Genomic DNA, 70,827 nt, shown 5'->3' with positions numbered 1-70,827 from the left:
CCTCCGCCTCGATGAAGGATTTGAAAGCTGCATAGGGGAGCTTTCGGCGGTTACTCAAAGTGAGAAATCTCATCACTTTCCCCAGAAGAACGTGCTTGTTGGGGATACCTTAGCGCAGTCACCTCTGCTATCACCCGGTTCACTATCTCTGCGGGTGGATGGGGCCCGTAGCAGGACAGGCGGAACAGAACATCCCTCTGGAACTCATCCTGGTCTCCTGGGGTAACAGGGCCGGCTTTAGCCTGGTTGTCCGCCATAAGTTCCGCAATGAGGGTATCCCTGGTTTTGTTGCTGGCAACCTTTCCACGAGCATCCAGGAGGTCTTTCAAAGTATTCTGCTTAAGTTTTAGTACCGCTGGTCCATGCCCTCGTAGGGTGCTCTCCGTCTCGGCTTCTTGGTCCTGGTAGTGGTTTGGATGTCCCGCTTAGCTAGGAGCAAATCCCAAATCACGGAGCTGGCTAGTCCGACCGACTACCTCCGCTGTCTTGTGCTCCCTTAGCCTGGGACACCACACACTTTCCCCGGTTCCCCAGTCACTAGCCGAGACTCAGTGTAGGGTATAACATTAAGAACACTTTATTGGACACAGACACAGGTATATATATCCATATAATCACATCAACACACAGAATGAGATGTCTGAGTAACATAACCGCCCTCTTAAGCTGGGGGATTCAGGTCTCCCAGGAACAATAGGGGAGATAACGGGATTAGCCTCTGATATCTTCCACCGATAGTCAGGCTGGAGCCCTGGCTGGGCACCCTGTGGAGATAATCCTGTCTGGTACACATAGTGGGGCAGGAGGCTATTCTAGCCGCCCACCAGTTCCAAAAGTAAAACCTGTATGTCCTGGTACTGGGCCTGGCGGTGTGGGGGTAAACATAGAAACTGGGTTCCAGGGGAACGGGTGGTTGGGCTGTATAATATCCACAGCGGTGTGCCTGAAGGGACGAGTCCGTCACATAGATCAAATGAATTAGACATATAAACCTTGTGTTTGAAGGTATTAATAAATAACACACAAAACAGCATTGCAGGTATAGATCAACTGACAAATCACAAGCAAACTCAGCAGTGAAGGTTTAGATCAAATAAATAATGCATGGCAACCCTAAATTACAGACATAGATAACAGGTTACATACTCCAAAGGCCAGCGCTGGCACCCAGATTACATTCACAGCACCTACCCAGGACCCAGATTGGATGCATAGGGCTTGCCATCTTCCTCCCCAAACAGCCTGCCTGTGCTATCTTTGCCCCAAACAGCCTCCCTGTGCCATCTTTACGACAAACAGCCTCCCTGTGTTATCTTTGCCCTAAACAGCTTCCCTGTGTCATCTTTACCCCAAACAGCCTCTATGTGCCATCTTTGCGTTGCTCTCCCACTCTGAGAACAAGTTCTCTTTTACCACCTGGGGAACCAGGAACCCAGCAGGGTCACGTGACGTGACATAACTTAACATGACCCTACTGCGTTTCTACTTCCTCTGTGCGGTACAAGACAGCAACACAGAGGTAAGGTGCCAGCCAGTGCAGAAGTAATTGCAGGGGTCGTCCAGGTCTTCTAAAGTGGCAGGCCTGGTCGTACTTTCTGCTGGCTCAAAGGGCAGCTGTTATGGACCCCCCTGGAATAACTGGGCCCTGTTTCTGCAAAATGGTCCCAGTAACTGATCACAGTGTGGATATCAATATGATTCGGCTAGGGAGATAACACTGGAGCTGTAGCTTAAGTCTCACAAGTCTCTGTACAGTAGGATTTGCTCAGACATAAGAACATACAGCAGAGTGAGACATACAAAGTCTTGTGTCTGACCCAATCCTACGGCACAGAAAGCCCCCTCAGAGCTGAGCTATAGCTCGTATTTATACCCCAAACTGAAACAGAAAGCCATGGTGCAGCCATTAGCATACCGTATTTTCTGGCGGCGACTTTTTAACCTGTGAAAATCTTCTCAAAAGTCGGGGGTCGTCTTCTACGCCGGGTACTAAAACTTACCGAGCCGGACTGGAGAATCTGCAAAGAATCTGCGGCGCGGTGCCCAGAAATACACGCCTCTTTCATCCATCTGGCCCGTCCCTGTATCCTATTACCTCCTTCTCTGTCTCTCAGATCCTGTACATGCGTGCCTGCGCCGCTTCACTGCGTTCCTCAGGAGGACAACAACCAGCCAATCACCGGTAAGGTACATCGCTTGCCGTGATTGGCTGGTTGTTTACAACTTTAAGTTTGAAACTGTTTGAAAGTCCAAAAACCAGCCAATAGAGACCCCATGCTCTGTTACCTGCTCTTTCATGGCTCAGCTCAGAATCTCCAGAATCTCAGCCATTGCTGAATGGTGCAGCTGTAAGCTAGATCTTTCACTCTTATATCCAGTGAATGCAGTGAGAGGTGTATGGGAAACATGGCGGACAGATAACATGATATAAAGGTGTGGAGGAGGGGGATTGATATTAGTTACATTTCATTAATACGAGATCCCACCACTGCCACAGTGTAACCAGCGCTGTCGCTACCACCTACCCTGTGCCAAAGCAGGCAACAAGATTGGTAGTCACTCTGGGTTCTCAGAGTAAATGTGCTATACCGGGGAAGAAGGATCTCATAAAGAACCATACCATCAGTCACGGCACACCAGTCAGGATGCAAGAGGAAACTTTGTTGGGACTGGGCAGAGTTTATATAGGGGATACTGACAAAACACAGGAAACTAGAAATGATTCGCATAGTTAACACATAACACAATTCCAGGGATTATGCAGACAACATCAGCACCAGGCTACTCCCCTTACACATTTACCGATGGTGAATATGAACCTTCCCGGCAGCTTGGCACACCGGCAACAACGCCCTGGTCTGGCTAGATTTCTAGGAGCAATGGTAGACTTTTGCAATGAAGCCAGGTGGTTTAACAAGGAAAACAGAAGTGCTGATAGACTCTCCTGGTTAGAGGGCTAGGCCACGCTGAATGTTTTGGTCAGAGTGTCCATGCAGGCAACTCTGATCTACTTGGGACTGGAAAGGGGAGGGTTGGTGTTAACAGGACAAGTAGATCACGTACACTCACAGAGCGGGGCTGCGGAGTGCTGAAGCTTGTACAAATTGCCTGTACTCTGTAGCATTGCTCAATTCAGAGTTCTAATCTGCCTCTGGAAGGAACATCAGCACAAACGCTGTGTGTCTGTGCTTTATGAAATGGGTCCCCATGGCCAAGCAGCTCCACACTAGCCGAGGATTACTGGGTGAGGTTTGATGGACGGATTTGGGTTGGATTGTCAGGAGAACGCTACCTACCGAAATGCAAAGTGCCTACTGTAAAGTTTGATGGGGGAAGGATAATGTTCTGGGGCTGTTTTCCAGCAAAGGGTAATGTTAATGATACAGCATTCAAAGACATTTTAGACAATTGTTTGATTCCAACTTTGTGGGAACAGTTTGGGAAAGACCCTTTTCTATTCCAGTATGACTGTCTCTCAGCTCACAAAGCAAACGTGGTTGGATGAGTTTGGTGAGGAGTAACGTAACTGGCTACACAGAGCCCTGACCTCAACCCCATCAAACACCTTTGGTGTGTGTATAAAATATATCTGTATGTGTACCTATGTGTGTGTATAAAATATATCTGTATGTGTATCTATTTGTGTTTAAAATATATCTGTATGTGTATCTATTGTGTATAAAATATATCTGTATGTGTATCTATTGTGTATAAAATATATCTGTATGTGTATCTATTTGTGTATAAAATATATATGTATGTGTATCTATTTGTGTATAAAATATATCTGTATGTGTATCTATTGTGTATAAAATTTATCTGTATGTGTACCTATGTGTGTGTATAAAATATATCTGTATGTGTATCTATTGTGTATAAAATATATCTGTATGTGTATCTATTTGTGTGTATATATAATATGCCTGTATGTGTATCTATGTGTATGTATAATATATATCTGTATGTGGATCTATGTGTGTATATATAATATGCCTGTATGTGTATCTATGTGTATGTATAATATATATCTGTATGTGGATCTATGAGTATGCACATATATAATATATCTGTATGTGGATCAATGTGTGTGTATATATAATATATCTGTATGTGGATCAATGTGTGTGTATATATAATATATCTGTATGTGTATCTATGTGTGTATATAATATATCTGTATGTGTATGTATGTGTGTATATAATATATCTGTATGTGTATCTATGTGTATTTATAATATATCTGTATGTGTATCTATGTTTATATATATAATATATCTGTATGTGTAATTATGTGTGTGTAGATATATATATATATATATACCGTATTGGCTCGGATATAGGCCGCCCCCGTATATAGGCCGCACCCTAAAAGTTTGGTGCTTTTTTAAAGAAAAAGTTTTTTTTCTTTAAAAAAGCACCAAAAAAAACATGCTGCCACTGTCCTCCCCCCCCGAGATATGCTGCCACTGTCCTCCCCCCCGAGATCCGCTGCCGCTGTCCTCCCTCCCCGAGATACGCTGCCACTGTCCTCCCTCCCCGAGATCCGCTGCCGCTGTCCTCCCTCCCCGCGATACGCTGCCGCTGTCCTCCCTCCCCGCGATACGCTGCCGCTGCCCTCCCTCCCCGCGATCCGCTGCCCTCCCTCCCCGCGATCCGCTGCCCTCCCTCCCCGAGATCCGCTGCCCTCCCTCCCCGAGATCCGCTGCCCTCCCTCCCCGAGATCCGCTGCCGCTGTCCTCCTCTGCCCCCCCTCCTCGACTTACCGGAGCAGACTCCCGGGTGTCTTCAGGGCCGGCGAGGGACATCTACGCAATACGCGTATGCAACTTCCGGTACCGTTACCGGAAGTTGCATTTGCGTATTGCGTAAATGTCTCCCGCCGGCCCCGCAAGACACCCGGGAGTCTGCTCCGGTAAGTCGGGGGTGGGCAGAGGTAAAACGCTTAGATAACCTCCCGTGCCGGCACCCCCCCCGTGGGAAGTGCTGGCAGGGGAGGCTGCCTGCCCGGCGCCCGGGACTGCATGTCCCGGGCGTCGGGCGCTAGACCCCGAATATAGGCCGCACCCCCACTTTAAAAACTTAAAGTGGGGGAAAAAAGTGCGGCCTATATTCGAGCCAATACGGTATATATATATGTATGTGTATCTATGTGTATATATAATATATCTGTATGTGTATCTATGTATATATATAATATATCTGTATGTGTATCTATGTATATATATAATATATCTGTATGTGTAATTATGTGTGTGTATATATATATATATATATATATATATCTGTATGTGTATCTATGTGTATATATAATATATCTGTATGTGTATCTATGTGTATATATAATATATCTGTATGTGTATCTATGTGTATATATATATATCTGTATGTGTATCTATGTGTATATATAATATATCTGTATGTGTATCTATGTATATATATATAATATCTGTATGTGTAATTATGTGTGTGTATATATATATATATATATATATATATATATATATATCTGTATGTGTATCTATGAGTATGTGTATATATATATATATATAATATATGTGTATGTGTGTTATGACGTAATGATGCAATGACCATTCCAATATGTAACTGATGCTTTTATTATACTGTCTAACTGTTACAAAGAAAAACAACCGTCAACTGTCTTTTCATGTACCTGCCAGCCCCGCCCAGGTGATGACATCATGCTGGTACAGAAGCCAGCGTCATCCATCCAAGCAGGCAGCAACAAACACTACATATATCTATGTGTGTATATATATATGCGTATCTATGTGTATATATATATATATATATATATGTATATATGTGTGTGTATATAAGGCTTATAGAAATATATATTTGTTGGTGATAGAAAGCTGTAGATATAATACAGAGCATTTAAACAAGATACCTTTATGCACTTTATTGGATCCATGAGAAAGAAACCCCCTTGTTTGTGTAATAATATAATACATTAATGGGGGTGACATTTATAATTATGATTAAAGAAAACACAATTCCATCAGACTTCTCTTTTAAGGTATAGGTGATGATGCCACAAAGTGGTGAAGATTCTGGATGTGTCTAGTGATGATCATAAAGACATTTGAAGCTCTCAGCTGTGCTTTGTAATACTGTCACAGAGATTTGAAGATTCTGGCTGTGCCTAGTGATGATGTCACAAAGACATGAAGATTCTGGCTGTGCCTAGTGATTATGTCACAATGACATGTGAAGCTATGATGTCACAATGGGGCACAGGCTATATGAACACAACATTCTGAGAGTAAGCCAGACACACGGATACTCACTGGTAAGTCACATCACCCTGAACGTAAGGCTGGGGAGTCAATGAAGGTTTAAGGTCATAGAGCAAGAGAAAAATGTGCCGGCCCCTCTCACCTTTTATTTGTACATACCTCACCTTTCTTTGTATTTTGTATTTTATTTTGACTTCTGAATCTCGCTTCCAAGGCAGCTGCTTTTTGGGCAAGAAATTTGAATTTCATTATTTGTGAGCCTCTATATAGATAGAGCAGCTGCTAGATCAGCCGTGCCCCTGTGTAACATTATTGTCTATGGAGAACCAACATCCTGAATTCATTGTTTCTTTCTTTATAGAGTTGTCCGTGTATCACACGACGTACAAAACGTCAGCGACGATTTTACTCACCTTGGTGAAGTAGAAGCCAAAGACAACATTATGTCAGAGATGACAAACAGAGACGTGGAGGGAAATATCCCAGCGCTCTCACAGGAAGTTCCTGAAGCTCCTGAACAGCTAAAGCTGGATCCCGAGAGACGGGAATTTTTTATTACCCACATGCGGGAGATGATTCGAAGTGGCTCGGTGATTCCTTCTCCTCCCAACCTCAATGATGAACGCGTACAGGAGAGACGTAAATCATCCAGAGGTAAACCTGCTATACAGGAGAGACTGGAGACCCTCCCCCGAAGACCAACTTTACAGCAGCAGAGTGGGGAGAAATTGACACATAAATCATCCAGAGGTAAACCTGCTATATCTCAGCAGCCTTACCCTGTGAAGAAACACCTACGAGATCTCCCTGTGGAGCCCTCACCCAGCACAGACAGTGGGGTGCTTCTCAAACAACAGAGTGGGCGTGGGAAGAAAAATAGGGATGCGTTACCCAGAGAGGAACCTGTTATATCTCAGGAGCCTTCCCCTCTGGAGGAACATCTTCAAAAGCTCCCTAGGGAACGCTTAAAGAGATTAGACAGCCGTCAATCTTCAAGCAAGAAAATCCCAGCGTTCTCACAGGAAGTTCCTGAAGCTAAAGAACAGCTAAAGCTGGATCCCGAGACGAGGGAATGTTTTAATACCCACATGCGGGAGATGATTCGAAGTGGCTCGGAGATTCCTTCTCCTCCCAACCTCAATGATGAACATGTACAGGAGAAACTGCAGATCCTCCACCGAAGACTAGGTTTACTGCACCAGAGTGGGGAGAAATTGGGACACAAATTATCCAGAGGTAAACCTGCTATATCTCAGCAGCCTACCCCTCTGAAGAAACATCTACGAGATCTACCTGTGGAGCCCTCAACCAGCGCAGACAGTGGGGTGCTTCTGAAACAACAGAGTGGGCGTGGGAAGAAAAATGGGGATGCATTACCCAGAGAGGAACCTGTTATGTCTCAGGAGCCTTCCCCTCTGGAGGAACATCTTCAAAAGCTCCCTAGGGAAAGCTTAAAGAGCTTAGACAGCCGTGAATCTTCACGCAAGACACATATGAGGTTCCACCCAACTCCATTCTTGGATCCCGAGACGGGGGAATATATTCATAGCCACATGCGAGAGATGCTTCATAGTTGCTCAGATCGGCCACTTCTGGTCCAGAACTCTATAAATGCAACTGTAGTGCCCCCTGAGATACCTTCCCCTCCAGCAACACGTTCCATCAGCAGAGAACAACCCAACCCCAATGATGAACGTGTACGGGAGAGTGGGAAGAAATTGAGGCATAAATCATCCAGAGGTAAACCTGCTATATCTCAGCAGCCTTACCCTCTGAAGAAACACCTACGAGATCTACCTGTGGAGCCCTCAACCAGCACAGACAGTGGGGTGCATCTCAAACAACAGAGTGGGCGTGGGAAGAAAAATAGGGATGCGTTACCCAGAGAGGAACCTGTTATGTCTCAGGAGCCTTCCCCTCTGGAGGAACATCTTCAAAAGCTGCCTGGAGAAAGCTTAAAGAGCTTAGACAGCGGTGAATCTTCACGCAAGACTTCACGGGCAGGACTGATGAAAACATCCCCGTCTCCTAATACCCACATGCGGGAGATGATTCGAAGTGGCTCGGAGATTCCTTCTCCTCCCAACCTCAATGATGAACGTGTACAGGAGAGACATAAATCATCCAGAGGTAAACCTGCCATATCTCAGCAGCCTAACCCTCTGAAGAAACATCTACGAGATCTCCCTGTGGAGCACTCAACCAGCACAGACAGTCGGCTGCATCTCAAACAACAGAGTGGGCTTCGGAAGGAAAATAAGGATGCGTTACCCAGAGAGGAACCTGTTAAATCTCAGGAGCCTCTGGAGGGACATCTTCAAAAGCTTCCTAGAGAAAGCTTAATGAGCTTAGACAGAGGGGAATCATCAAGCAAGACTTCCCAGGCAGAGCCATTGAAAACATCTTCTCAGACGTCTTCCGAAACGTCTTCTGAAACGTCTTCCAAAACGTCTTCTCAAACGTCTTCCGAAACGTCTTCTCAAATCAGTGACTCCCTGACATCCAGACTCCTGCTTTGTCTGACGGACACCATGTCGACGATGTGCTACTGCTGTTGCACTGCACTGTTTGGATCATCAAACGGTTCTGAGTGTTCAGAGGAAGATGGATTTTGAGAACAGACGGATGAAAAATATCTACCCTGTGCATGTTTCATTTTGGTTGTTGTATTCTGCTGAGAGGCTGTTCCAGTCATCCGCTCAGTAATCCAGAACCATCCAAAGCACAGAAAGTATGGCAGTTTTTCTGGATTTTCTGCCACTATTTACACTGCTATGTATATCTGTTAATAAACTGTAAATAGCATTTGAAATTCTGTTATGTGTGTTTGTAGTGCATCGGTGGCTTCACAGAACTGCCGCACCACCCAATAGGTGTCCCTTTTCATACCCTGCTCCAGGCACTCGCCCTCTGTCTATTCAGACATCCCAGACACTCCAGGTCCTTATCTTCTCTGAGGTCCTGACTCAAAAATACAAAAAACCCATGCCTGATATAAAACTAAAAACAGAGACCACGGAGATACATTTCTCTAATCAAAATAGCAATTCGTCGACACCCCCCTATCATCCCCAGTTTCGATTTGTCCTTTACTGTGCCAAATGCTCTTTTCTTTCCTCATGTAATTCACGTATTGAGCAAATAAACAACAAATTAAAACACAGCATTGCAGGTATAGATCAAATGAAAAAGAAATACAAACCTTGTGTTTGAAGGTATTAATAAGTAACACATGAAACAGGTATGATGCAGGTATAGATCAACTGAAAAATCACAAGCAAACTCAGCATTGAAGGTTTCCACCGATAGTCAGGCTGGAGCCCTGGCTGGGCACCCTGTGGAGATAATCCTGTCTGGTACACATAGTGGGGCAGGTGGCTATTCTAGCCGCCCAGCAGTTCCAAAAGTAAAACCTGTATGTCCTGGTACTGGGCCTGGCGGTGTGGGCGGCAGAGGGCAGCTTCTGGGCAATAGGAAAAAGGGGTAAACATAGAAACTGGGTTCCAGGGGAATGGGTGGTTGGGCTGTATAATATCCACAGCGGTGTGCCTGAAGGGACGAGTCCGTCACAATGCTCCCCCTTGTGGAACACCTCGTCCTACCCAGCGCGCCCCCAATCGGGTCCGCTTGGGATCGTTCGAAGCCCTGGCACCCATCGCCTCCCAAACACAATCACCCCGTTAGCTCCGTTTGTCTGGACAGCCCATCCGCATTCTCGTTGAGCCTCCCTGGACGATACTGAATGGTGAAGTTGAAGAGCTGTAGGGCTAGGCTCCACCGTAATAACCTGCCATTGTCCCCGGCTACCCTGTTCAGCCATACTAAGGGGTTATGATCCATAAGGACGGTGAAGGATCGCCCGTACAAATAGGGTTGAAACTTGCGGAGAGCCCAAACCAAAGCCAGGCATTCTTTTTCAATGGCGGCGTAGCTCACCTCCCGGGGAAGTAGTTTGCGGCTGATGTATGCCACTGGGTGTTCGTCGCCATCGTCTCTGACCTGGTTTAGTAGTGCTCCCAACCCGAACGTAGAAGCGTCTGTATGGACGACAAAGCCTTTGGATGCGTCTGGTGCAGCTAGTACAGGAGCTTGCACTAAAGCCTGTTTGAGTTGTCTGAACGCCGCCTCGCACTCCGGAGACCACAGGACTTGTCGGGGCAAACTCTTTTTGGTCAGGGGTTTTGCAATAGTGCTATAGTTGGGGACTATGGAGCACTATGTCATCTAGATAGGCGCAGGCATACTCCTGCAACCCATCCAGCAGGCAGTCTATCATCCGCTGGAAGGTAGCCGGTGCATTCTTCATCCCAAACGGCATGACTTTAAACTGGTACAAGCCGTATGGGGTGATGAATGCAGACTTCGGCCTAGCCTCCGCGTCCAGAGGTATCTGCCAATAGCCCTTGCATAGGTCTATAGTGGTGAGGAACCTTCCCCCTACGATCCGGTCTAATAAGTCGTCTACCCGGGGCATCGAGTACGCATCAGTCACGGTGCGGTCATTCAGTCGCCTATAGTCAACACAGAATCTGGTGGTGCCATCCTTCTTAGGGACGAGAACGACTGGGGAAGCCCAGGGGCTTACGGAGGGTTCGATGACCCAGAGATTTAGCATCTCCCTGATCTCCTGACGCATGCTTTCTCGGACAGCATCAGGGACGCGGTAAGCGGGTTGCCTTAAGGGATGGGGGTCTGTGGTCTCCACTTTATGAACCGCTGGGTGTAGCCAGGTAGAGAAGAAAACATGGCTCGTCGTTCCTCTAAGATCTGGGTGACCTGGTCTTTTTCTGAGGGGGGCAGCCCTTCTCCTAGCCTAACACTTTCTAACTTTTCTGGGTTTCAATATCCCCTGGTAAGCCGGGCAGGGGCAGACCCTCCCATTCCCCTACAGCGGGGCCGCATATGGCGACCACCGCCTCCTCTCTTTCCAAGTACGGCTTCAGCACGTTCACGTGGAAGGTCCGCTGGACCCGCTCATCTGAACATCTGGCCACAATATAGGTGGTGTCACAGAGTCGTTGCGTTATCTTGTAAGGACCCTGCCAGGCTGCCTGCAGTTTGTTTTGCTTGACCGGACGGAGAGCCAATACTTTTTGCCCTATCTGGAAGGTGCGATCCCTAGCCGTCCTGTCATACCACCTCTTCTGTCTGCCCTGAGCTCTCTGGAGATTGTCCTTCACTGGGGTCGTGTATCTCTGGAGCCTATCTCGGAGCCCCAATACATAGGTAACTACGGACGAGTCGTCTGTTGGTACCGTGCCTTCCCAGTGTTCCCGTAGGAGGTCTAAGGGGCCTCGAACCCTCCGGCCGTATAACAGCTCAAAGGGGGAGAACCCTGTGGATTCCTGTGGGACTTCCCGGTAGGCAAACAAGAGATGGGGCAGGTGGCGCTCCCAGTTCTTGTGCTCTGCAGGAAAAGGTCCGAAGCATCTGCTTCAGAGTGCCATTAAATCTCTCGCATAACCCATTGGTTTGCGGAGCAATAAAGGGGTTTAATGCCGCACAACTTGAAGAGCTGTTGGGTTACCTCTGCGGTGAACTGTGTCCCTTGATCGGACAGCAGCTCCTGGGGAAATCCCACCCGGGAGAATATTTGCAACAGCGCCTCCGCTATGGTTTTGGCTTGGATGTTGCTTAATGCTACAGCCTCAGGGTACCGGGTGGCATAGTCCACCACGGTAAGTATATATTTCTTCCCCGTGGGGCTTGGCTTAGCTAACGGGCCAATAAGATCGACTGCAACCCGGCTGAAGGGTTCTTGCACTATGGGCAGGGGTCTTAATTTAGCTTTCAGATGATCCCCTCTCTTGCCTACCCGCTGGCAGATCTCGCAAGTGCGCCAGTAGTCCCTAATGTCCCCGGAGATACCAGGCCAAAAAAAGTTCCGGGTGATTCTATACCTCGTTTTTCTCTGTCCTAAATGTCTGGCCAAGGGAATGACATGTCCGATGCGTAGTATGTCTGCCCTATATTTCTGGGGTATCACTAGCTGCGGCCTGGGCGCTTTACCAGTCTGTTTCCCCCCATCCGCGGCACTACGATAGAGTCTGTCCCCTTCCCAATAGAACCAGTAGTCGTCCATCCCCCCAGGCTTACTGAGAGCCTTCTGTCGGTACACTGCTAGGGTGTCGTCCTGTTGTACTTCCTTACTGGAGTCTGTCGGGGACTCCCAGGTGAGGAGGTCGGGCCAGAGTCAAGGTCAGTGGGTCTTACCTGGGTCTCATCGGAGGGAGGTGGCTTGGTTTGTTGGGCTTGTAGCCGGGTGGTTACAGGGTGTGCTTCCGCAGGCATGGAGGGGCCAAATGTGGAGGTGAGATGGCCTAAGTCGTTGCCCAGTAGAATTTCCTCTGGAAGCCCAGTCATGAGTCCAGATGCACCTGAGCCGTGGGGATTTGATATACTTTGCCCCCTGCGACTTGTACTGCCACAAATTTTCCAGTTGTTACCGGGTACTGGTACCCTCTGGGGATCCACCATGGTTAAGGTGGCTCCGGAATCACGGAGCCCCCTGGCCGCTTTTCCATTGAGTAACACAGGCTGGCAGTGAATATGGCGGTTGACCCCCGCAATGGCTTGTACGCAGGGCCGGCCCTATAATGGGGCAGACTGGGGCAATTGCCCCAGGCGGCACTTTAGAAGGGGCGGCACTTTGCCGCCCCAAGCGCTTTTTTTTTGTTTTTTTTTGTTTTTTGAAGCGGAGGAGAGAGAGAGAGGGGCACCGAGTGGTTTTCGCTTACCCGATTGGCGCCCCTCTCTCTCTCTCCTCTGCGGCGAGTCTCCCTGTTCGGTCCCGGTGCCGGCTTGTAATGCAGAGTGCCGGAAGTGACGTCAATTTCCGGCGCTCAGCATTACAAGCCGGCACCGTGGCAGAGCAGGGAGACTCGCCGCAGGACTGTTTAAAGGGAAGTACCGGGGGGGGAGGGATCGTGGATTATGGCGTCGACGAAGTTTAAAATGCCCCCCCCCGGCGTCGGCGGGGGGGGCGGCGTTTTAAACTTCGCCCCAGGCGGCGTTAAGTCTTCGGCCGGCCCTGCTTGTACGATGTCAGCCTCGTGTAAAATTCCCCAGTCTTCTTCCTGACCAACACCTTGAACCACTTTGCGCCGGGGCCTTCCTCGAGATGGTCCTGATGGCTGGGTGTGAGGTTCGTCTTACCAGGAGGAATCCGAAATGCAGGACTGGAACACACTTGCTCAGAAACGAGCAACGGGATAACGAGAGAAGTAAATATACACACTGGAGGAGCTCACGATATACAGAAGGGATCAGTATAACTGAGCACTGGACACACTGATAGAGAAGTTTAAATAGCCCGGGGGGGCGTTCCCCGACGTCTGGGACGTGAGCGCGTCCTGCGTCGCCATAGCGACGCAGCGGAATCCAGTCGGCGGTCAGCCTCATAAATATGCATGAAGCGGCCGCACGCGCGAGCGGCTGCTTCATACTCCAGCGAACGGTGCCGGCGTTTCAGCCGGGAGGGAGAAGAGGACGTCCGGGAGCCACTTAAGGTAGGTGCCTTACAGGATTCCCCCGCGAGACGCGACCTCCGGGTGCGTGGATGACCTGGCTTGAGGGGATGTAATTTGTGAAATCTTTGAACACACATCGGAGCGTGGACCTGACTTGCAGGTTCCCAGGTATTCTCTTCCGGGCTATACCCCTTCCATTGTATCAGGTATTCGAGATGTCCTCGATGGATCCTGGAATCGACAATTCTTTGTACCACGTATTCTTCAACTCCATCGATGACAACTGGAGCCGGAGGAGGAGGTATCCGGTTAGGAAAAGGATTGGCTACCCAAGGTTTGATCAGTGACACATGGAATACCGGATGGACCCGACAGGTAGAGGGGAGTTTCAGCTGCACTGTCACTGGGTTGATGATCTTTGTGATGCTGTATGGGCCAATGAACTTAGGTCCCAGTTTCTTGGAGGGGATCTGCAAGTGCAAATGACTTGTGGATAGCCAGACTTTATCGCCGCAGTGGTAAGTAGGGGGACTGGAACGATGGCGATCCGTATATCATTTGTAGGCTTTACGGGCTTTGATTAAATTTTGCTTCAGGACTCGAAATTGCCTTGTTAAAGTGGTGACTCGATCTGAAATTCCGGAAATCGTGGGTGCGGTTGGCAGACCTGGAATCATAATGGGGTGGTACCCATAGTTCGCATAGAATGGTGACATCTTTATAGATCGTTGTTTTTGATTGTTGTAGGTAAATTCTGCGGAAGGGAGGAACTGGAGCCAATCATTCTGAAGGTGCGTGGTGTAACATCTTAGATAATGTTCTAATATTTGATTTAGACGTTCAGTCTGACCGTTGGTTTGTGGATGAAACGCTGTGGACAAGGTGGGACGAATGTGTAGATTGCGGCAGAACACCTTCCAGAAACGAGACGTGAATTGTACTCCACGGTCTGAAGTGATGGTGTGTGGTAATCCATGAAGCCGGAACACAGTATCCAGGAACAAGGTCTATCAATCACCACCATGATTGTGTCGTGTTTCTTTGAGGGTGGTAAATCTACAATAAAGTCCATAGAGATTTCAGACCAGGGAACCGAAGGAGTGGGTAATGGGCGGAGAAGGCCCATTGGCCTTCTGCGTAAGGTCTTGGTACGAGCGCAGGTGGTACATGAACGGACAAACGAGGTCACATCTTGATCCAGCAAAGGCCACCAGAATTGGCGACGAACAAGGTCTGTGGTCTTCTTAATGCCCCCATGTCCGGAGAGGAGAGAATCATGGCAGGTTTGTAGAACTTTTAAACGAGCCGGAGTCAGAACGAATATCTGATCACGGTAGTATAATAGGTTTTGGGTACGACGAATAGGGGGGTTTGTTCTTGGGACTATGGCTCTGCGGGGTAAAGAGCGAATAAAGTCCATAAGAGATGGTTGAAGGGTAAGGAAGAGGCTGGAGGGAAGAATAGTGTCCGGTTGGGTCTCTGGACAATTCGATACAGGAGGTAACCGAGACAATGCATCTGCTTTGGTATTGCTAGACCCAGGGCGGTACGTGATATGTAGATTGAATCTTGTGAAGAAGAGAGCCCACCGAGCTTGTCTAGGACAGAGTCGCCGTGCGGAGCGAAGATATTCAAGATTCCGGTGGTCGGTATATACCGTTACTGGATGTTGAGTCCCTTCCAGCAGATGACGCCAGGTGTCCAGAGCCTGTTTTATGGCCAGTAATTCTCTGTCCCCCACGCTATAGTTCATCTCAGCTGGAGTGAGTTTACGCGAGTAGTAAGCCACCGGATGCAATCTTTGTTTCTCCCCATGTCTCTGGGACAGGACTGCTCCTACCGCTAGATCCGAAGCATCCACCTCCAAATGGAAAGAAACCCTGGAGTCATAGGCGTAAGGGGAACATGACCCTGCCAGCACTACAGGACGGTGCACATGGTATTAGGGCAGGAAAGGGTTAACTCAGCAAGGGTTAGCACGAGGTGAGAATGCACAGGGAACGAGGGGGAAGTCACAAGGAACGTGACTGTAGGGGGAAGGGGACAGGGCTATAAAGCCCCTCTAAGCACACGTGCAAGGGGCAATTACTGAACACCACAGGAGCAGTTTCCCGCCCGCCCTCCCTCTTTTTGTCTTTTGCTTTGTGTTTTTGTTTTGGCTTTGTGTGTTTTTTCTTTCCCCCTTTCCCTCTTTCTTTTTGCAGGATCCGTTTTCTTTGCTGTGGCGGAGGAGTTCCCTGGAGAAGTTTGAATGATAATGGGAGTGGCAAGTTGATGGTTTTGGTTAGAGGTTAGAGTTAATGCCCTCCCTGTACAGGATTAACCAAAGCGTTAAGGTGGAGCTCCCCTATCCGACCCGCGGTCGCTTGGGCGATTGTGGTATCCGGCGGAAGGGGTAGTGTGAAGCCATTGTTTTGTGTTTAGGTTGGGAACCCTCAGCTGTTTGTACACAGGTGTACAGAAGACTGTATAGTATTTATACAGAAGTTATTATTAAAGTGTTTTTACAATAATTTATAAGATGTTAAATAAAGTTATGTCGAGACATTTGTTAAATAAATGTCTCGGCCTTTTCTAAATCCAATCCTGCTGGTGTCTGTCTCTTATTTCTGGTTTGAGAAATGGGGAACCGCCTGGGTATGGGCAGTGCAAGGGTCAAGGTTCAGCCACCTTGGGTTGAATGAGGATGGGAGCAGTGGTAAAATGTAGACTTGGGCACCAGGGGGCTCTTCGTGTTCGTCTTCGTGCTCGTCTTCGGGGGGAAAAAAACCTTCGTATTCCGCGAATATTCGCCCGTTCCTGTCTTCTCTTCGGGCGAATATTCGCGGACATTCTTCGTGCTCGTTTAATCTTCGTTTCCTTCCCTGTTGCCTAGCAGGGGTTAATACGGGGTTAACAACACATCGGAGCAGCAGCAGCTGCCGTGAAGGAACGTGTGTGCAACTCTATTGGTCGTTTCGGCAGGGGGCTGGTCTGGCATCAACGAGTGAATTGCAGAACGCACTTCATTCGTTGATGGCAGGCCAGCCCCCTGCCGAAACGACCAATAGAGTTGCACACCCGTACCGAGGTGTACTGTACACAAAATGACCTAGAGACAAATGCTCCAAGGAACTTGGCCTCCGTTTATCATACACAATCACACATCCATAGATGTTTAATAAAAGAATAGGGATTATTTTACATTTTTAAATTGATTTTGGACCACTTGTAATACATGCCTAACATTTGCTACCTATTTACAATGGCATACTTTGCAACAACCCAACTTTTACTGGACAGGACTGGAAAAAAGCAGGACTGTCCACCAAAATCTTGGGTGTGTTGGCAGGTATGCGGATGGAAAAATGTTGGACAAGAACTAAAAAATAGCTTAGGGTTAATGTACGGTTATGTTTAAGATTAGTAGCAGTGCACTGCTTTGGTTAAAGATGTATTATGTCTAAATAATAATTTAATTTTAATTTTAATGGGTTTAAAAAAAAAAAATTAGGGGTTTATTTAAATGTATTTTAAAGTTAGATTTATTATTTAGTACTTTATTATATTTATTTAATGTTTATACTAGTGCTACCTACCGAGCTATAACTACCAACGTGTATTTGCATACCTAGTTTAGCTAAATTAGATGGGACAGGACTGGAAAAAAGCAGGACTGTCCCTGAAAAAGTTGGGTCTGTTGGCAGGTATGTGGATGGAAAAATGTTATAGTATGAAGTGTGAGTTATAGCGTTAATGCTAGTGAGTGTAGAAATGAAGGCCAGGACAAATAACAAGAGGAAAGGTCCTTGTGATTTGTGCATTGTACGTGTATGTGTTATGTGTGTTATGTGTGTTATGTGTGTTGTCACTTGTCACTGTGTTATATGTGTTATGTGTGTTATGTGTTATGTCACTGTGTTATTTGTGTTATTGTGTGTGTTATGTTTGGTTGGTTGGTTGTGTATCAGAAGGAAAATAATGAAATGGAAATGGAAAAGGAAATGGAAAAGGCGATTGAGTGGGCAATTGGCGACCCACTCACCTGTTTCACCCCAGGGCAAAGCACCCAAACACTGTCAGTCTTAGACGTTTGGCAGCAGACTTCCAGAGCTCAGACACAAGGCCCTAGCGTAAGCTGGCTACATTGGCGGAGGTAGCAGGCGTTGCCACACCGCAGCAAGTGCAACCATGGGGGAGAAACTGCCCTTACCATAAGGGACATTTCAGGCATGACACTAGCCAGGAAGCGACCTGGCAGAGAAGGGACGCTGGCACCACCACCACCAGCAGCAGCAGCAGCATTGGAAAAGGCGAATGAGTGGGCAATTGACGACCCGCTCACCTGTTTCACCCCAGGGCAAAGCATCCAAAGACTGTCAGTCCTTGGCGTTTGGGAGCGGACTTCCAAAACTCAGACACTAGGCCCTAGCGTAAATTGGCTACACCGGCGGAGGTAGCAGGCATTGCCACACCGCAGCAAGTGCAACCAGGGGGAGAAACTACCCTCTCCATTAGGGACATTTGAGGCATGATTTCAGCCAGGAAGCGAACTGGCAAAAGATGCTGGCACCACCACCAGCAGCAGCGTTGGAAAAGGAAAAAGGTGAATGAGTGGGCAATTGACGACCCGCTCACCTGTTTCACCCCAGGGCAAAGCATGAAAGTCTGTCAGTCCAAGTCGTTTGGGAGCGGACTTCCAGAACTCAGACACTAGGCCCTAGCGTAAATTGGCTACACCGGCGGAGGTAGCAGGCATTGCCACACCACAAACACGTGCAACCAGGGGGAGAAACTACCTTAAACATTACAGAGAAAAAAACTTTCCAAGCTAAGAGCTGGGTAACCCAACTTGGGCAGATTGAATATAAGAAAGGCAATCTGCTCCATCAGATGACGTGCCATGCGTGAGCGCTGTGGACTCAGTATGTTTCCAGTCATAGAAAACACGTGCTCACTTTGAACAGTGGTTGGCGGACATGATAGTAGCTGCTGCTGCGCAACCCATGAGAGTGCAGGCCACACACTCTTCTTTTCATCCCAGTAGCTAAGAGGATCAACATTAGGTGCAGAAGGAACTTCACAGAGGTAAAGTTTGACCATTTCAGCAGCACTACTCTCCTTTCTGCTGCTAGCTCTGTCAGATGGTCCAACTATACTCCCAAGTGCCTCTTCCCAAAACGCAGCTGCTCCACTCAGCTGTATTGTGCTGCTTGTGGCACTGCTGCTGATGCTGCTGCTAGGAGTAGCAGACCACATCATCTCTTCCTCCTCCTGCACCTCTCCCTCCTCGGACAGCATTCCCATTTTACGCTGCCAGTCACGCACCTTGTTGACCAATTGCTCCCGGTAGCTACTGAGAACATTAAATTTCAAAGCTAGCTTTCCCTTAATTCTTGGATCGCAAAGGCACGCTAGCATCATTTCGGGACTCTCTTCCATTCGTTTGCGAAGGTGTACTTTTAGCAGATCCTTCAGCTTCCTGACTATGGCTGCTACGTCAGGATGTAGAGTGCCACCTTGAACAGCCTCACGGTTTTCAAGGAACACATCCATCTTGCTGCCTAGCTGGGAGAACACTGGGATTACCTGGGCCAGACTGGCAGTGTTTGATCTTAAATTTTCTGTGGCATCCCTGAATGGTTTAAGGACTGCCACTAGCTGGGCGATCACTGTCCAATCCTCCCTATTCAATGGAGATGTAATCCCAATATTATGCTCTGAGGCAAGATTATGAATTGCCCTCTGCTGCTCCAAAATCCTCTCCAGCATGTCTAACGTGGAGTTCCACCGTGTACTGACATCCTGACGTAGGCAGTGTGCGGGAAGACCCGACCTCTCTAGCTCTTCCCTCAAAAGTTGGCTAGCCTTAACACTATGGTGAAAGTGCTCAGCGATCTTTCTGCAGCGGGACAGAACTACTGCTGCCACATTAGTTCCTTCTGACATTGCTGCCTTCACTACAAGATGGATGATGTGGGCTGCACAGCGCACACCAACAATATGACCATCTCGCAGCGCTTTCACCATATTGGCACCTCCGTCAGTTACCACAAAACCAACTTCAACATTGGTGCCCGCCTCTGCTCCCACCCAAAGGCTAAACATTTTCCTCATCGCATGCAGAATGTTTTGGGAAGTGTGCTTTTCATCCATCACTTCTGCAAGGAGAAGGAAAGATCGGTAGCCTGCTGCAGCAGCTTCCTTAGACACACCGGGCTGCCACCAGTGTGCTGTCAAAGAAAGAAAGGCATGCTGGCCGCTAGGTGCACTCCACAAATCTGTAGTGAAATGAACAGACTGACCAGCAGCCTTGGAAAGCTCCTCTTTCACTGCTGCAACACAGGACCAATACAGCGAGCGGACAATGTCCCTGCTGAAAGTGGAACGTGACGGAACTGTATATTGTGGAGCCACAGCCGCCATCAATTGTTTGAAAGGCTCCCCTTCGATCATAGAGAAGGATGCCCCTCCAACAGCAATGAACTGACCAATCAGTCGCGTTACTTTATTGGCCTGCTGTTTGGGCATTGACCTTTTGGATTGGAATGCCATAAATTGTTCCAGGGTGGGCTGGACATGCAGTGCTCCAACCTGCCTTGGTCTCTGGCTGCCAGCACTAGTTGCTGCTGCTGCTATTGGCTCAGAAGAAGAAGCTGTTGGGGTTTTTCCACGGCCACCAGCTATGCTGCCTGCACTAAGTTTTACTTCTGCATCTTTCCCCAATAGCACAGCGTTGTGTTGAGTGCTGAGGTGATGCTTCATGCTAGCACTGGTAAAATGGCCAGACACTTTCCCTCTGCTTATTAGCTTCCCACAATGTTTGCACTTTCCATAGCGCCCTTCTTCAACATTTTCAATGTGCTCCCAAATTGGGGCGCGCATAGCCTTGGAGTGTGCCTTGGGTGCTGCTCCTACTGCTCGGGGTGGATGAACAGAGGCAGAACTAGTGGTGGTGGGACTGGTGGTAACAGTACTGGCCATAATTGCTTTAGCTTTAGATTTGCTAGGTTTTGCTGCTGCTGCTGGTGGTGGTGATGATCGTAGCGGAGAAGGTGGAGGCTCAGGGGAAAATTGTGCACTAGTCATTTGGACACTGCTCCCTGAGGAATCTGATTCCTGACCACTCATCTCCTCTACTTCCTCTGGCTCATAGTCTAATTAGCCAGATCAAATGGAATTCCTGCTAGGCTGGAGCTAAGACTGATATCGTCGTGAGACTCGTGACTAGTAGTAGTGCGAGCAGGAAGAATAGACTCTGCACTTGGCCTCTCAGTCTCAGGCTCCTCTGCTACCTCGCTAGGTGGAGTTCCACTATGTGAAGCCCTCTCATTAACTGTCTTTACAAAAATTTTGTAAGGACTTGGTGGCTTGCTAGAGGTACTAGGAGGACATGGCGTGGCGGTACCAGTGGGAACAGTAGGCGTAGCACTAGTGGTGGTAGAGGTGGGGGTGGGGGTGGTTTTCCCTACAAAGGAATGAGATCGCTTTGGTTTGGGACCCCTCTGAGTCTTGCTGCTAATTTGGCTCTGCTTGGTACCTTGCATGCTGCTGGTGGATGGGGAAGATGCTGCTTGGAGCAAAAGGCACTTCTTTTTAGTCACTGGGCTGGTACTACTTGTGCTACCCTTTAACTTTGAACGTGCTTCTGGTGCTTTAGGCTTTCCGTAAAAAAACATAGAGCTTGTGGGCCTAGCCGCACTACTACTGCCTGCTTTTGGTGCCTTTCCTTTACTTGATGATCCTTCAAGCAATGCTTCCCCAAATGATAAGCGAGAGCTTGGCCTACTTGGCCAACTAGACTGACGCAAAGGCTGCATCTTAGAACTGGTGGTGGTGCTGGTGGTGGTGCTGGTGGTGGTGGTGGTGGTAGATGGAGCTTGTCCCTCCTTAGTCCCAAAAGGAGGATCCATTTCAAATTTTGTGTTGTGTGTGTAGTGTAGTGTAGTGTTTAAAAAACTATAAAAAAAAAAATAAAAAATAAAAATAAAAAAAAGGAAAAACGAATTAAAGACAAAAAAATTAGAGGAAGTTCTCTTCAGTGCTACTGCTTAAAAAGTAAAACTATGCACTACTGCACTGTGCTGTGTGCAATCTGCCAACGTCCTAAAGTTATTTAAATTATTAACTCAAGATTAACTATTTAAGAACTAGCAGTATTTTATTTTTAATTTGAATTTACACGGGCCTAAGAGCTTAGCCTACTACTATGCTAGCCTAAAGCTATATTTCCTTACTATAAGTCTACCTCTAGGCAGACGCTCTCAAACCCACTAAGCTAAAGTGAGGTTAAATCAGATTCAGTATATGATTTATTAATTAATATTAAGTTATATAATATTAATAGATTAGAAATAATTTACTTATATATTATGTATTATAGATAGAAGAATATAGATTATGAATTAGAATTTAGAATTAGAATTACTTATATTATAGATTATGAATTAGAATATTATTATTTATAATATATTATAGATTAAGATTAAAGAAGATTAGAATTATTTTAGTACTACAGCTAGTAGCTTGAAGCTTTGCTTAGTACAGCTCGTCACAGTCAATTTTTCTTGAAAAGAATTAGAAATAAAATAAAATGTCACAGCAAAACAGTTAGCTTCACTGCTTGCTGCACTCACTAGCCCAACAAGTTCACTTCACTGATGGACTGAGGTGAGCAAAACACTAAGGGTACTTTTAATAAAATTGAAATAAAATGTAAAATAAATGAGAAAATCTTTGCAAAACAGTTAACGTCACTGCTTGCTGATCAAAAAAAACACAGCACTTATGCGGCTGCACTCACTAGCCCAACAAGTTCACTTCACTGATGGACTGAGGTGAGCAAAACAAATGAAATAAAATGAAAGATTAATTAAGAAAAATTGACTTGGTCTCTTACTGTTGCTAAAACAAAGCACAAACTATAGAGCTGCAGCACCAGTACTAATAAGATTAGCTGAACTATACGCTAGTAGTAATTAATTAATATTATTACTTTTATTTATAGCTAATTTAATTAACTATTAAGACAAGAAAGAATTATAGAATTATTGATATTACTGATTTTAGATTAGACACTAGTAGATGTCTTGAATGTCTACAGTACACGCTACACTAGTATACTATTACTAACTATAACTGACAAATATATATATATAATTTTATAATGAATTCAATAATTATATTAATTAATATTACTGATTTTAAATTAGACACTAGTAGATGAATGTCTACAGTACACTCTACACTAGTATACTATAGTATATATATATATGACTGACAAATATATATATATAATATTATAATGAACTATTAAATTATAGATTCTATTAAATTATTATTTATAAATTCTATTTAATTTATTTAAGCAGGACAGGCAATAGGCACTAGTGCCAGCCCAGGGCAAGGGCACCCCAGTGCCACTGAGGCACTGGGTGCACTGTCAACTCAACAGCACTTACACTACAGTTGATGACAAATTAAATAAAAAAAAAAAAATAATCAAATTATTATTATTAATTATATTAAGTAGCACTGAAGTGAGGATGAAGTACACTGTGAGAAATGGCAGGCTAAGGCTTACCAGTCTCACACAGAACAGAACAATCTCTCTGTAACGCTCGGATGCAGCACAGCAGTGTTGCCAAAGCAGACACAGCGAAAAATGAATGGATCTCTCAGGCAAGCTCTGGTCTTATAAAGGCGCCTTCAGAATTCAAAAAACAGCAGCACAGGCATTGGACGAGACCCTTAGCGTGACGTCACAAGACTGAGCTGATTGGACAGACGAGATCAGCTCACTCCTGTTTGAAATTTTGGCGGCTGCGCGGCAAAAACGAAGACGATCACGAAGAATCTTCGATTCTTCGTGGTTGTGAGTCTTCGTCTTCACCTACGTTTTGCCGGCACTGTATTCTCTTCGGCGTGTCTTCTGAACGAACAAAAAAACGGCCTCTTCGTGCTCGTTTTCATGTTCGCCCGAAGACGAATGCGCAAGTCTAGTAGAAATACAATTTATTTTAAATTATTTAATTGATTATTATTAGTTAAAAATAATCATCATTTTTAATGTTATTCTTTAATGTATAAATATTAGGCTATTCTTAAATGATAATTAATGATTGGGTTATATAAATTTATAGATTAAGTTTAAGGGTAAATTAATCTTTAATAGGTGATATTAAAGAATTTATTTTATTAATTATCTGTATTCATTATTTTATTTATTTATTATTTCACACCTCTTGGGTGCTGTTCCCTGGCAGTTTTTTTTTTGTTTGTTTGTTTTTTTGGGGGGGGGCTGCACGGTGAAAGAAATTCAGCTGCTTTGAATTAGAAGTGTGATGAGACGTTTATGCGCAAACGGTAAGTATATTTTCCTTTCAACCCCTCCTCCCTTCCCTGAATGCAAATCCAGCGATGCCCTGGCAGCAAGGGGAGGTTTCAGAAACGGCGTCCAATCATAGACTCGCAGGCTACTGCTCATGAACCAATGAATGTGCGGCAGCTCGTCTATAAAAGCCAAACTTCTGGCGGTTTAACCCCGTGTTTACGTGCGATTTGAACTCTTTCGTGCCGGGATCCAGGCAGTGAGATGGCCGAGACAGCTCCTTCCCCGGCTCCTCCGCCGGCAGAAACCTCTTCCAAGAAGAAACAGCCGAAAAAGCCGGCAGCTGCAAAAAGCCGTCCTGTGAAGTCCGGTCCCAGTGTCTCCGAGCTGATTGTGAAAGCGGTCTCTGCGTCCAAGGAGCGCAGCGGAGTGTCTCTCGCAGCTCTTAAAAAAGCACTCGCGGGGGGCGTGGCCTGACCGCGGAGCTGAATGGCGGCTTAAGTGAAGTGCTCTCCCTGCGTGTCGGCTAAACAGCGGCGATAAAAGCTTTCCACTGCGGATTTTTGTGCCTCTACAGGTGGGCTTGTTCCCTGGGACACCCCTGCGATGGCGTCTAAACATGCTAAACGAGGTTCTAATCGCTTACCTCAATATTTTGAGAAGCGGGCGCGTGCTGGCCTTCCATCCCAAGATGGCGACGAGGCCTCCCTCGTGTCTTCGCAGCCGGACCTTGCCACTGATGACCTCTCTTTGCGGGATGATCAGCAGGTAACCCCTGCTCTCCTTCAACAAATGCTGGAAAATTTGAAGACTTCAATGACTGACTCTATCAAAGACATGCTTTCGGATTTTAAACAAGATCTAGTTCAACTTGGCTCGCGGACCGATCACTTGGAGCACAAGTTTGAGGAGTACACCGGGGCCTATAACGAGCTGGTTGATCGCCATAATGATCTGGCTGACACTGTCCTCCAGCTTCAACTCAAGATGGCTGATCTTGAGGACAGGTCGCGACGCAACAACTTACGGCTTCGCGGGGTCCCTGAAGACGTTCCGAATAGCTCTCTTGAGATGTTCGCTAAGGACTTTTTTCATGTTCTTGTGCCGGAGCTATCTGCTGCTGATTTGCTTATGGATCGCATACACCGGCTCCCGAAACCGAAATCGCTCCCGGTGTCGGCCACCCGTGATGTGATCCTCCGGCTTCATTATTTTAAGGCGAAGGCGTCTATTTTGGCTGCTGCCAGGAAGAATCCATCCTTTCCTGCGCCATATGACAATCTCCAGCTGTTTACTGATCTTTCCGCTGCGACGTTATCTGCTCGCCGTAAGTTTACCTCACTTACCTCACTTTTGCGCGAACACTCCATCCAGTATCGTTGGGGTTATCCGACGAAGCTCATTTTGTTCCGGAATGGCGTCCAGTCGGTGGTGCTGTCTCCAGCGGATGGTTTCCGACTTCTCCGTTCGTGGAATGTCCTGTCTGCGGCTGAGGATCTGCCTGCGGCGGCTGTTTCATCTTCTCCACCGCGTCACATCTCCACGGAATGGGAACTGGTGAAGACTCGGCGCCCGAAGCCTGGACAGTCTCCGTCACCATGACTGCGTCTTTTTGCTGTTTTGGACTTTGTTGGAGCCCCCGGGTGCCTGTTGACTGCTCCGGGAGTGACTGGATTCCGTGAGTGCAGCCTCCGGGCTGCTTCGTGAGCCGTTTTGTTTTGGGATTTGTTTCCCCTATCCTACATATGCCGCTGTTTTATCCTTTTTTTTATGTTTCTTGCTTTATTGTTATACATTGCGCCCGTTGGTTTGCATTGCGCCCGTGCCTTTGGCGTACCCTGGGCATTCGAGCTCTTTCTGCATTGCACACGCAGACATGTGGGTTTTTTGGTGTCTATCGACCCTTTGCCACATTACACATACACGTACATTTATTTCTTTTCCCTTTTATTTATTTTTTTTTATTTTTTTTTATTTATTATTTGTTTTTTGTCTGTTTTGGCCCTTTCTTGTGCGTTATATGTTTGCCCTGTGCTTCATGTTTTTCTTCTGTTTTTTGGCGGCTCTGGACGTACTGGTCCGTTTCCGTATCACTCACACACATGTACGCTTCTTTATTTCTTTACTTTTTCTTACACATGTCATGGTTGGGCTCCCTTGATGCTGAGGGCCTTTGGCGTGCTTTGGCGTGCTTTGGCGTGCTGGTTTTTCTGACTGTGTGCCCCTGTGGGCTTCTTGATTGCCTTCCGCCCGCTGACCGTTATTGGGCTTCTGGTTGCTGCATTACACAATACACGTACAGTTCTTTTATTTTCTTTTATTATTATTATTACATACCCTAAGTAAGTACATAATGAAGACTACATTGCTATTAGGATACGAGGCGCTCAGACAATCTCACATTTTATTATTTTATCGGTTTACATGGTGCATGCTGAGTGCTTGCGTTGTGCTACTGAAGAGATACTGTACTGAGAAGATAATTATTGGGATTATGGTTTTACTCTTCTTTGCAGCACTTTATATTAAAGCAACAGTGCTTGTAAAACCCACCTCAACGTAAGTGTCATACTGCGGGGACCTTATAGTGATAGTTTTATCAATCACTTAGTCACACAAACCACTGCATTGGTGGTGGAGGCATAGAATAGCCTTGATTGCCTTCCGCCCGCTAGCCGTTATTGGGCTTCTGGTTGCTGCATTACACGATACACGTACAGTTCTTTTATTTTATTTTCTTTTATTATTATTATTTGTTTCTTCTATGTTGTGGCCAGTATGCCTGCCCTGTGCCTTATAGTCTTCTTCCGCGGCTTTGGTCGCACTGGCCCGTTAATGTGTCACGCACGCACACGTATACCTTTCTTCCTTTCCTGTTCTTTCCTTTTCCCCTCGCCTTTCCTCTCTCTCTCTCCCTCTCTCTCTCTTTTTTCTTTCTTCTATTTTCTACACGAGCCTTACCGTTCTTTCGGTTAATGCCAAGGGCCTCAATACTCCTCATAAGCGGCGCATGTTTCTCTGTGAGCTTAAGTCTAGGAGGGCTGACGTTGTGATGGTTCAGGAGACGCACCTTCTGAAATCTGGTGGCCGCTGTTTTAACTTTCCGCAATATCCTACTGAATATCATGCTATGTCTGACACTAAGACGGCCGGGGTGGCTATGCTTATCCACAAGAATGTCCATTTCCAGCTCCACTCTAAGCACTCTGACCCTAAAGGTCGTTCCCTCCTACTCACGGCTGACCTTAACGGGACTCCGTTCACGCTGCTCACTATTTATGCTCCTAATGACAACCAGCTGTCTTTTTTGGAAAAAACCTTCTTGAAACTTCAAAAGGTCCGCCTGGGCCGCACGGTTGTTGGCGGGGATTTTAACCTTCCTCCGGTCCCGACGTTAGACTCCTCTGCTACCATGTCCTCCAGATATTTGAAGTCGCTTACATTGCAAGGCAACCGTTTCCACCATCTTCTCCATCGCTGTGGACTGTTTGATGCTTGGAGGGTTCTTCACCCCCTTGGACGAGACTATACGTTTTACTCCAATCCTCATTCCAGCTACTCTCGCATTGATCTTCTTTTGGTTGATAAACTTACCTTACAGTCTGTTCGCACCGCCTCCATTGGCAATATCACGTGGTCCGATCATGCGCCGGTTTGGAAATCCCTTTCGCACGGGGGCCTCGACCTTCCACCACCCCTTTGGCGCCTGAATGACAGCTTACTCCAGCAGTCTCCTGTCTGTGCGGAGACCGAAACCGCTTTGCTTCAGTATTTCGACTCCAACGCGACACCAGACCTGCAGCCTTCCACGCTCTGGTTGGCCCATAAAGCGGTGATCCGTGGCCACTTCCTCTGGATTGCCTCTCAACAGAAGAAGGCTCGGACGCACTCACTTTCCACTCTCACCGCCCGGCTTACGGCTCTCGAACTCACTGATAAATCTGCTTGGTCTCCTGCTACTCACGCTGAATTGCAATCGTTGAAAGATGAAATTCATGCACTTAACCTTCAGCATACTGAACTTGCTTTGCGACGGCTTCATCAAACATATTACTCCAAGGGCAACAAGGCTGATACCCTGCTGGCGCGCAAGCTTCGTTTACAGTCGTCATCCTCGACGATTCATTACATACAAACGCCGGATGCAGGTCGGATCTACAATCCTAAACATATTGCTGACCAGTTTGCAACTTACTATGAATCTCTCTACAACCTGGGGTCCCACCCACACGTGCTGCAGCCGCAAGACCAACATATTCGGCGTTTCTTGGACTCTCTTCCTCTTCCCCAGCTTTCGGAGGACCATTGGGAGGATCTCATCAGGCCCCCTACTGTGGATGAAGTTGCCTTAACGATTGCTGCTCTCAAGCCTCATAAAGCGCCTGGACCTGATGGTCTGCCTAATTGCTACTACCAAAAGTTTAAGCATATCTTGGCTCCTCACCTCTGTGATTTATTTACTCATTTGATGGGGCCTTCCCCGCTTCCCTCGGAGATGGCTGCTGCACATATTACTACGATACCCAAGCCGGGGAAGTCCCCAACTGCCTGCGCGAATTACCGGCCAATTTCCCTTTTAAATACGGACACTAAATTGTATTCTAAGATTTTGGCTGACCGCCTGAACCGTCTCCTCCCATCTCTGATTAGTAATGATCAAGTCGGCTTTGTTATGGGTCGACAGCCATCGGATAATACGCGGCGGATTACGAACATTATTCATCTTGCCTCCTCTCGTCGTCAACCGTGCCTTCTCCTCTCCTTGGATGCGGAGAAGGCCTTTGATAGGCTCCACTGGGGCTTCCTCATGGCCACTCTACGTGCGTTTCATCTCCCAGAGGCCTTCATCGCAGCGATTGCTCGTCTATACGTTCGTCCTCATGCGAGTGTTCGTGTTGCCGGCTTCCTCTCCCGGCCTTTTGACATCTCGAATGGAACTAGACAAGGCTGTCCCCTCTCGCCGTTACTTTTTGCGCTAGCCATGGAGCCTCTGGCTATTGTGGTGCGATCGTCCCCGGATGTCAAAGGTTTTTCGTGCCACTCTGTTGAAACGAAGCTTGCCTTGTATGCTGACGACGTCCTGCTCACCATCACAGACCCGCTGCACTCTCTACCAGCTCTGCACTCTCTCCTCGAGGAGTTTGGCACCGTTTCCTATTATAAAATCAATTGGGGCAAGTCCCAGGCTCTGAATCTGGGGTTCCCTGCGACGGTGATTGCCCAAATATCGACAATGTTTCCGTATGACTGGAGATCAGATTACCTTACTTACCTGGGGATTCGTCTCACTAAATCTGTTCACACTCTGGCTAAAGTCAATTACCAACATATCTGGCGCGCGATTAAAGACGATCTCCTTCGATGGTCCAAATTTGAACTTTCGTGGACCGGTAGGATTGTCTCCTTCAAGATGAACTCTTTACCGAAATTGCTCTACCTGTTCCGGACGTTGCCGGTTCCTATCTCGCCTGCCCACCTTCGTTAAATTCAGTCGACTGTTTCCGCGTTCATCTGGGCCGACAAGAAAGCCCGGCTCTCCATTCGTCTCCTTCAACGACCTAAGATGCTAGGAGGCCTGGGAGTCCCGGATGTTAAGAAATATTATTTGGCTGCTGCCCTCACACAGACTCTCCAGCTGTTCTCGGCTGCGGCACGTGTGGCGTGGGTTGACCTTGAAACCGCTTTCGCTCGACCGTGGGCCCTGAGAGACTTACTTTGGCTCCCGAAGTCTGTTCGTCCACCGCTGCCGCATCTTTTACCCACCTCAAAGTTGTCGCTATCCTTGTGGGACAAATACCGTACCACTCTTGGGTTTCCATCTACCTTATCTGCATATGCGCCCATTACGGTTTTACGCTCCCTGTTGCCTCATGTTTCCGTTGACTCTTGGCTGCAGGCTGGTGTCCTGACCATTAACCAGTTTCTTTCACAAGGTCATGTCTGCTCTTTCCAGGACTTAAAGGCGGCCTATTCACTCACCAATAAGGATTTCCTGCAGTTTCTCCAATTCCGTCACGTCATTCAGAAATACTGGAAACCTGCCCTGTCTACGGCCTCCATGCCTCCTATTGTTAAGCTTTGCCTTCAGGCTCCCGTTATCCCGCATGCCATCTCCGTCTGCTATGCTGCTCTGCTGGACTGTGCGCCCGATCGTAAGCTTCCGTATATGGAGGCTTGGGAAAAAGAGCTTCAGTGTTCCTTTGCTGTTCAGGATTGGTATACGGCCTTAGATCAGATTCGTGGTGTCTCCAGAAATGCTACCCATTTTGAAACGGATCGTAAAGTCATATTTCGCTGGTATTATGTCCCTGTCAAGCTCTCCAAGATTTTTCCATCTACCTCCCCTCTGTGCTGGAGATTGTGTGGCCACAGGGGGACGATGGCTCATATATGGTGGGACTGTCCTCAGTTGTCTACTTTTTGGTCTGAAGTTTTTGCACTCATTAATCATCTGCTCCCGGTTTCTATTGTCTCCTCCGTCTCGGTCGCCCTCCTAGACATGCTCCCTTCTGACCTAGATTCACCGTGTCGTAAACTCCTCATGCATCTCCTCCTGGCTGCTAAGAGTTGTATTGCTAGGAAGTGGAAGAACCCTACGCCTCCTTCCATACGTGAGGTGCTGTATTCTGTGGCCACTACCCGTACGTACGAATGTATGGCCCACTCGGCCTTGGGTACCTCTCATGTTTTCCAAGCTACTTGGGATAGGTGGGATGATTTCTATCTTACCTCTTTTCGTGGTACCCCTCCTGGTTTTCTGCTCCATGATATGCGTACTCCATGGAGCTTGAAGGCTGTTCGTTCGTTTTAGGCTCTTCTCTCTCTTTTCTTTTCTTTCTTTTTCCTTTCTGCTCCCTCCCTTCCCTTCTTTCCTGTTTTCCCCTGTCCCTCCCTTTCATGGACTGGTCATGCGAGGTCCTTATTCCGATGCAGCTTGCCACCGACTGTATACTCCTTTCGTGTGTCTGGCTGCTGTGCTGTTTGTTGCATTTTCTGTTGCTCCTTTGATCACCGATTATGTATTTGTATAGCGCTACGTTTTCCTTGCTACCTGGCCGGGCTCTGTTACTCCGTTCGGTGGTACGTTGTACTGTATTGGTCTGATGTTTACTGATTTCGGTACCGTCTTATCTTTTGTTTTTTGTCCGTGCCTTTTCTTTTGTTTGTTATGAAAATTCAATAAAATTTCAAGTGATAAAATATTTCTATAAGAGTATTTAAGTGTTGTCTGCTCCCAGACCACAAATGCGGAAAGGGTTAATTGCATCATTGTATTTCTGTAGGATCTTTTGTTAAAATGTTGGCAATTGTGCATTACTTAAAGTATTATTACCAGTTGTTCTAAGTGAAATAACTGAAATATAGGCCAAACTTTTGGTTAATTTTCTTTGACCTGTTTGTTTAATAAAGAGCTTCTCTGTGAAAACTGAACATGATACTTTTTTTTGTGCGGAAATTGTACATACACACACACATACATTTATATAAAATTTGCCATGAACAATTCCCAGTTTACTGAACAAGAATATACCCTACCAGTAAAACTGCTATCCCCCCCCCAGATTTTTAGGGGTTCCTACGCCCATGACTGAGGGTTAATTTAATAAAGTTAACTAAAGGTGCAGTTAGAGGTAAAGCAATCTAAAGGTGGACAATCTAAGGGGAATCTAAATCCTGGGGGCAGTGAAGATTATTAATGTATTTATTTATAAAAGTGTGGTGTCAGTGATATTCTCTGAATGGTTTGAATCTCGGAAAAGTATAGTTAAAATGATACCATTTATTGGCTAACTGAGAGTTTGATTGCGAGCTTTCGAGACCAAGTTGTTAGGTCCCTTCCTCAGGCATTAATGAAGCTAACACAGACTTATCTAAATACAAAAGCACAATTCACACATTAACAAAGACATTAGATAAACACAGAGGTATTGGGGAATTTGTTCAGCAGTAAATTAGTTGGACTAGTAGAGATCCAATGGACAGATATGGTTCAATCAAAGCATCGTTGGTCAGTTCACTCCCTGGTTAGAGGGGCCATAAAACCATTAGACATATGCCAGATCCATGAAGGTGTCAAATGTTCCCAGGAATAAGTTGTTTGTAGTGAATTCGAATTGTGAAGGGATTAATGGTTGGTGATGTTATAATGGGAGATGAATTCTCTGTCTCTGTTGAGGCCAGTAATTAGGGTATTAAAACGGTATATTAGTTTGATCTCCCATATCTTTCTCTCCCTCTGGGTGCGGAACGATCCCATCAGTACTGACAGCTTCACATCCTGAATGCTGTGTCCAGGCTGACAGAAGTGTTCTCCAACAGGTGTATCTACTTTTTTCTGTTTGATGGTATGTCTGTGGGAATTAAACCGTTTGTGTAATGCTTGGCCTGTTTCCCCCACGTACATCGCTGTTGGGCATCTAGCACACATGATGAGGTACACCACGTTAGATGATTTGCACGTAAAGCAGCCATTGGTTTTGTGGTGTAAGTGTGAGCCGGGTATCTGTATTTCATCTGTGGGAAGGATGTGTGCACAGGTCTCACATCTCTTTTGTTGGCAGGGAGAGGTACCATTTGCTGTTCGCCTGTGAAGGGTGCTCCTCACTATACATTGTTTGAGATTGGGAGGTTGTTTGAATGAGAGCAGTGGGGGATGTGGGAATATCGTCCGAAGTCTTTCATCAGTGTGCAAGATTTCTTGTAGTTCCTTTGAGATCTTGCGCAGGGCTTCCATTTGTGGATTATAGGTGACCACTAATGGTACTCGATCTCTTTTTTGTGGCTGCTGGTATCTCAGGAGGTTTTCTCTGGGGATATTGATGGCTTTCTGTATTTGGGAGTCTGTGATTTTTGTACTGTACCCATGGTTTATGAATTCCTCCCTGAGATTCTGGAGGTGTTTATCTCTGTCCATAGGATCGGAACAGATGCGGTTATATCGAATAGCTTGACTGTAGATGATTGAGTTTTTGGTATGTCTGGGATGGAAGCTGTTGTGTTTCAGATAGGTTGGTCTATCTGTTGGTTTGCGGTAGAGTGAAGTCTGAATGGACTTGTTCTTTATGTAGATGGTAGTGTCCAGGAACTGGATGTTAGTGTGGGAGTAGCTCAGTTTCAGCTTTATAGTGGGATGAAAGGCATTGTAGCCTTCATGAAATCTGAGGAGTTCCTCTTCGCTACCAGTCCAGATGATTAGTATATCGTCGATGTAGCGGAGATATACCAGCGGTTTGTTGTGGCAGGTGGAGATGTAGTCCTCCTCCAGTCTGGCCATGAATAAATTGGCATATTGTGGTGCCATTCGTGTGCCCATTGCGGTCCCCATTTTTTGGAGATAAAAGTCCTGTCCAAATGTGAAGTAGTTGTGGTTGAGGATAAAATGTATTAGTTGTGTAATGGGTTCCATTCCTAGGTTCTCCTGTTCTAGGTATTTGCGGCAGGCTGCTATACCGTCACGATGGGGAATGTTGGTGTAGAGGGATTCTACATCCATGGTAGCAAGAATGGTGCCCTCAGGAACTGTGCCGATGTTGGTAAGTTTGTTGAGAAGATCGGTGGTGTCTTGGAGGTAACTGGGCAATCCCTTTACTAAGGGTTTAAGGATTTTTTCAACCCAGCCAGAAATATTTTCTGTAAGGGTTCCGACTCCTGAAATGATGGGTCTTCCGGGGTTTCCCCTCTTTGTGTATTTTGGGGAGCATGTAGAATGAGCCCACTTTGGGGTCAGTTGGCACCAAGCCTTCCACCTGTTGTCTGATGTTGGGCGGCAGTGCTTTTATGGTATTCTTGAGTGTTTTGGTATAGGCGTTTGTGGGGTCCTCCTGAAGTTGGATGTAGTGTCTGTCATCAGAGAGTTGTCTGTGTGCTTCTTTTTTGTAATCCTCAGTGTCCATAATAACTACAGCACCTCCCTTATCTGCTGGTTTAATTGTAATTTCTTGATTGTTCTTAAGTGATCGAATGGCCTTCTGTTCCTTCTTAGTTAGGTTGGCAGTTTGTTTGGTATTTTTCTCTAATATTTCCGAGTTGACTCTGTGTCTAAAGCTCTCTATATATCGGTCGAGTGTAGGGTTATATCCTGGTTTTGGAGTCCAAGTGGATTTCTTTGTAGTCAATTTGTTGTGTCTTTCCATAGTGTCACTGGTTGCATTGTCCGTTCTGTCATGAAAGAATTCCTTGAGTCTAAGTTTTCGAAAAGTTTTGGTTTGAATCTCTGAACGATTCTCTTCCTTCAGTGACATCGCTAGAGTAGGCAGCCAGGCAGGAGGGTTCATTGACCCTAATGAAAGGGGCGGGGCCAATCGTTAGTTTGACTGCAGGGAGGGACTGGGCAAAAGATTCGGATCATGAATCGGATCATTTCAATGACCGACTCGAAATGATCCGATTCACTTTACTGATCCGAACTTCGCATCACTGCTTTGGGGTTGTGACGGCCCCGGGTTAATCAGTGCCGTCTGTGATAGTTCTTGTTTGTGATACCTGCATTTCCCTGTATATGTTGTGATTATGGTGTGTGCTTTTGTTCCCCTTGTTTGCTACCCTGTCCAGGTGCCACATGTCCTGCCCCCTCCCTCCTTACACAGACTACAGTAGAGACCCCCTACTGGGCTGAGTGCTAATACTCAGTCATATGCAAAGGAGGGCAGGATGTAATTCCCTTGTGTCTATTGGACGCAATTCCCTTGTGTGTCGATTGGACGTAACTCAATCCTTTGTACTGTTTAAATACCCCTGTGTTCCCAAATAAAGAGAGTTCCTGGTTTACCTCACTACGAGTCCTGTCTTGTTATTGAGGTAAGCCTCGGAGCTGCCCTCATTAGGGCGGTAGGGTGCTGTATTGCTATACTTCGGTATACTACAGTACGGCCGAGGTTCCTGAAGAGCTGTGTTCTCTGCTATGATCGCATATTGTCCTTTTCAGGACGATAGCCACCCTGTGTAGCTCAGTTTCGGCTAGCCACAGACAACGAAGGGGTTAATCTCTGGTGCCCCGGTGGCCATGGGGCGAAGGAAGCAACGTTCGGCGGGCGTACCCAGTCGGGGTACAGGTCGGTCCCGTCACATTGGTGGCAGCGGTGGGATGCTTCCTCAGTACAGAGACAGCCCAACCACTACTGGGACTAACAGGCTTGCTGACCACGGAGGTACAGCCACATCGGCGGCAGCTATGGCAGAAGAACTGAGCCGGTGTCGGGAACAGGCAACGAAGAAGTTCCGCAACAGATTACAGAGGAGGATGGCATTCTACGGAGCCACTCCATCTGCAGACACAGTCTGTAGGACGGTAATGGAAATGGATCGGCAGTTCAAAGTGGACCTGGATCTACAGAGGAATGCGTCACGAGGAGCTGATGAGTATAAGTGGGAAGCTCCGTTATGGGACTTTGAGACTCGAGTTAAGGTCGCCCTGACGATACAGGGAGGGCCGATTCCAGAAGAAGTACGGCTGGAATGGAGAGCCCTGATTCGGCTAGAGCTGTGGGAAGATGCCATGGAAAACTGGTACAACTGCAGAAGCAAGAACCTGCCTACCCCAGAACAACGCTTCGGGGAGCTGTTTAAGCTGCGGCGTCGCCGGATGAGATGGCAGCCCACCGAGGAGGAAGTAGCCACACTGGAGAAGTTGGTGGCGAAGGAGCTCGAGCTCGGGGACCTATACCGAGCATTATATTGGGCTGCAGCCCAGCAGGAGTGGGGGTCCGGAAATCACTATTCTCCGGAAGGTGAGGACCTCTATGTCCCTGGCTTCGATTGGGAAGCTTTTGAAGCAGAAGACGACTTTGGTAGTTCGGAGAGCTACAGGTTCTGGGACCTGTACAAGGACCGCGAGGAAATGCTGCCGCTTTCCCAAGAACTGACCCTGGCAGCTGACTTAGAAGGGCTAGTCTACAGGGAATGGTGCCTGGAGATGGAATACTTAGGGCTGCTGGAAGGCGGCTTTTCCATGACACGGGAGTCGACGGATCCTGCAGTTCCAGCTGAAGCACTGACAACAGGGCAGAGGGACGTTGTTCTCTGCCCAGCACCATGCGCCCCCCCTAATCCGGCTGAAATGCTGGCAGCGGGGCAGAGTGCCGCTGGCCTCTGCCTGCCCCGCGGTGAAGGGTCCCCGCTTGCTAGCAGGGACCCACCAGGGCAGAGCAACGCGATCCTCTGCCCAGCACCGCAAAATGCCAGACCGGCAGAAGAGCCGGCCACAGGGCAGAGTGCTTTTGGCCTCTGCTCATCCCCCAGCACGGTGTCCCGGCCGACTAACGAGGACCAACCAGCAGAAGCGCTGGCACCTGTAGAGAGCATCGCTGACATCTGTCCTGCATCAGCAATCCTCGCTCAGGCTGAAGCACCGGCAATAGGGCAGAATGCTGCTGGTGTCTACCTGTCCCACAGCGAAGGGTCCCCACCTGCTAGCAGGGACCCACCATCGAAAGAGCTGGCGACAGGGCAGAGTGATGCTGTCTGCTACCCAGCACTGTTCCCCACACCAGCAGAAGCGCTGGCAACTGGGCAGAAAGTTGCTGACCTCTGCCCTGCCCCGCCTACATCCCCATCATCTGGATTTCCCCAACAGCCGTCACCAATCATGGGAGGAAGGGCAACTGGCGTTCCTCCCCAGCGGCTGACAGATATCCAGGGAGATGCGGCAGCCGGCCCATCTCCCCAGCGGCAGAAGGAGCACCAGGGAGGGGGTGCAGGTGGCATTCCTCCCCAGCAGCTGAGTGAGGACCCGGGAGATGGCGCAGCTGGTCAGTCTCCCCAGCGGCAGCTCACAGACCCGGGAGCGGAGGAACCGGTCCTCGCTCCCCAGCGGCTGATCCCAATGATGGGAGCTGAGGGTATTGTCCCTCCTCCCCAGCGGCTGGCAGATATCCCGGGAGATGCGGCAGCCGGCCCATCTCCCCAGCGGCAGAAGGAGCACCACGGAGGGGGTGCAGGCGGCATTCTTCCCCAGCGGCGGAGTGAGGACCCGGGAGATGGCGCAGCTGGTCAGTCTCCCCAGCAGCAGCTCACAGACCCGGGAGCGGAGGAACCGGTCCTCGCTCCCCAGCGGCTGATGCCAATGATGGGAGCTGAAGGTATCGTCCCTCCTCCCCAGCAGCTGGCAGATATCCCGGGAGATGCGGCAGCAGGCCCATCTCCCCAGCGGCAGAACGAGCACCAGGGAGGGGGTGCAGGTGGCATTCCTCCCCAGCGGCTGAGTGAGGACCCGGGAGATGGCGCAGCTGGTCAGTCTTCCCAGCGGCAGCTCACAGACCCGGGAGCGGAGGAACCGGTCCTCGCTCCCCAGCGGCTGATCCCAATGATTGGAGCTGAGGGTATTGTCCCTCCTCCCCAGCGGCTGGCAGATATCCCGGGAGATGCGGCAGCCGGCCCATCTCCCCAGCGGCAGAAGGAGCACCACGGAGGGGGTGCAGGCGGCATTCTTTCCCAGCGGCTGAGTGAGGACCCGGGAGATGGCGCAGCTGGTCAGTCTCCCCAGCAGCAGCTCACAGACCCGGGAGCGGAGGATCCGGTCCTCGCTCCCCAGCGGCTGATCCCAATGATGGGAGCTGAAGGTATCGTCCCTCCTCCCCAGCGGCTGGCAGATATCCCGGGAGATGCGGCAGCCGGCCCATCTCCCCAGCGGCAGAAGGAGAGCCAGGGAGGGGGTACAGGCGGCATCCCTCCCCAGCGGCTGATTGCATACTCGGGAGATGGCACAGCCAGCCAGTCTCCCCAGCGACAGCCCACTATCCCGGGAGCAGAGGAACCTGCCCTCCCTCCTCAGCAGCAGATGATAGCAAGGGACACCGTTCCCTCCCCCCAGCTGCAGGCCGGACCCGAAGATCCCTTAGCCCCAGCAGAAGCGCTGGCAACAGGGCAGAGCACCTCTGGCCTCTGCCCAGCACCTACAACAGGGTTCCAGGGAGATAAGGCAGTCGGCTCATCTCCCCAGCGGCAGAGGGAGCAACAGGGAGGGGGTGCAGGCGGCATCCCTCCCCAGAGGCTGGGTACCCTCCAGGGAGAAGGGGCAGTCGGCACTTCTCTCCAGCGAATGGTATACGCACCGGGAGAGGCAGACGTTGGCCGGGTAAGCGCTACCTTTGTAGGAGCAATCGAGCTAGGGAACTGTCACAGAGGCCTCCATGCCATGGGTTTCTGGAGGGGCCTGAGTGCCAGCCTTCTCCCTACAGACTATGGGCCCGGGTGCAGAGCGCCACACTCCAAAGACTGGGGAGCAGAGACAACCTAATGCCCACCTATCTTTCCCGGACAGCCCCAAGCCGACCCGTTAGGGGTCTAGTCGGGTCTGCCGGACTATGGGGGGGAGATGTGACGGCCCCGGGTTAATCAGTGCCGTCTGTGATAGTTCTTGTTTGTGATACCTGCATTTCCCTGTATATGTTGTGATTATGGTGTGTGCTTTTGTTCCCCTTGTTTGCTACCCTGTCCAGGTGCCACATGTCCTGCCCCCTCCCTCCTTACACAGACTACAGTAGAGACCCCCTACTGGGCTGAGTGCTAATACTCAGTCATATGCAAAGGAGGGCAGGATGTAATTCCCTTGTGTCTATTGGACGCAATTCCCTTGTGTGTCGATTGGACGTAACTCAATCCTTTGTACTGTTTAAATACCCCTGTGTTCCCAAATAAAGAGAGTTCCTGGTTTACCTCACTACGAGTCCTGTCTTGTTATTGAGGTAAGCCTCGGAGCTGCCCTCATTAGGGCGGTAGGGTGCTGTATTGCTATACTTCGGTATACTACAGTACGGCCGAGGTTCCTGAAGAGCTGTGTTCTCTGCTATGATCGCATATTGTCCTTTTCAGGACGATAGCCACCCTGTGTAGCTCAGTTTCGGCTAGCCACAGACAACGAAGGGGTTAATCTCTGGTGCCCCGGTGGCCATGGGGCGAAGGAAGCAACGTTCGGCGGGCGTACCCAGTCGGGGTACAGGTCGGTCCCGTCACAGGGGTATATGAAGGGTTAATTCCTTCTTAGCAATTAAGCTTTCAGAGGCAAGGGAGATGTCTACAGTGGAGCTACTCACGGCTCTCTCTCAGAATGATTATCAAATTCATTAATACGCTCCCCAGACCATTGCCAGCTACACGATCATCACACAGCTGAGGGATTCCCCGGCTTCTGCACATTAATTTGCGGTAAACCACAATTTCCTATGCAATGCTGCCACCGTGTGGTAACACTTGTCCACCCACCTTTCTTGAGAACCATATTTATCCGTGTAAGTGCTGGCAGCTTTGCCTCGAATTTTAACCCTGAAACGGACGGAGGGGGAGGGGGGCGGTAGGGTGTATGATGTAGCTTGTATGAATGGTGTTTAGCCACCTTTAAGCTCAGCAACTAAACATCGGGCTGAAAAACTGCAGTGGAAAGCAGTTGCCTATAAAGAAGTTTGCAGCAAATTTATAGCAAGACAGATATAGCTTATTCCAGAGATTATGGGTGGCTCTGAAAAGAGCCTTTGGTGGTGTTGGCCAATTGCCCTGTAGTTACCGATTACCGCACTCACTTGCTCTTGGCAGGCTTGTGGCTCTCTGTCTTCTTGGGCAAGAGCACCGCCTGGATGTTGGGTAGAACACCTCCCTGAGCAATGGTGACCCCTCCGAGCAGCTTATTGAGCTCCTCGTCGTTACGAACGGCAAGTTGCAGGTGGCGAGGAATGATACGGGTCTTTTTGTTGTCGCGTGCAGCGTTACCAGCCAGCTCCAATATCTCAGCAGTCAGATACTCCAACACCGCTGCCAGATACACGGGGGCGCCGGCTCCTACTCTCTCAGCATAATTACCCTTGCGAAGAAGCCTATGCACACGGCCGACAGGGAACTGCAGACCAGCTCGGGAAGAACGTGTCTTCGCCTTAGCACGAACCTTTCCGCCTTGTTTTCCTCTGCCAGACATACCTTGACTCAACAAATGACCGCGCAGATACTTGACGAAATAGTACGTTACAAAGAAACGCCGCACACTTACCCAGCTATTTGTAGCTTCCCCCCGTGACGCTATTCGTCACTGATTGGTTCCCTTTCAAAACAGCCAATCGGGTGGACATAGTCTGAGACACCAATCGGTGTAGGCACTGCGGTTTATGGGCGGCCGCATCTTCACACGTGACAACCTCATCGAATCGGAAGCGAGACAGCAGAACGGCCTTATTTGCATGCGGTGCCTATAAAAGGAAGGGCCCGGCGCAGTAACACTTCAGTATTCGTCACGTTTTCTTGTGTTCCGTGTTGAAAGGAAAGCAGACGCGATGCCTGATCCAGCGAAATCTGCCCCTGCTCCAAAGAAAGGTTCTAAGAAAGCCGTTACGAAGACCCAGAAAAAAGATGGAAAGAAACGCAAGAAGAGCAGAAAGGAAAGCTACGCGATCTATGTCTACAAAGTACTGAAGCAGGTGCATCCAGACACTGGCATTTCCTCCAAGGCCATGGGCATCATGAACTCGTTTGTCAGTGATATCTTTGAGCGCATTGCCGGGGAAGCTTCACGCCTAGCCCATTACAACAAGCGCTCCACTATCACTTCTCGGGAGATTCAGACTGCTGTACGCCTCCTCCTTCCTGGAGAGCTGGCCAAGCACGCTGTGTCAGAGGGCACCAAGGCTGTTACCAAGTACACCAGCGCCAAGTAAAGTTCTCTTTGTTCTCTCTTTAAACAAAGGCTCTTTTGAGAGCCACCCACACAGTCTGTCTCAGAGCTATGTGAATTATGTAGCCTCTTTTGTTGGACTGCTAGCTCTGGGAAGAGCATTTGTGAGCATTGAAATGTGCTCCTCACTCCTCCAGATCAGCTGGGGTGTTGTGCCCGTCGACCAGACTGCTTGGCAAGAGGAGCCCAAGGTGAAGGGGCTCCTGTAATGGCAACGATCTGTACTCTGATTGGGTATTCCAGCTAATCGCTAATTTCTCCTGCTGGGACCCAAGAGATTAACCCCTTCACCGTCAGACAGAACCAGCGTTGCAGAGAGAAGGGGCTGCTTTAACACTGCGGCTAGCCCAAGCTGAGCTACATCGTGGGTCTATTGTCATGAAAACAGGATAAGACATGAGGGGACGACAAAGTCATAATAACAATCACACACATACTGGGACATACAGAATTCAGATAACTGCCCCAGACGGCGCCTATTAACCCTGGGACGTGTCGGCCTCCATTCAAGCGAGGCCAGCCTTTGGACGACACCAGCTGCCGATCTCGGCACATGTTCTGCTAGTAGCTCAATCTATAGCCAGACCCAGCCACTGTTAAGCTGGTTATTTCAAGGTGTGCATAGAAAAGCGCGGGCAGACTCTGGGACAGCATGATCATAGCCTAAGAGAGGGTGTGGGTGGCTCTGAAAAGAGCCGTTGGGTGTTTTAGGGTCACGAGTGAACAAGCTTAACCTCCGAAACCGTACAGAGCACGGCCTTGGCGTTTCAAGGCATACACCACGTCCATAGCGGTAACGGTTTTCCTCTTGGCATGCTCGGTATAAGTGACTGCGTCACGAATCACATTCTCCAAAAACACTTTGAGCACACCACGGGTCTCCTCATAGATCAGCCCTGAGATACGCTTTACACCTCCTCTGCGAGCCAAACGGCGGATAGCAGGCTTGGTGATACCCTGAATATTATCCCGAAGCACCTTCCTATGCCTCTTTGCGCCACCTTTCCCGAGTCCCTTACCTCCTTTGCCACGGCCAGACATGATCGCGTTTACTCCACGAGTTCCACAGAACACTACTCGCCTACGGCCGGCCCGCTTTCTTTTATGCGTACTGGACGGACCTGATGGGGAACCGCACCATGCTGCCTCAAGGGGGTGTTGCTTTTTGAATATATGCTTATCGTTGGTTGGCTGGAGAAGCTTCCAAACGTGCCTCAGCCACCGATTGGCTATTTAGGAATATCAAAAGCCCGCCCGCTGGAAACCTTAATGCTTTTGCCTCCCTCACCGCCACGTGATTGCTTTCGACGATCCCTCATTTACCACTAGGTGGCAGCATTTCGCTGTAAATAAACGCCAAACGGAGACCAAGATAAAGGCGGGCTTTTAGCTTTCGCCGTATCGCTGTTAACGGTCACCCAGTACACAACTTCACTAGGTAGGAGGCTAACCAAAAAAGAGGAGAAGAACTAAATAAAAAAAAGAACCGCAGCTAACGAGCATTTAATTTAAATAAATAAAAAAAAACATAACTCTCCACACCGAAGTCTCTTGATCAAAGGCTGGGTTTTGCAAACCATCGTCCTAGCCTATGAAAAAGAGGGGCGTGATTAAGCGTATCCAATCACATTCACCTCTACTCTATAAAGGGCTTGAGTTGGCCACAGAATCGTTACAATTACGTTGTATTCGTCGGTGAATCAGATCGGCACGCACCAGCATGGCTCGCACCAAGCAGACAGCCCGTAAGTCCACCGGAGGAAAAGCTCCTCGGAAGCAGCTGGCGACCAAAGCTGCGAGGAAAAGCGCTCCAGCTACCGGCGGCGTGAAGAAGCCACATCGCTACCGCCCGGGCACCGTAGCTCTTAGGGAAATCCGCCGTTACCAGAAGTCTACGGAGTTGCTTATCAGAAAGCTGCCTTTCCAGCGGCTGGTCCGTGAGATTGCTCAAGACTTCAAAACCGATCTACGTTTCCAGAGTTCTGCTGTTATGGCTCTCCAGGAAGCCAGCGAGGCTTACCTCGTGGGGCTTTTCGAAGACACCAACTTGTGCGCTATTCACGCTAAGCGGGTTACTATCATGCCAAAAGACATTCAGCTGGCTCGTAGGATCAGAGGAGAACGTGCTTAAGTAAATGCGGTGTGGGCGAACAGTTTCCCCCTCACCCTCCCACAAAGGCTCTTTTAAGAGCCACCACATTATCACTCAAATGAGCTTGTGTTTTGTGTTTCCCTTCGCATGCATGAAGTTAACCCTGTTGCTCGCGCCCGAGCTTGAAACATCTCACACCGTTATCCCACTACCGAGCGAGCCGTTAAGCGGCCGATTCCCCGGCTGGGCATAACGAGTAACGGCAAAGCACAATCTTCAAGCCCGCCCCTTATCTCTATTATGTTACGGACAGGGCTCCGAGCGAGAACGCTGGCCGAATATGTGAATCCATGCACAACACACAAGTATGGGGCTAGGCTTTCAGCGGGTGGCCCACATAGCCGCGGCCGGTGATTAACCGCTTTTTCTTTTTTCGGAGGATATGATGGTTCTGAAAAGAACCTTTTGTGTAAAGAATTAAGTGGGAAAGCACACACCAGAGGCGCTGCAAAACCCACGCCCCCCCCTTCTCACTTTTTTGGGGCTGCCTTTTTAAACTTGGGTTTAGCGGGGCTTTTGGCTGCCTTGGGCTTAGCGGGGCTTTTGGCTGCCTTGGGCTTAGCGGGGCTTTTGGCAGCCTTGGGCTTAGCGGGGCTTTTGGCTGCCTTGGGCTTAGCGGGGCTTTTGGCAGCCTTGGGCTTTGTGGCCTTCTTAGCTGGGCTCTTGCCAGCTTTCTTCGCTTTAACAACCTTAAGCTTCTTGGGACTCTTGGCAGCGGCCGACGGTTTCTTGATCTTTTTCGGGCTTTTCTTCACTCCTGCAGGGGCTTTCTTGGGCGACTTCACAACCTTCTTAGGGGCTGCTTTTTTAGGCTTTACCGGGGTTTCCTTCTTCTTTGATGTCTTCTCTCTGCTCTCCAGCTGCTTCTTGTTCAGCTTGAAAGAGCCAGAGGCACCGCTTCCTTTCAGCTGGATCAGGGTCTCTTTAGACACCAGACCCTTGAGAGCGAGCTTCAGGCGGCTGTTATTCTTTTCTACGTCGTAGCCGCCAGCAGCGAGTGCTTTTTTAAGAGCTGCGAGAGACACTCCGCTGCGCTCCTTGGACGCAGAGACCGCTTTCACAATCAGCTCGGAGACACTGGGACCGGACTTCACAGGACGGCTTTTTGCAGCTGCCGGCTTTTTCGGCTGTTTCTTCTTGGAAGAGGTTTCTGCCGGCGGAAGAGCCGGGGAAGGAGCTGTCTCGGCCATCTCAATGCCTGGATCACACCACACAACACTGGAAACCGCACGTAAACACGGGGTTAAACCGCCAGAAGTTTGGCTTTTATAGACGAGCTGCCGCACATTCATTGGTTCATGAGCAGTAGCCTGCGAGCCTATGATTGGACGCCGTTTCTGAAACCTCCCCATGCTGCCGATCGCCGGGGCATCGCTGGATTTGCAGTCAGGGGGAGGGGGGTTTGAAAGGAAAATATATTTACCGTTTGCGGTAAGATCCTAACTCCAAAGCAGTTGGATGTCCTACACCGTGCAGCCCCCCTCCAAAAAAAAAAAAGAAAGAAAAAAAACCTGCCAGGGAACAGCACCCAAGAGGTGTGAAATAATAAATAAATAAAATAATGAATACAGATAATAAAATAAATTCTTTAAAACGGTATCACCTATTAAAGATTAATTTACCCTTAAACTTAATCTATAAATTTATATAACCCAATCATTAATTATTATTTAAGAATCGCCTAATATTTATACATTAAAGAATAACATTAAAAATGATGAATATTTTTAACTAATAATAATCAATTAAATAATTTAAAATAACATCTACTGCTAGTGCCTGGCTGCCTGCCTGTCTGATGATTGTCTTAGGACTCGTAGCTGACAAGAGTTTACTTAGGGGTTATTTATTATTATCGTATTATATTATATTATTTATTATTCAAAATAATAAAAGTAATTATTAAGATTAGGTTTTGTCTTATCAGGACGTTTTATGTGCGAGAGTGTGTTTGTGTGTATTAGCGCGTGAGCATACGTTAGTGAGGAAAGGGTTAAGCGTGAGAATGTGTTTGTGTGCATGCACCACTGTGTATTAATGATGTATATACTATTTCTTTAACGTGAGTGCGAGTGTATAGAACTAGAAAGAGGAAATAACAGGAAAGATCCTTGTGAATTGTGTGTGTGTGAACTCTGTAAAACAGAGCTTTACATCTATGATCATATAGACTGACCTCTGTATAATAACACACAGCCTGACTTCTATACAAAACCCCCTGACCTCTGTATAGTAACACACAGACTGACAAGGACTAGCGTGCCCCCCACCCCCTGCCCTGTAATCAGCCCTTCGAAGCCTGTATTTTTGTGACAGGGGGAGCCGGCACCAGACTTACTTAAGAGGGCGGGGCTTCCTCTTCAGCAGCCGGCACCAATACAGAGACAGGGGAGGGACTATCTAGCCGTCTACTACCTCTCTCATTCTCCTAGCCCCTCCCCCGAGTGTCTGTTTGGATCAACCCCTTCCTTTCTTGTGTCTTCTGGAGATCCCAGATCTGCTCAAGGCAAGAAAAAGTTGGAGGAGGGAGAGAGCGGATGGACGTGAAATTACATTTTTAATATATTTTTTAAATAACATTTTAAATGGATTCCTGCCTTGAATAGGGAGCCGAGTCCCGCTCCTTAGGTATTTAGTTCTTGTTGAGTACTTTGATGGTTTTGGCAGCAGTCCCGGTGTTCTTGTTGCGGTTTGGCAGCAGTCCCGGTGTTCTTGTTGCGGTTTGGCAGCAGTCCCGGTGTTCTTGTTGCGGTTTGGCAGCAGTCCCAGTCTATTGATTGGTTGCGGTTTGGCAGCTGTCCAGGCGTTCATTGACTTGGTGTTGTGATAAATGAATGCCGGCGAGGAGAGGGTGCCGAACGTTCCTTTAATTGTCAGTAACAGGAGGGGATGCTTCTCCGTGCGGATTGAGAAAGCTCACACAGCTCCCTGACTGCGACTCGGATGATTGACTGCCACGCGGGGGCCACTCTCCCACAGCTTCCTGACGGCCACTCGCCCCCCCCCTCCAGAAGGCCACTCGGGGCCCCCACCCACAGCTTCCAGACTGCCATTTGGGGGCCCACATCCCAAGGATTCCAGGGGGCCACCCGGGGCCCCCTCCAAACGGCCAATGGGGGGACCCCCTCAAACTGCTTTCGGACTGCCACTCGGGGCCCCCCTCCCAAGGATTCCAGACTGCCACTTGGGGGCCCCCCTCCCACAGCTTCCGGACTGCCACTCAGGGACCCCGTCCCACAGCTTCTGAACGGCCACTCGGGGGCCCCCTCCCAAGGATTCCAGACTGTCACTCGGGGCCCCCCTCCCACAGCTTCCAGACTGCCACTCGGGAGGCCCCCTCCCAAGGATTCCGGACTGCCACTTGGGGTCCCCCCTCCCACAGCTTCCAGACTGCCTCTCAGGGGCCCCCCTCCCAAGGACTCCAGACTGCCCCTCGGGGGCCCCCCACCCAAGGATTCCGGACTGCCACTCGGGCCCCCCCTCCCAAAGCATCCGGACTTAGTTCCATTTATATGTGATGGCTCAGAGTAGTAGTATTGTTCGACAACTAAATAATGGATAATAAATTACACTGACATACTATATACAGTGCTGCAGAGTATGTTAATGTATTCTGTTACAGTATTATATACCGTATTGGCTCGGATATAGGCCGCCCCCGTATATAGGCCGCACCCTAAAAGTTTGGTGCTTTTTTAAAGAAAAAGTTTTTTTTCTTTAAAAAAGCACCAAAAAAACATGCTGCCACTGTCCTCCCCCCCGAGATATGCTGCCACTGTCCTCCCTCCCCGAGATACGCTGCCGCTGTCCTCCCTCCCCGCGATACGCTGCCGCTGTCCTCCCTCCCCGCGATCCGCTGCGCTCCCTCCCCGAGATCCGCTGCCCTCCCTCCCCGCGATACGCTGCCCTCCCTCCCCGCGATACGCTGCCCTCCCTCCCCGCGATACGCTGCCCTCCCTCCCCGCGATACGCTGCCGCTGTCCTCCCTCCCCGCGATACGCTGCCCTCCCTCCCCGCGATACGCTGCCGCTGTCCTCCTCTGCCCCCCCTCCTCGACTTACCGGAGCAGACTCCCGGGTGTCTTCAGGGCCGGCGAGGGACATCTACGCAATACGCGTATGCAACTTCCGGTACCGTTACCGGAAGTTGCATTTGCGTATTGCGTAAATGTCTCCCGCCGGCCCCGCAAGACACCCGGGAGTCTGCTCCGGTAAGTCGGGGGTGGGCAGAGGTAAAACGCTTAGATAACCTCCCGTGCCGGCACCCCCCCCCCGTGGGAAGTGCTGGCAGGGGAGGCTGTCTGAGCGTATCGGGGAGAAGGATGCAGGTCCCCTGCACCGCTGCGGGGGATCTGTATCTTAACCCCGCTGCCTGCCCGGCGCCCGGGACTGCATGTCCCGGGCGTCGGGCGCTAGACCCCGAATATAGGCCGCACCCCCACTTTAAAAACTTAAAGTGGGGGAAAAAAGTGCGGCCTATATTCGAGCCAATACGGTAATTGTGGCATATTTGTCATATATATATTCATTGTCGCTTCCCAATGGTATTTCTTTGATTTACTGTAAAAGTTATGCCATAGTTAGTGTGATGGAATCCTCCATCACTGGGGCCACTGGAGAAGCCTGACTGCCAGCCTCCTCCCTATTGACTATGGGCCCTGGGTTTGTAGAGACTTCTGTGGCTACCCCCAGCAGTATCATCCATCACTGGCTGAGGGGATTATCTCCAGCAGACAGCCAGGATCTGCCACCAGGGAGAGGCCTCCATTCTTTGATGTTTAATGTTGTATAAATCAGTCCCCCCCCCCACCTATTGTATTGTTAATCCTGTTACTGCCCCTGTTGTCTCTGAGAGGCAGATTAAGAGGGCGGTTTGCTTCCCAATATCTTGTTTTATGTAAATGTGTGTTTTGCTGGATACATCCAGTCCTGTGTGTGAGAAATAAATCAGTCTTCGTTTGGTTTTACCCTACACTGAGTCTCGGTGAGTGACTGGGGAACCGGGGAAAGAGTGTTGTCCCAGGCTAAGGGAGCACAAGACAGCGGAGGTAGTCGGTCGGACTAGCCAGCTCCGTAACAGTTAGTAAAGGCAGATAGATGCCCAGACTCTTCTTTAATTCTCTGATCAGGCCCCAGTTACCCCTGCATTCCTGTGAAAATATTTTGTCGTTCCATGTCAGTAATGTCACAAAGCTGGCTAGTACGACCGACTACCTCCGCTGACTTTTGCTCCCTTAGCCTTGGACAACACGCCCTTCCCAGATTCCCCAGTCACTAGCAGTGTAGGGTATATAAAAATGAAGAACACTTTATTTTTTACACACATGGCTAGATATAGCCAGCAAAGCGAACATTAACATAAACAGTCAGGTATTGGATTACAACGGCTACAGAACCGCCCCCTTAATCTGGGTAATTTGGACTCCCAGGGGCAATATGGCCATTAAAGTGATTAACAATACAATGGGGTCTCCACCTCCACTATATATTACTGGCCAACATTTCCAGGGAAAACAATGGTTTGGCCGGTGTCAGACAATTCTTGCGTGGAAAGAGTTAAAATGCTAGTATGTTAAATGTCCATGGGTTATCTAGTGTTTTTTTTTAAACGTATGATTCGATGGGTAAATTGAATTGGCCGGGTTCAACAATGTCCCAAATAACACGGGGGGCAGGGACCACACGTCACATTTCCAATTTGAAAAATGCACACCTCGAATGTGGCCTTTTAACCCCCCAGACGAGGACAACAGTCCCACTCGCCAGGGGAGGGAGGCAGGGTCCATAATCTGTGGGTAGCACTCCATCACACTGTTGAGGTGTAAATATACTAAGTATGCACTGAGTTCAGCCTTTGGAAATTGAGAAACAATTTCTTTTTAGTGCCTGGATTAACTAGCAAATCCGGCAACACTGAAATCTGGTACAGAAAAAGATGGAAAATCTTTTAGTTATCCCACCACTGACACCACATTTGTCACGTTCAGGACTACTTGCCAAGCTGTGACGGTGTGGAGGGTGTGGGCATGAACAGAGCCGGCCTTAGGTGTTCCGGCGCCGTGTGCAAACTACTCCTCTGGCGCCCCCCCTCACTACCCCCCCTGTGCCCCTTCAAACTACCCCCCCTGTGCCTTCAAACTACCCCCCTCTGCCCCTTTAAACTACCCCCTCTGCCCCTTCAAACTACCCCCATCCCTTCAAACTACCCCCCTCTGCCCCTTCAAACTACCCCCCTCTGCCCCTTCAAACTACCCCCCCTCTGCCCCTTCAAACTACCCCCCCCTCTGCCCCTTCAAACTACCCCCCCTCTGCCCCTTCAAACTACCCCCCTCTGCCCCTTCATAAACTACCCCACTCTGCCCCTTCAAACTACCCCCCTTGCCCATTCAAACTACCCCCCCTGCCCCTTCAAACTAACCCCCCTGCTCCTTCCTTCAAACTACCCCCCCTCTCAATACTTCTCCTTATCCTAACTTACCTTGAGGAGTCCTGCCGGCATTTCATGTTGAGCGCCGGAATAGTCCGGCGCTCAACATGAGATGCCGGCACCGCGACGGAGTCACGGAGAGTAAGGGGCGTCGAGCCGTTGCTGAGAACTTCCCGAGCAACCGCTTGGCGCCCCTGCCCGGGACATAAATGAAAACATTGTTGGTTTTTTTTGTTGTTGTTTTTTTTAACTTTATTTAACATCCTCCATGTTAAATAAAGTAAGAAAAAACTTTATTTAACATGGAGGATGTTTAATAAAGTTAAAAAACAACAACAACAAAAAAAAACAACGTTTTCATTAAGGTGCAGAGGGGGCAGCAGCGGACCCCGCGGCGGCGGAGGAGGACTCCGCGGCGGCGGCGGACCCCGCAGCGGCGCCCCCTGGAGTGTGGCGCCCCCTGGAGTGTGGCGCCCTGTGCGGTCGCACACCCCAAAGGCCGGCCCTGGGCATGAAGTGGTTAATAGCACCAGGCCTCTGTATTTACTATCTTCACCACTTAACAAGGCATCAGTTATACCAAATGAACCCCCAAATCCTGCCTTTATCCCCTCAGGTAGTCTGCCACCACTCACGATTTTGATACCGGATTTGTGAGAAATCCGAACTAGAACATTTATCTCTCTATGTATATAACAACCCACCACATATTTGCCCGAATATAGGACGCACTTTCCCCCCCCACTTTAAGTCTTTAAAGTGGGGGTGCGGCCTATATTCGGGGTCTAGCGCCCGATGCCCGGGACATGCCCGTCCCGTTATGATACAGATCCCCCCCAGCGGTGCAGGGGACCTGCATCCTACTCTCTGATACGCTCAGACAGCCTCCCCTGCCGGAGGTTGTTTATGCTCGCGTCGCCGCAGCCGGTGAACATCTGCGTGATGTACTTTAACAATCTTCCTTTCCGGTACTTCCCACGGCGGAGGGGGTAGAGTGGCAGCAAATCTCGGGAAGGGGGGGGATAGAGTGGCAGCATATCTCGGGGGTGGCAGAATTTTTTTTATTTAAAAAAGCACCTAATTTTTAGGGTGCGACCTATATTCGGGTGCGGCCTATATTCGCGCCAATACAGTATATATCCTCTAGAACTTAATAACAATACGGTAACGTGTTATCCTCTCTTAGGGTTTGTGGATATCTATAGTAGAGCCAGAGCCGGCCTTAGGTGTTCTGGCGCCCTGTGCGGACTACTCCTCTGACGCCCCCCCCATCCCCCAAAAAGAAAGGAAAAAAAATCTTGTCACGAATCTCCCCTTTCTCACTATCTATCCCCTCTACCCCTTTATCACTATCTACCACCTCTGCCCCTTCTCACTATCTACCACCTCTGCCCCTTCTCACGGCCTCCTCCCCGCCCCATCTCACTGCCTTCCCCTTCCCCCCATCTCACTACTTCTCATTATCCTTACTTACCTTGTTGAGTCCTGCGGTGGGAGCGGGAGGCGTCCATCTGCCGCTGTGCATGTTCACAGCTGAGCGCTGAAATATGACATCATATTTTGGTGCTCAGCATGAAACGCCGGCACCAGACGGAGTCACGGAGAGTGAGGGGCACCGAGCGGTTGCTGAAAACTTCACAAGAGTCGCTCGGCGCCCCTGCCCAGGACTTAAATTAAAACATTGGGGTTCCTGATAGGCCAGGGGTGTCCAAGTTTTTTCTGCAGTGGGCCACTTCATCAGAATTGTATACGTGCGCGGGCCGCACTCATTTTTCACTGTGACAAAAAATATGGCCATTAATAAAATATGCAGATTAAAATAAAGTAAAATGACACAAAACCTTTACTCTTCCTCTCACTGATTTCTGGGCCTAGAAAGTTTTGCGACTACTAATTCAGGATTCCCTAGATTTATTCTAGGGATGTGTGACGGGACCGACCTGTACCCCGACTGGGTACTCCCGCCTAACGTTGCTTCCTCCTGCCGGGACACCAACAATTAGCCCCTTCAGCGCCAGGCAGAACCAGCGTTGTAGATAGAAGGGGGGCTTCGCTGCACCGGAGCTACCTTGGCACTGTGGCTAGCCGAAGCTTAGCTACACAGCGTGGTTATTGTCCTGAAAAGGACAATACAGGATCATATCAGCCCACCCCAAGCATCAGGCAACACTCATGTTGAGGTGAAAACAGGAACTCTCTTTATTTGGGAACACAGGGGTATTTAAACAGTACAAAGGATTGAGTTACGTCCAATCGACACACAAGGGAATTGCGTCCAATAGACACAAGGGAATTGCGTCCAATAGACACAAGGGAATTACATCCTGCCCTCCTTTGCATATGACTGAGTATTAGCACTCAGCCCAGTAGGGGGTCTCTACTGTAGTCTGTGTAAGGAGGGAGGGGGCAGGACATGTGGCACCTGGACAGGGTAGCAAACAAGGGGAACAAAAGCACACACCATAATCACAACATATACTGGGAAATGCAGGTATCACAAACAAGAACTATCACAGACGGCACCGATTAACCCGGGGCCGTCACATCTCCCCCCCATAGTCCGGCAGACCCGACTAGACCCCTAACGGGTCGGCTTGGGGCTGTCCGGGAAAGATAGGTGGGCATTAGGTTGTCTCTGCTCCCCAGTCTTTGGAGTGTGGCTGTCCGGGGAAGTTAGGTGGGCACGAGATCGGTTTGCCGTGAGAGTCCATCAGCGTTCCCGTTTTGTTTGCCTGGACGATACTGAACCGTGAAGTTGTAGGGTTGTAGGGCTAGGCTCCATCGCAGCAGGCGTCCATTGTCCCCGGAGACACGGTTCAGCCAAATGAGGGGATTGTGGTCGGTAAGCACTGTAAAAGATTGCCCGTACAGGTAGGGTTGGAGTTTCTTTAGAGCCCACCCCACAGGACCTGTCGGGGTAACTTTTTTTTGGTTAGGTCCGTCAGGGGTTTGGCAATGGCGCTGTAGTTGGGGACGAACCGTCGGTAGTAACCCGCTGTACCCAAAAAGGCTAAGACCTGTGTCTTGGTTGTAGGGGTGGGCCAGTTAGCCACTGCCTCTATCTTCGCAGGTTCAGGTCGTTGTCGCCCGCTGCCCACCCGGTGGCCTAGATAAGATACCTCGGAAACCCCTATCGTACACTTGTCTGGTTTCAAGGTGAGACCCGCAGACCTGATGCGATCTAATACAACTCCCAGGTGAACGAGGTGTTCGTCCCAGTTGTCGCTATATATCGCGATGTCGTCCAGGTATGCACACGCAAAGTCCTGGAGGCCATCGAGCAGCCGGTCAATCATCCGTTGGAAAGTCGCTGGGGCGTTCTTCATCCCAAACGGCATAACCTTAAACTGGTATAAACCGAAAGGGGTGATGAAGGCCGACTTCGGAATGGCTTCTGGGGCCAGGGGGATCTGCCAGTAACCCTTACACAGGTCTAGGGTAGTGAGAAAATTTCCCCTAGCAATGCGGTCCAAGAGTTCGTCTACTCGGGGCATGGGGTAAGCGTCGGTTGTAGTCCGGTCGTTTAACTTACGGTAGTCCACACAGAAGCGGGTCGTGCCGTCCCGCTTCGGCACTAGCACTACCGGGGAAGCCCAAGGGCTGCTGGAGGGCTCAATAACTCCTAGATCTAACATTTCTCGTATTTCGGACCACATACCTTCCCGTACAGTCTCGGGTACCCGGTAAGCTGCTTGCCGCATGGGAGGCTGCCCCGGGGTCTCCACCTGGTGCACTGCTACAGTAGTGTACCCAGGGGCAGTGGAGAACATTTGATGGCGCTTAGACAGTACATGCCGGGCCTGTTCCCGCTGGGTCGCCCCTAATTGATCCGCAATTCGGATAGCCTCTATGCCCGCTTGCCCTGCGCCCCGTTGGGGTAACTCTGGTAGCGGAAGATCCTCTGAATCCTCTGCGGCAGGGGCACAGATAGCGGCCACCTCGTCGGGCCGTTCCTGGTAAGCCTTAAGCATGTTTACATGGAAGGCTCGTTGAATCCTCCTATCGGAGCATTTGGTTACCAGGTAGGTAGTGTCACACAGTTGTTTCACTACCTGGTAGGGACCCTGCCAGGCAGCTTGTAATTTATCGGACTTAGCCGGCTTGAGGACAAGAACTTTTTGCCCAACTTGCAGAGTGCGGTCTCGGGCGGTGCGATCGTACCACCGTTTTTGCCGCCCCTGCGCGGCTTGAAGGTTCTCCCGAACCATTCCGGCGAGTGCCTTCAGCCGCTCCCGGAACTTTAAGACATACTGTATAACCGGGGTCCCCTCGGTGGTTACTCCCCCCTCCCAATGGCTCCGGATCAACTCTAAGGGGCCCCGTACCTGCCTCCCGTACACCAACTCGAAAGGAGAATACCCGGTGGACTCTTGTGGCACCTCCCGGTACGCGAACAGGAGGTGTGGTAGGTACTTTTCCCAGTCCCGGTGAGAGGTAGCGAACGTCCGAAGCAGTTGCTTCAGTGTTCCATTGAACCTCTCGCATAACCCGTTCGTCTGGGGGTGGTAAGGGGCGCTATACACAGGCTTAATCCCGCACAACCTCCACAGCTGCTGGGTAATCTCCGCGGTAAATTGGGTCCCCTGGTCGGAAATTATCTCCTGTGGAAAGCCTACCCTGGCAAAGACTCGAAGTAGGGCATCGGCTACAGTCTCCGCATGTATATTGGACAGGGGGACGGCCTCGGGATACCGGGTAGCATAATCTACCACGGTCAGTATGTACCTTTTCCCCGAAGGGCTAGGCCGGGGTAGGGGCCCTACTATATCCACCGCTATCCGGCTGAAGGGTTCATCTATGATGGGTAGCGGGCGTAATGTGGCTTTCGTCTGGCCACGCCCCTTCCCTATTCGCTGGCAGGTGTCGCAGGTGCTACAGTACTGCTGGATATCCTTGGACAGCCCTGGCCAGAAAAAGGACCGGGAGACTCGGTGATGGGTCCGTCGCCTCCCCAAATGGCCTGCCAGGGGAATGTCGTGTCCAATACGCATGATCTCTTGCCGATACTTTTGCGGCACGACCAGCTGGCGTTTGGGCACATGGGTCTCTCCCTGCCCATCCGTAAGTCGGTATAATAGCCCCTGGCTCCATTCAATTCTGTCTTCCTTGTCCCCACCCACCCCTGCCCGGTCCGCCCCTGCCCGGTCCCTATAGCCCTGTAAGGTCGGGTCATGTAAGGTCTCCTGGGTAAAGTCAGCGGGGGAGGCCCAGGGCAAAGTAGGGGCCGTCGGGGAATAGTCGGGAGGGATGTCAGGGTTAGCAGTACTCACCCGGGTCTCGTCCTCGAGGGCGTGGTCCGCCTTCCGTGCCTGCTGGCGAGTGATGGCTCCACACTGCTCGGCGGTGTCATCCGGGTGAAACGCGGTAGTTAGGTGACCCAGATCGTTGCCCAGTAGAACTTCCGCGGGTAGGTTCTTCATGACACCTACTACTACTTCGCGAGCGCCAGCTCCCCAATCCAAATGCACCCGGGCGGTTGGGATTCGGAGCACCTTTCCTCCCGCCACCCGTACAGCGACCGAGTGGCTGGTCTGCTCGGTCGCGGCGACCATCTGTGGCTGTACCAAGGTAATGGTAGCCCCACTGTCCCGTAATCCTTGAGCAGGGCGACCGTTAAGCCATACGACTTGTCGGTGATGATGTCGATTGTCCGAGGCGGCGGCCTGCACCGGGTCGGCCTCGTATAGTACCCCGAAATCCTCTTCGACCCAGTCGTGGTGTGGGGAGGATGATGGAGCCTCCAGGCAATTAGCAGCTGCCCGGATGGGCCCAGCTGGTAGACGCCCTCCCGGTCTAGCAGCGTGGTTAGCGGGGCATTCCCTATGCATGTGCCCGACTCGATTGCATCCGAAGCACCGGACACCCGAAGGTCGACTGTCCCGGAAGGTAGTGGGCCGCTGTTGTGCCGGGGGTCGAGGTGCGGTGCGGTGAGCCTGAGGTGGCCGAAGTGGGGGTGGTACATAGCGGGCCCCTGATCGGTCTTCCAGTGGGGTAGTCCTCCGGGAGTCAATATACTGGTCAGCTAGAACTGCGGCCTGGTCTACTGTGTGGGGTCGTCGGTCACGTACCCAGTCTCTTACTGCAGGGGGGGTCAAGTCATAGAATTGCTCCAGTATGATCAGCTGGAGGACATCTGTGACGGAGGAGGCTTGGCACCCGTGGATCCACCCTTCGGCTGCCCGGGTCATGCGATGCACCCACTCGGTGAAGGGCTGCCCATCTGCGCGTCGGAGGCTCCGAAATTTCAGCCTGTGGGCCTCGGGGGTGATACCATATCGAGCTAGTAAGCGTTCCTTTACCCGATAGTAATTGGTACTGTCCGCATCTGGGGTGGCCTCATAAGCCTCCAAGGCTCGTCCCGACAGCCGACTCACCAGTAATGTCACCCAGTCTGCCGCTTCCACGCCCTGCAAATCGCATTGTCGCTCAAAGATCTGAAGGTATCTATCTATCTCATCTACGCCATCTTGAAATCGGGGAATGGCGTCGTAGGGTAGTTTAGCTTTGTTCGAAGGGCCAATCCGATCTGTCGTGGGCGCCCATTCTTTATCTCTCTGGAGCTCTGTGATGCGAAGCTGGGTGGCCTCGCTGACTATCTGGGCGATGAGCGCCTGTGGCGGTTCTGATCCCAGGAGGCTGATACGCCACCGGATTTCTCGCTGGAGCTCTGAAGTTTCAGTGCCCTCCGATGAGGCGAGGCTGTTCCGGTCTCCCTCCATTAGCTCCGCGATCAAGGTAGCCTTTGACTTGTTGCTGGCCGTCTGCCCACGGGCTTCCAATAACTCTTTCAGCGTCTGCCTCTTCAAGCCCTCATAACGATGCTCCATTCACTGGAGTGTAGTCCCGGTGGTGGTTTGGATCTCCCGGTTCTGAGGAAGCATCCCACCGCTGCCACCAATGTGACGGGACCGACCTGTACCCCGACTGGGTACTCCCGCCTAACGTTGCTTCCTCCTGCCGGGACACCAACAATTAGCCCCTTCAGCGCCAGGCAGAACCAGCGTTGTAGATAGAAGGGGGGCTTCGCTGCACCGGAGCTACCTTGGCACTGTGGCTAGCCGAAGCTTAGCTACACAGCGTGGTTATTGTCCTGAAAAGGACAATACAGGATCATATCAGCCCACCCCAAGCATCAGGCAACACTCATGTTGAGGTGAAAACAGGAACTCTCTTTATTTGGGAACACAGGGGTATTTAAACAGTACAAAGGATTGAGTTACGTCCAATCGACACACAAGGGAATTGCGTCCAATAGACACAAGGGAATTGCGTCCAATAGACACAAGGGAATTACATCCTGCCCTCCTTTGCATATGACTGAGTATTAGCACTCAGCCCAGTAGGGGGTCTCTACTGTAGTCTGTGTAAGGAGGGAGGGGGCAGGACATGTGGCACCTGGACAGGGTAGCAAACAAGGGGAACAAAAGCACACACCATAATCACAACATATACTGGGAAATGCAGGTATCACAAACAAGAACTATCACAGACGGCACCGATTAACCCGGGGCCGTCACAGGATGAACTAAAATGAAAATTCTGGACCAAAACATTCAGGGTTCACTTAGCCAAAACCGAAAATGGCCCCCACCTTTAAAAATAATAATAAAAACTCACATTTTTAATAAAAGTAGGTAACACACAACTGGACAAAATTAGCAATATGACTTGGCAACCAGTAAATGCTGGCAACCCAGGCAACCAGTAAATGCTGGTACCTAGGCATGATGGGACTGTGCTCGCTGTGATTGCTGTTAGCAATCACACTCCTATTGTGACGAACCCTGTCTGATCGTCACTGTTATTATTATTATTATATTTATGTGTACTGCAGGTTTGAATGTGGCTGCAGCCCCAGCCTTCAAAGAGACGATCCTATAATCTGGCTGGGGCTCTTAATCAGCCAGCACAGCCCTATCTGCCCAGACGGCACCCGCACTACAGGGGGGAATAACACAGGTGGGGGAAACCATTGTATCCCTTAATCCCTTAATCCCTTCACCTGATACATCCCCTGTATATTGATGGGATTGGTGAGGGGATGTGGCTGATGGGATTTGTGAGGGGATGTGACTGATGGGATTGGGGGTTGGGTTTGGTGCACAGTGAATGGAGATTGTATATAAGTTCTGTGTGTTTGTAATAAAGAGAGTTCTGTTTTTAACCTCAAAGCATGAAGTTCTGTCTCATGATTGAGGGAAGTGCTGGTCTGTGACTGCTTTCTTCGGACAGCCACAGCTTGTCCGCTTACTGGGGAAGGGAAGGAGCTGACGGGCGGATGTGTCCAGTCTGGGGCACAGGACGATCCGTCACACCTATCATGCCAAGTCAGCCAGTACATGCTGGTACAGGGTGGCTGTAAGTGATGTGCAGACCCCATACTGCTGGCAGCATCACTACACAAGGGGGGCAGCTAGCCAGGTTTCAGCATGTACTGGCTGACTTGGCATGATAGGAGTGTGATTGCTAACAGCAATCACAGTCCCATCATGCCTAGGTTCCAGCACTTACACATCCATCCAGTAAATGCTGGAACCTAGGCATTATGGGACTGTGATTGCTGTTAGCAATCACACTCCTATCATGCCAAGTCAGCCAGTACATGCTGGTACAGGGTGGCTGTAAGTGATGAGCAGACCCCATACTGCTGGCAGCATCACTACACAAGGGGGGCAGCTAGCTAGGTTTCAGCATGTACTGGCTGACTTGGCATGATAGGAGTGTGATTGCTAACAGTAGTCACAGTCCCATCATGCCTAGGTTCCAGCACTTACACATCCATCCAGTAAATGCTGGAACCTAGGCATGATGGGACTGTGATTGCTGTTAGCAATCACACTCCTATCATGCCAAGTCAGCCAATAGACGCTGGTACAGGGTGGCTGTAAGTGATGTGCAGACCCCATACTGCTGGCAGCATCAATACACAAGGGGGGCAGCTAGCCAGGTTTCAGCATGTACTGGCTGACTTGGCATGATAGGAGTGTGATTCCTAACAGCAATCACAGTCCCATCATGCCTAGGTTCCAGCACTTACACATCCATCCAGTAAACGCTGGAACCTAGGCATTATGGGACTGTGATTGTTGTTAGCAATCACACTCCTATCATGCCAAGTCAGCCAGTACATGCTGGTACAGGGTGGCTGTAAGTGCAGACCCCATACTGCTGGCAACATCAATACACAAGGGGGGCAGCTGGCCAGGTTTTTAGCATGTACTGGCTGACTTGGCATGATAGCAGTGTGATTGCTAACATCAATCACAGTCCCATCATGCCTAGGTTCCAGCACTTACACATCCATGCTATCACACACACACACTCATTTATTCATATAATCATTCATTCACAGATTCATTCCCTCAATCACACACACTCATTCAAACTCCCTCCCCATCCCCTTACTTGCACTGCAGCTCCTCGATGCCGCTTACAGACTTCAGCAGGGGGCACGGCCTCCCTCTGCCTTCTCTGCTAAAGCACAGAGGAAGTAGGATGTCACGTGAACTCCGCTTCCTCTGTGCAGTCCAGAAGACCCTCCCACAAGTAAGTAGCAGGGCTTGAGGTGCGGCTCGCGTAAGATCGGTTGCCCTGGCTGCCGATCTTACGCGGGCCGCACCTCGAGGTCTTGCGGGCCGCATTTGGCCCGCGGGCCGCATGTTGGACGCCCCTGTGATAGGCTGTATTTCCTGTTAATCCAAGTCTTGTATGTCCGGTGACTCTGGGCAGAGGGAAGCAACGTCTGGCGGGTGTACCTAACCTGTTTATAAGCCCGTGTGTTTCCCAAATAAAGAGTCCCCGTTTTGCCTCACTACGAGTCTCGTCTTGCTATTTAGTTAAGCCTCGGTGCTGCCCTTATCAGGGCCTCCGAGCCCCGCAATGGCCGTACCACATTAAACCGGTGTTTTCGGGGGTGATCCTGAAGGAGCGGCGGCGATCCCCGGGTGCCGATAGCTTGGGGTCCTGAGTATATCCTGTCCAAAAGGTTAGGCGATCGGTCGAAGGGACCCCGAGCGGCAGCAGTTCAAAGTTTCCCCGTGACGGACCGTGAGATACCCCACGGGTGGTGGGGGCACGGACCAGGGGTGGTTCGGGGAAGAGGCCTCCTATAGATTACCGGCTGCTGGGGCTGCCAGGAGAGCAGAGATCAGCCGGCGTCGTAACCGAGGTTGGTAACTTGTTTCTGGCTCTTCATCAAGGTATCAGCTAAATCTTTAGAGAGACCTTGTGACGGATCGTCCTGTGCCCCAGACTGGACACATCCACCAGCCAGCTCCTTCCCTCTCCCAGTCAGCGGACACGCTGTGGCTGTCCGAAGAAAGCAGTCACAGACCAGCACTTCCCTCAATCATGAGACAGGACTTCATGCTTTGAGGTTAAAACAGAACTCTCCTTTTATTACACACAGAATTTATATACAATCTCAATTCAATGAGCACCGAACCCAACCCCCAATCCCATCAGCCATATCCCATCACAAATCCCATCAGCCACATCCCATCACAAATCCCATCAGTTTCCAGGGGATGTATCGGGTGAGGAGATTAAGAGATACAATGGGTTTCCCCCACCTGTGTTATTCCCCCCTGTAGTAGGGGTGCCGCCTGGGCAGACAGGGCTGTGCTGGCTGATTAAGAGCCCCAGACGGATTACAGGATTGTCTCTGAAGGTTCGAGCTGCAGCTACATTCAAACAGGTTACAAATAAATATAATAATAATAACAGTGAAGATGAGACATGGTTCTTCACAGACCTGCCTGAATTAAAGTCTCCCTTTCATGAGCCAAACTGAAAGACTGAAACAGGCGGGATTTGGGTGGAGGACAGGCCCCTGCTGGAGCAGGTCTGGTTTGATATCCAACCTTAGAGGGCTCTCTATGGACAGACGAATCAACTCCGGGTACCAAATCCTTTTGGGCCAGTCGGGAGCTATCAGAATCACCCGACATCTGTCCCAGGCGATGAGAGGAAGAGGGGGCAAGATATAACCCAGGTCGAAGGCCCAAACCTGAGAAAAGGCATCCAGAGCTAAAGGATGGCATGCTGCTGACAGAGAATAAAACAGAGGGAGTTTCTTGTTGGCTGTAGTAGCCATGAGGTCGATCTCTGGAACTCCCCAGATCTTCGTGATCTGATGAAACGTCGCATAGCTCAGGCTCCACTCTCCTTGAAGAACAGAAGTTCTGCTTAGGAAATCTGAAGTGACGTTCTCCTTTCCATGGGTGAAGACGGCCGAAAGGTGAGAAAGATGAAATTTGGCCCACTTCCCGATCTTCTGACGAAGACTTCCTAACTGAAGACTTCTCGTGCCACCTTGTTTTTCAGGAAAGCCACTACCGTGCGATTGTCCGACAGAATTCTTACCGCTTTCCCTCGTAGCCTGGACTGCCATGAGAGGAGAGCTTTCCAAACTACCCGAAGTTCCAGCATATTGATTTGAAGATGGCGCTCGTGGTTGGACCAAAAACCTTGACGGAATTCTTTGTCCATCGTAGCTCCACAACCGGATAAACTGGCGTCCGTGGAAACGACTGTCCAAGAGGGCTCGGTCCAGACCAGACCTGAACCCAGCCTTTTCGCCTGAAGCCACCATCTGAGGGAAGAACGGACGCTGGGAGGAAGAGAGACCTTCCTTGAAAGTGCCGGAACGGATCGATTCCATGACTTCAGGATGAGACATTGTAGAGGACGGATATGCAGAAGCGCCTATGCCACGGCAGGCCTTGTAGAAACCATCAGTCCAAGAAGTCACATGAGAAGCCGTAGACTGGAAAGACATCTGGAAAGAATCAAGCTGGTAAGGCTGATAATGTTCTGAATTTTGTTCTCCGGCAGAAAAATCTTTTGACACGTAGTGTCCAGGATAAACCCCAGGAAGAGAATTATTCTGTTGGGAAGCAGGTGGGATTTTCGAAAATTGACAATCCATCCCAAATCCTGAAGCATGGAAACAGTCCTGTGAATCTGTTGAGACTCAGCTGATAGAAGCCAGTCGTCTAGGTATGGGACTACCTTGATTATTTCCTGAGGAAAGCCACGATCCCTGATAGTAGTTTCGTAAAAATTCTCGGTGCTGAAGCGAGACCGAAAGGAAGGGTCTGGAACTGGAAATGACGAATCCCCGATGTAGACGGAATGGCCACCCGAAGGAACCTCTGAGAATCTTGCTTGTTGGGAACATGGAGATAGGCGTCTTGAAGATCGAGAGTAGCCAGGAAATCCCCTTCGGAAAGAAGTTCCACGGTGGATTTGATAGATTCCATCCTGAACTTCCTGGAACTCACTAATTGATTTAGAAACTTGAGGTCTATGACAAGCCTGAAGTCTCCTGATGGTTTGGGAACCACGAAGATGTGGGAGTAAACACCTCTTCCTCTTTGGGCAGCAGGCACTGGGATAAGTACTTGTTTCTTGACAAAATCCTGCACCAGATCCAAAAGCGCCTTTCTCCTGGAAGGATCCGCGGGAGGTGTAAACATCATAAAACGCTCTGGGGGAGTGCTGACAAGCTCCAGACCGTACCCTCTGGAAATGATCCCCAGGGTCCAAAGGTCTGGACAAACAAGAGCCCAAAGGTGGAAAAAAAATTCTCAGCCTGCCCCCTACCGCACAACTCCTGGCGTCAAGGTCTCTTAGCGGCTCCATCTTCATGTTTAGATGGGAAGGGTCTGCCCCTACCACGAAACCGAGCCTGGGGTCGGAATCTTGACCTCTGGAGGACCTGAACGAACAATTTGGACGAAAACGAGGTAAGGGTTTACGTTCAGGCAAGAAGTACTTATCCCCAGTAGCCTTTTCCAATAAAGTTTCCAGCTCTTTCCCAAACAGATCTTTGCCAGAAAAGTGAATCCCGCACAAATGTTGCTTGGAAGCGGAGTCTGCTGACCAGGCTTTGAGCCATAGAGCCCTTCTAGACACAACCGACAATGCAGAGGCCCTAGCAGCCATGCGTACGGATTCCATAGCTGAGTCACATAAAAAAATCAGCAGCGCTCTTCACATCTGAGATGCCACGGAGGATATCCTCTTCTCCTGCACCGCTTAGGATATCATCTTCCATTTGTTGAAGTAATAAGCGCATAGCCCTAGCTACTGAGGCTGCTGCAATGCCCGGCTTAAAGATAGCTGCTAAGGCTTCAAAAGATCTCTTAGCTGCCCCTTCTGCCTTCCTATCCATGGGATCCGAAAAATGAGAGGAAACTTCTAAAGGTATAGCAGATCTTCCGGTGGCTCTGGCCACTGGAGCATCAACTTTGGGAGTTGAACAGAGCTCAGAGAAATCGTCTGGAAAAGGAAAGAGTCTGGACACCCTTTTACAGGTAGTTAGCCTTCTTTCCGGAGCCTTCCACTGGTCAGTGATTATGGATTTTAAGGTTTCATGAATAGGAAAAACCTTATGTTTCTTAAAGGAGCCCTGGTTTGTCTTTTGGCTGCTCTTCTTCCTGATCCGGAGCAGCCCTTACGGCAATAACCAGCTTGTTTACTTCTTCTGCTGGAAAGAAGAAGGATTCTTCCGATAGTTCCCCATCCTCTAGGGATTCGGGATCTTCCATATGTCATTCCTTTTCAGAATCTGAAGTGTAAGGTTCCTGACCAGAGGGCCGGAACCCAGGCCGAGGGTCGGGGCCCACAGATCTAGGCTGAGGTAAAGAATCCATAACAGAGGTTTTAATCTGCTGAAAAGTGGACTGAAGCTCAGCTTTCATCCATTCCTTGAATTCTGAAATGGACTCCTCTCTGGCTTTGAGGCAGGATGAGCAAAATTTCCTAGAGGCGTCAGACATTGTAGCCTTGCGGTTTTTACAGGCAAAATGTTTCGTCTTGGATGCAGCCTTCCTAGGAGCTGGTGACTCTTCAGGGAAGTCTGGCTTATCTAGCGACATCCTAATAATAAAGGATAGGAGACGGTTAAAACAAAAAGAAAAAACAAACGCAGACAAATTCCCATAGACTCATAACCTACTTGGGTTAAGAGGCAGAAAACACCAGAACAGAAAATCTCAGGAAGCCAGTATTCTTCATCAGAAGAAAACTGCAAACTAAAAGCAGTACAAGCTAATAAAAAACCTTACCAAACCGAGGGCAAAAGGTCCAGAAAACCACCAAAAAGCCTTCTCTGACCTGAGAGCTGCTTACAGATCTGCCCCCTTCCTGACCTCAGATGCCTCCTGGCAGACTGAGATGAAACCGGAAGCACGCCACCGCAAAGACCAGACGCTTCCTGGCTGAAATCGTCGGCAGACTGAAGCAGAGTCCCGATGTTCTGCTTACAGCTAGCCCGCCCAAGGGCTGCTAAAGGTAAGTAGGCTAGAGTCCTTCCGAGTACCCTGCGTGAAGGAGCCTTTCCCTGCTCCGGTAAACAGGTTCCTACCGAGGACCGGACCGGAGAGGGTTAAAACGGGCAAAAAAACCCTTGCCCACTACCCAAAGCGGGACTGCAGCGCTGGACAGGAGAGCTCTCCCACGAGCTCTGAAAACAACAAACGGGGGATGTACCTACCCGGATAGGGCAGGAAAGTACTGTGGGTAAAGGGTTCTGGGGGTTTAAATCTTTCCTACCTTATTCGGATAGGCGGCGCTATCTCCTATGCTACCGAGAGTAACAAGGGAAATATATCCTCACTGTCGTGGACTATGCCACCCGTTACCCCCTAGATTTGCTTAGAGAGCACTGACAGGGACCGAAGGGCCGACCATAGTAGAGTACGTGTTGGCCTTCTGGTATAGATTGAAGGACCACATGGACATGGTCCGGGAAAACCTTCAAGTGGCGCAAGGTTGGCAGAAACGGTGGTACGAGCGGACCGCCCCGGAGCCGCGCCTTTGAAGTAGGGCAGAAGGTCCTATTGCTTAAACCATCCCGTCAGGATAAGCTGCAGGCGGTGTGGCAGGGACCGTATCGGGTGGTGAAGCAACTGTGCAACACCACCTACATGGTAGCTAAATGTGCAGACGGAAGGATCCAGCGAACCTTCCGTGTGAACATGTTGAAAGCCTACCAGGAGGTTCCCGAGGAAGTAGCAGTTATTTGCGCCCCGGCGATAGATGACCCTGAGGGATTACGCTGCTAGAATTGCCCAGGTAGTGTCAGGGACGAGGGAACTTGGCGCGATACAGTTAGCGGCGCAGTTAGGGAAATCCCAGAAGGCCCAACTTCGCCAGCTGTTAGACCAGAGAGGCGGCTTACTCTCTGCCCTCCCGGGATGCACCACCGCGTGGAGACTCCAGGGCAGACCCCGTTACGCCAAGCTGCGTACCGAGTTCCTGAGTCTGTCCGAGAAGGGATGTTAAGGGAGTTTAGGGAGATGCTCGATCTGGGAGTGATTGAGCCGTCCGAGAGCCCCTTGGCTTTTCCGGTAGTCCTAGTGCCTAAGAGAGACTACCGCAGGCTCAATGACCGGACTGTGACTGACACGTACCCCATGTCCCGAGTAGATGATTTGTTACACCGCATCTCTCGTGGTAAGTTCCTATCCACCCTCGACCTATGCAAGGGGTACTGGCAGATTCCTCTTGTGACGGGCCTCGGGTACCCCGGCTGGGTACACCCTTCAATTCTTAGTTGCTTCCTCCCGGAACCACAAGGGTTAACCACTTCCAGCTGTAGCCTATACTAGCAGGGAAGGGAGTAGGAATGCGGCTTGGATTCTTGGGTGAAGGAGCACCGTAGCTCGCCGAAGCGTAGCTGAATCCGGTGCTGTAACTGTCCTGAGAAGGACAGTGAGTGATCCAGCAAGCCCCTGAAGCATTAGACAAGACTAATGTCCAGGGAAGTGACACACTTTATTGGGAAACACACAGGCTTATATACAGGTTAGGTGATAAAAAGGTCATAAATCAGGACACATCTTCCCGCCCTGCCCAGACAGTCCGGCGCCGTGCTTAGGCTACCGAGCCCCGCAATGTCCGTATACATTTGTTCATCGTTCTCGGGGTGATCCCGATGGCGCAGCGGCGATCTTAGGGGTGCCGAGGGGGCGGTCGGGGACCAGGAAGATCTGGTCCAAAAAGTGACGTGATCGGTCAACGGGGTCCCAAGCGACAACAGTTTAAAGTTTCCCCGGGACGGACCGCGAGATAGCCGGCACGCGTTCGGCAGCCGCGCCGGCCATTTTCCGCTCCTCCGGAAGTCCCGGCGACCAGGCATCCAGGGGGGGCTTTCCCCACGAATTGGTCTTGCTCCGTACCCCACCCCGGGTGGGTTAATAGCAAGGTAAATGGTGCGGTAGGTGAGGGCTGATGGCGTCCAGGATACGAGGGGTTAACGTATGGGGGCAGGGCATGTGGGACATGGACAGGGGCAGCACGGGAGGGAGAACAAAGGCACAGAAGACAGACACACAGATTGATATACATAACTATCACAACAATGATATTAAACTGCATTTTTCAACCCAGGTTTGTGACACCTCTGGCGGCGGAGGCAATTCCGAAGTCGGCCTTCATCACCCCATTCGGACTATACCAATTTAGGATTATGCCTTTTGGGATAAAGAACGCTCCGGCGACGTTCCAGAGGATGGTAGATCGACTCCTCGATGGCCTCCAGGACTATGCTTGCGCGTTGTCTCGGCAATCGGAGTTAGCCACCTAACCAAAGAAACAGCCCTAAGCCGACCCCGTTGGGGTCTAGCCGGGTCTGTCACTGGAAACAAAGGGTGGAGTAATGTGATGGTTCCTAGAGTCACCCTACCCCTCAGATAATGTTATCCAGTGACATGAAACTCTTTAATGTGTTATTAATAAAAATGTATATTATTGCCTTATTTTGTAAAAGTTTGCACACGGCACACTAAGGTCTGAGAGATAATCTAATAAAGATAATGTGTGCTCTTTATCTCCCAGACTTAGTGGTGCCGGTGTCCTGTTGTATTGCTCCTCCCCCCCTCGTGGTGTCCCTACCTATAAAAGGCGACACCTGTCCCATAATAAACAGTTATTCCTTTTGTTGTACCTAAAGACTAGTCTTGCCTGGTTATTTGGGTACCGGATAGCGGTATCCCTTTACTTTGCTTGGGGATATTGCCTACAGATTGCGGGGAATTATTGTCCTGAAGGGAGAAGTCGCTCTTGGCGGAGAGGGAGAACCTGAGGTCCCTGGTCGGTCCGTCACACCGACACTAGCGGAGCAGGACTTACGAGCTGGTCCGGTGACCCTAGCTTCACGGCACCGCAGCCCGCCTAGGCGTAGCTGAGTACAGTGCCGTAAATGTCCTGAAAAGGACAATTAGTGATCCAGCGGGTCCCTGAAGCATTAGACGAAACGAATGTTCCAGGGAAGTAACAGACTTTATTGGGGAAACACACAGGCTTATATACAGGTTAGGTGATAAAAAGGTCATAAATCAGGCACACATCTTCCCTCCCTACCCAGACGGTCCGGCGCCACGCTTAGGCAACCGAGCCCCGCAATATCCGTAGGGACCCCAGGCGGCAGCTGTGACGGCCCCGGGTTAATCGGTGCCGTCTGTGATAGTTCTTGTTTGTGATACCTGCATTTCCCAGTATATGTTGTGATTATGGTGTGTGCTTTTGTTCCCCTTGTTTGCTACCCTGTCCAGGTGCCACATGTCCTGCCCCCTCCCTCCTTACACAGACTACAGTAGAGACCCCCTACTGGGCTGAGTGCTAATACTCAGTCATATGCAAAGGAGGGCAGGATGTAATTCCCTTGTGTCTATTGGACGCAATTCCCTTGTGTCTATTGGACGCAATTCCCTTGTGTGTCGATTGGACGTAACTCAATCCTTTGTACTGTTTAAATACCCCTGTGTTCCCAAATAAAGAGAGTTCCTGTTTTACCTCACTACGAGTCCTGTCTTGTTATTGAGGTAAGCCTTGGTGCTGCCCTTATTAGGGCGGTAGGGTGCTGTATTGCTATACTTCGGTATACTACAGTACGGCCGAGGTTCCTGAAGAGCTGTGTTCTCTGCTATGATCGCGTATTGTCCTTTTCAGGACGATAGCCATCCTGTGTAGCTCAGTTTCGGCTAGCCACAGACAGTGAAGGGGTTAATCTCTGGTGCCCCGGTGGCCATGGGGCGAAGGAAGCAACGTTCGGCGGGCGTACCCAGTCGGGGTACAGGTCGGTCCCGTCACATTGGTGGCAGCGGTGGGATGCTTCCTCAGTACAGAGACAGCCCAACCACTACTGGGACTAACAGGCTTGCTGACCAAGGAGGTACAGCCACATCGGCGGCAGCTATGGCAGAAGAACTGAGCCGGTGTCGGGAACAGGCAACGAAGAAGTTCCGCAACAGATTACAGAGGAGGATGGCATTCTACGGAGCCACTCCATCTGCAGAAACAGTCTGTAGGACGGTAATGGAAATGGATCGGCAGTTCAAGGTGGACCTGGATCTACAGAGGAATGCGTCACGAGGAGCTGATGAGTATAAGTGGGAAGCTTCGTTATGGGACTTTGAGACTCGAGTTAAGGTCGCCCTGATGATACAGGGAGGGCCGATTACAGAGGAAGTACGGCTGGAATGGAGAGCCCTGATTCGGCTAGAGCTGTGGGAAGATGCCATGGAAAACTGGTACAACTGCAGAAGTGAGAACCTGCCTACCCCAGAACAACGCTTCGGGGAGCTGTTTAAGCTGCGGCGTCGCCGGATGAGATGGCAGCCCACCGAGGAGGAAGTAGCTACACTGGAGAAGTTGGTGGCGAAGGAGCTCGAGCTCGGGGACCTATATCGAGCATTATATTGGGCTGCAGCCCAGCAGGAGTGGGGGTCCGGAAATCACTATTCTCCGGAAGGTGAGGACCTCTATGTGCCTGGCTTAGATTGGGAAGCTTTTGAAGCAGAAGACGACTTTGGTAGTTCGGAGAGCTATAGGTTCTGGGACCTGTACAAGGACCGCGAGGAAATGCTGCCGCTTTCCCAAGAACTGACCCTGGCAGCTGACTTAGAAGGGCTAGTCTACCGGGAATGGTGCCTGGAGATGGAATACTTAGGGCTGCTGGAAGGCGGCCTTTGCATGACACGGGAGTCGATGGATCCTGCAGTTCCAGCTGAAGCACTGACAACAGGGCAGAGGGACGCTGTTCTCTGCCCAGCACCAAGCGCCCCTCCTACTCCGGCTGAAATGCTGGCAGCGGGGCAGAGTGCCGCTGGCCTCTGCCTGCCCCACGGTGAAGGGTCCCCGCCTGCTAGCTGGGACCCACCAGGGCAGAGCAACGCGATCCTCTGCCCAGCACCGCAAAATGCCAGACCGGCAGAAGAGCCGGCGACAGGGCAGAGTGCTTTTGGCCTCTGCTCATCCCCCAGCACGGTGTCCCGGCCGGCTAACGAGGACCAACCAGCACAAGCGCTGGCACCTGTAGAGAGCATCGCTGACATCTGTCCTGCATCAGCAATCCTCGCTCAGGCTGAAGCACCGGCAATAGGGCAGAATGCTGCTGGTGTCTATCTGTCCCACAGCGAAGGGTCCCCACCTGCTAGCAGGGACCCACCATCGGAAGAGCTGGCCACAGGGCAGAGTGACACTGTCCGCTGCCCAGCACTGTTCCCCACACCAGCAGAAGCGCTGGCAACTGGGCAGAAAGTTGCTGACCTCTGCCCTGCCCCGCCTACATCCCCATCATCTGGATTTCCCCAACAGCTGTCACCAATCATGGTAGGAAGGACAACTGGCGTTCCTCCCCAGCGGCTGACAGATCTCCAGGGAGATGCGGCAGCCGGCCCATCTCCCCAGCGGCAAAAGGAGCACCAGGGAGGGGGTGCAGGTGGCATTCCTCCCCAGCGGCTGAGTGACGACCCGGGAGGGGGTGCAGGTGGCATTCCTCCCCAGCGGCTGAGTGACGACCCGGGAGATGGCGCAGCTGATCAGTCTCCCCAGCGGCAGCTCACAGACCCGGGAGCGGAGGAACCGGGCCTCGCTCCCCAGCGGCTGATCCCAATGATGGGAGCTGAGGGTATTGTCCCTCCTCCCCAGCGGCTGGCAGATATCCCGGGAGTTGCGGCAGCCGGCCCATCTCCCCAGCGGCAGAAGGAGCACCAGGGAGGTGGTGCAGGCAGCATTCCTCCCCAGCGGCTGAGTGAGGACCTGGGAGATGGCACAGCTGGTCAGTCTCCCCAGCGGCAGCTCACAGACCCGGGAGCGGAGGAACCGGTCCTCGCTCCCCAGCGGCTGATCCCAATGATGGGAGCTGAAGGTATCGTCCCTCCTCCCCAGCGGCTGGCAGATATCCCGGGAGATGCGGCAGCCGGCCCATCTCCCCAGCGGCAAAAGGAGCACCAGGGAGGGGGTGCAGGTGGCATTCCTCCCCAGCGGCTGAGTGAGGACCTGGGAGATGGCACAGCTGGTCAGTCTCCCCAGCGACAGCCCACTATCCCGGGAGCAGAGGAACCGGCCCTCCCTCCTCAGCAGCAGATGGTAGCAAGGGACACCGTTCCCTTCCCCCAGCTGCAGGCCGGACCCGAAGATCCCTTAGCCCCAGCAGAAGCGCTGGCAACAGGGCAGAACACCTCTGGCCTCTGCCCAGCACCTACAACAGGGATCCAGGGAGATAAGGCAGTCGGCTCATCTCCCCAGCGGCAGAGGGAGCAACAGGGAGGGGGTGCAGGCGGCATCCCTCCCCAGAGGCTGGGTACCCTCCAGGGAGAAGGGGCAGTCGGCACTTCTCTCCAGCGAATGGTATACGCACCGGGAGAGGCAGACGTTGGCCTGGTAAGTGCTACCTTTGTAGGAGCAATCGAGCTAGGGGACTGTCACAGAAGCCTCCATGCCATGGGTTTCTGGAGGGGCCTGAGTGCCAGCCTTCTCCCTACAGACTATGGGCCCGGGTGCAGAGCGCCACACTCCAAAGACTGGGGAGCAGAGACAACCTAATGCCCACCTATCTTTCCCGGACAGCCCCAAGCCGACCCGTTAGGGGTCTAGTCGGGTCTGCCGGACTATGGGGGGGAGATGTGACGGCCCCGGGTTAATCGGTGCCGTCTGTGATAGTTCTTGTTTGTGATACCTGCATTTCCCAGTATATGTTGTGATTATGGTGTGTGCTTTTGTTCCCCTTGTTTGCTACCCTGTCCAGGTGCCACATGTCCTGCCCCCTCCCTCCTTACACAGACTACAGTAGAGACCCCCTACTGGGCTGAGTGCTAATACTCAGTCATATGCAAAGGAGGGCAGGATGTAATTCCCTTGTGTCTATTGGACGCAATTCCCTTGTGTCTATTGGACGCAATTCCCTTGTGTGTCGATTGGACGTAACTCAATCCTTTGTACTGTTTAAATACCCCTGTGTTCCCAAATAAAGAGAGTTCCTGTTTTACCTCACTACGAGTCCTGTCTTGTTATTGAGGTAAGCCTTGGTGCTGCCCTTATTAGGGCGGTAGGGTGCTGTATTGCTATACTTCGGTATACTACAGTACGGCCGAGGTTCCTGAAGAGCTGTGTTCTCTGCTATGATCGCGTATTGTCCTTTTCAGGACGATAGCCATCCTGTGTAGCTCAGTTTCGGCTAGCCACAGACAGTGAAGGGGTTAATCTCTGGTGCCCCGGTGGCCATGGGGCGAAGGAAGCAACGTTCGGCGGGCGTACCCAGTCGGGGTACAGGT

General features: G+C 50.2%; 5 protein-coding genes across 5 annotated transcripts; 2 read left to right on the top strand and 3 right to left on the bottom strand.

Annotated features, from left to right (window-relative positions):
* Nucleotides 1–39,529: 39,529 nt before the first annotated feature.
* On the bottom strand, nucleotides 39,530–39,936 carry LOC128468943 (histone H2A type 2-B-like). The gene has a single exon (XM_053450753.1). It carries the CDS (start codon nucleotides 39,934–39,936, stop codon nucleotides 39,544–39,546), a length of 393 nt encoding a protein of 130 aa, XP_053306728.1. The 3' UTR covers nucleotides 39,530–39,543.
* A 269-nt stretch (nucleotides 39,937–40,205) lies between these two features.
* On the top strand, nucleotides 40,206–40,689 carry LOC128468976 (histone H2B 1.1-like). Its single transcript, XM_053450781.1, has one exon. The coding sequence runs from the start codon at nucleotides 40,289–40,291 to the stop codon at nucleotides 40,667–40,669; it is 381 nt and encodes a 126-aa protein (XP_053306756.1). The 5' UTR covers nucleotides 40,206–40,288; the 3' UTR covers nucleotides 40,670–40,689.
* Nucleotides 40,690–41,415: 726 nt separating this feature from the next.
* On the bottom strand, nucleotides 41,416–41,749 carry LOC128469040 (histone H4-like). Its single transcript, XM_053450837.1, has one exon. It carries the CDS (start codon nucleotides 41,725–41,727, stop codon nucleotides 41,416–41,418), a length of 312 nt encoding a protein of 103 aa, XP_053306812.1. The 5' UTR covers nucleotides 41,728–41,749.
* Nucleotides 41,750–42,367: 618 nt separating this feature from the next.
* On the top strand, nucleotides 42,368–42,817 carry LOC128468878 (histone H3). Its single transcript, XM_053450696.1, has one exon. The coding sequence runs from the start codon at nucleotides 42,407–42,409 to the stop codon at nucleotides 42,815–42,817; it is 411 nt and encodes a 136-aa protein (XP_053306671.1). The 5' UTR covers nucleotides 42,368–42,406.
* Nucleotides 42,818–43,293: 476 nt separating this feature from the next.
* On the bottom strand, nucleotides 43,294–44,043 carry LOC128468847 (histone H1B-like). Its single transcript, XM_053450670.1, has one exon. The coding sequence runs from the start codon at nucleotides 44,026–44,028 to the stop codon at nucleotides 43,309–43,311; it is 720 nt and encodes a 239-aa protein (XP_053306645.1). The 5' UTR covers nucleotides 44,029–44,043; the 3' UTR covers nucleotides 43,294–43,308.
* Between the last annotated feature and the right edge of the window lie 26,784 nt (nucleotides 44,044–70,827).

The sequence above is a fragment of the Spea bombifrons genome, chromosome 11 (genome assembly GCF_027358695.1).
Source record: "Spea bombifrons isolate aSpeBom1 chromosome 11, aSpeBom1.2.pri, whole genome shotgun sequence".
In the NCBI taxonomy this organism is placed as follows: Eukaryota; Metazoa; Chordata; class Amphibia; order Anura; family Pelobatidae; genus Spea; species Spea bombifrons.
Note: the sequence above shows the minus strand (reverse complement) of the source record. Positions and strands in the feature narration are given on the sequence as shown.

What these genes read in the sequence shown, in the direction of transcription:
- LOC128468943 (XM_053450753.1), bottom strand. Translation starts at nt 39,936, where the DNA reads ATGTCTGGCAGAGGAAAACAAGGCGGAAAGGTTCGTGCTAAGGCGAAG.
- LOC128468976 (XM_053450781.1), top strand. Translation starts at nt 40,289, where the DNA reads ATGCCTGATCCAGCGAAATCTGCCCCTGCTCCAAAGAAAGGTTCTAAG.
- LOC128469040 (XM_053450837.1), bottom strand. Translation starts at nt 41,727, where the DNA reads ATGTCTGGCCGTGGCAAAGGAGGTAAGGGACTCGGGAAAGGTGGCGCA.
- LOC128468878 (XM_053450696.1), top strand. Translation starts at nt 42,407, where the DNA reads ATGGCTCGCACCAAGCAGACAGCCCGTAAGTCCACCGGAGGAAAAGCT.
- LOC128468847 (XM_053450670.1), bottom strand. Translation starts at nt 44,028, where the DNA reads ATGGCCGAGACAGCTCCTTCCCCGGCTCTTCCGCCGGCAGAAACCTCT.